Below are 72089 nucleotides of genomic sequence, written 5' to 3'. Positions count from 1 at the left end.
GGTCTTATTTCACGGCAACGTTATTACGTGAACACGAGCCGCCAACTCGTTGGCGTAAGGCGTCGTCTTTTACGGATTTACGTACAACGACTATGTATTCTGTATGTATGTGCGTGCATGTATGTATGGGTATGTGTGCATGTGTGTGTGTGTGTGTGTTGGTAGATATTCATCGTACTCTCTTACTTTTACAGGGTGATCCTTGAAACAAATTTTGATGTTTTATTATTATTTATAATATACGATACGAACTGGGGTATAATTAAAACTGAGGAAGGGGAAGGAGTAGAGATAAAACTGTTGAATCTCGGTTAAATAAATTTGGATGATGGAAGAAAGGGGAGGGGATGAATATTATTGAAAATATATTGCCGTTTGTGAATTAATGTTCGAATTTTATTCTGAAAATTGTCAGATGTAAATACGTAATTGAATGTCTCGGTTGAATAAATTGGGAAAAGATTGTGGAGACGGTAATTTTCAAGACACCCCGTAGATTCGTCTCAACTGGCACCAGGCCCAGAGAGCAGAGAAGAAGATAGGCTTGTTCGGTAATTAGGCGGGCCGGAAAGAGGCCGCGGGGGGTCTCCCCCTTCTCTTTTGCTTCAGGTCAAAATTGCGTGGGCGTGATCGCTATGTGATCCAAAGCCCTAAAATGTGTAGCATAAGAAATCGACTAAGATTCTCTAATTAGTTTTTGCACATTGGAAAAATTCGTGAGTTTAATCCGTTGCTGATGATTTTTATTCTTCTGTTTTTTTTTTTTTTTTATACGTAATTACGTTTATGTTTATATTTATTTGATCAATATCTTGTCAAATAAATGAACAATATATTTGTTTTAATATTTTTTACAATATTTATAATTGAAATGGGATTGTTGATATAAAATTATAATGACAAATGATAAAGATGTTTATATTTCTAAAATGTTTAATTTGAAAATAAAAAAATATATACTCTTTATAAAATATATTATATAATTATATAAAAATGTTAGAAAAAATTATATTTTTTATAATAATATAATATTATTAAAAAAAAAACTAGCATGAAATATTAATCCATCCAGATGAAAGTTAAAAATACTGACCCAATAAATAGCAACCTTACTTGTATACATATATATACACCTACTTTCTCAGACAAAATGAAAGATTAATTTTCTTCGAATATTCTTTAACGATCATCGATCTTTTCAAATCGAAATGATAAATAGTCATATTTGAAAGAATCGTAGAGAGAAAAATAATTAAAAAAAAAAAGATTGCAGCAGATGTACGATTAGAAATTTTTCAAAGATTTTGTCAAAATGTTAAACGAAGAGTTGGTGAAGTAAAAAGTTGAAATGAAGGAAGGAAGGAAGGAAGGAAGGAAGGAAGGAAGGAAGGAAGACGTCCTGTTCGATCAGGCCCACGCGTTTATACTAGCTTATGCTAGCTGGCGTCCACTGTATGAAGACATAAATCAAACGCTTTCGTGAACGATGCTCGCAATTACATACGCGTAAGCGTAACGTAATATATAATGACGCTCGCACGGCTTTACCCGTACGGTACGGTACGGTATGGTAAGGTACGGTAAGTACGATCCGGCTCGTTATAATACTTGGACTTTCGTTTCTCTTCTTCTAAAACTTATTCAACCATTTCTCTCTCACACGCGACGATAGTGTGGGAGTCGTGCCAATTTGTCCGACTATTTGGTCCGACCTTTTACATAACGAGGTACACTCTAACTCATTCTTTATTTATTTAAATTTTTTGTGTTTTTTGTTTTTTTAATATTACTACGCCAAACTAAATTAGTTAGATACATTTACATAATATTATTTGTGATTTATTATTTATTATTATATTATATATCATATATAATATAATTATTAGAATAAAATTATATTATATATTTTGTTATAAATAATAAATAATAATATAATATATAATATAATTAATATATATTATATTAATTTATTATTTATTATTATATTTGATGATTTATTTACTATAATAATTTATTGTTTTCAAATCATTTTACATACGTAATCAGATTGAATGATTGAATATGTTTGTACTACTGTAGACGTTCTGTAGTATAAATCGTATGTTCGTACTACTTAAACGATAGAAAGGAGAAAATAAATTCATAATTGAAACATCTGATGAATAAATTCTCAGATATCTGATTCAAAATAATAATTATAATTTGAAAAATACAATAAATTTCAAAAGTAGAAAAATTATTATGAATTATGAAAAATAATGTATGTACATAACGTTATGAAGTACACATAAGAGATGAGCCAAAGTTTGAGAAAAGATTTCATCCTTCTCTGGTGGGTGTTTGTCCTCCTTTAACATTTTCGAAGACGTCGTCGAAGACAGTCAACGTTTACTTGGCAATTATGTAAGCCAGTCAAACTGTTTCACCAAACAGTCGGTACCAAGTGTTCACAGTTCACACGGCAGTAATACCGCACCGACGACAAAAGACTGGGCCCGTTACAGATCTCCTACTTGTGTTTGACTATCTCACGATACTTTTCTCTCTTGATAAAGACTACACCTTAAATCGTTGATAATTTTCAATCTATTCTACTATTGTATAATCAACTTAACATAATCTTTTTTACACATTTACTTAGGAACTATATTATCCTAATATAATTATATTAATATTTTATTATTTTTAATTAGTATAGGCTTTTTAAATTATATTAAATATATTAATTTAATTATTTTATTATAAATATAATATATAATATTATATATTATAATATTATTATATTATTTCTATATATTATTTCTTATATAAATATATAATTATATTTAAATTATTTTTTTTAAATTTTAATATTAATTCTATAAAAATCTAATAATAAATATTAAATATTATTAAATAATATTATAAAAATAATTATTATATATCATAAGATATATAATAAGTAATTATATAATACTATAAATATTATATAATATATTTAAATATATATTTTTAAATTATTTTTTATATTTTATAATATAATATTTAATATAATATATATTTAATAACATAAATAAATAATATAAATAATCCCATTACAGAAGGGATTTAAATTAGCGATACACGAGCCCATAATAAAAACAAATTAACTTAAAAGTACCAAAACCAAAACCATGTATGAAATACGAACATAATAATAACTAAATAAATAAATAAATTAATTATAGTATACAGGTACGTTCCGTTAAATTCAATTCAATTAAAAGGTTTCCTTTTTCAATCCATATAAGGATCAAAGTAAAAAATAAAGAATAGTAGAAGAAGGGATAAGGAAGGGGGTTGGATGAAAGTACCGTAGTTACATTGATGCAGTTGCAGTTCTTTTAGTCACCCGAAGGGGGATTCCATTGTTATGAATCGTTCGTAGGCGTTCGTCCGATGTTTGCGGTTGTCGTTCGGTACGCTGAGCAATTAAATAAGCACGTTTAGCACTCGTAAATACGTATAAGAGAGAGAAGTAGACAGATAAAGAGAGACAGACAGACAGACAGAGAGAGAGAGAGAGAGAGAGAGAGAGAGAGAGAAAATATATAGAAACGTGAGGTGCGAAGACGGAATCTTGACGGGCACGCGGCACCTTTCCGGGTTCGCACGAATCTTAACGGCCCAAGCAAAAGAGGAAAGGGACGCCTCCGGGCATGGCCGGGCCCCGTTAACAACAAATTATATCAATTTGTTTGTGGGCCCCGTAGTGAGTGAGCACGTTTCTGCGGGGGTGGCGCGTTACATGCGTGTTCTATGCCCATAGATCATGCCTCGGCTTCTCTCGGTGTATGGTAAAGAAAAGAAAATTAGAGAAAAATTGAAAAAAAAAAAAAAAAAATACCATACTTATTCAAGAAAGACTTTTAGACGTACGTCTAAATGCGTATAAGTGTGTGTGTATGTGTCTATGTGTATGTGTTCGTGAGAATTTAGACACGATTACGATAGCTTAAGGAAAGTTATATTTATCAAACGTTCGATCGATCAATTACTTTCTAAACATCTTTGTTTTTTTAATTTGTTTTTTTTTTACTTTGACATTGTTTAAATAATAAAAGAATATTATAATTAATATTGTAATACATAATATATATATAATTATAATATTAATATTATAAATATAATTATAACTATATTATATTAATTTATATATAATATTATATATTACATATTATATTATAATATAATATTAATATTAATATTATAATAATAAAATTTATATAAATTTATTATTATATAATATATATGGTAATATGTATAGTATTATATAAATACAATTATAGTTATATTAATAAGATTTATTATATTTTATTTTATAATTAAATATATTATATAATTTTATATTATATTACTATATTATATTAATAATAACAATAATAATAATAATAATAATAATAATAATAATAATAAAAATAATAATAATAATAATATTATAATTAATATATTTAGCATAACGAATATTTTAATTTAATTATCAAAATCTCGTAAAGCAAAATAATTGATCAGTTGTATTTTTTTTTAAATTATTTCTATTTGATATTATTATTTAATTAACAATAATAATTTCCTAATTGTTTTATGAGACTTTAAAAAGAATAGAAATATAAATTACACGTATCACAGTAGTCATAAAATATTTTACAATCGAATCTTCATACTTGATATTTTCTTAATGATCCCATAAGTTAGAAAGAAAGAAAGGGAAAAAGAATTGAAAGAAAAAAATTCCAAAAACAAGTCACGTTTAGTCGTTTCGTCAAGATCATTGGGCATATTTTTCACGATAGTCTGCTATCCATCATTTCAAACCTAAGCTCGATCCTCAAACGAGATCCATCAGATAATTCTCATCTCCATGAGTCTAGTTATGTTATGAAAAATTGCTTCGTTTAATCATACGGGCCAATTTCGTGGCGGGACAGTGATCGAAACGTGGTCTCTCTCACTTACATTTTTTTCAAAGAATTTTTCGAACTAACTCGATGGATGAAAAAAAAATTCACGAAAGATTATTATGTTTTCGTATTAATTATAAAAAGGTGTTAGAAGAAAGAAGAATGTATTACAAATTTCGATGAGAAAAATATTGATGTATAAATAATTAATGAACTGTTTTTGGTTTATTTTTTTTTCTTCTTCTTCTTTTCATTTTTTTTTCTCTTGTTTATTTTATATTTCTCGCTTTATATATTTCGTAATAGCAAAAGTAGAATTTAATAGAGGCAATTAATAAATACAAATAATATTTTAACATTTATTAGCCAATCGTAATATACTATCTTCTTATTTTTGTTATTTTATGTATATATATATAGATATATATATATATATATATGTGTGTGTGTGTTACAGTTCGTAAGTATTTTAAGACATTTAAATGAATGCAATAAATAATTAATAAATATTAAATTTATGTATATTATTTGTAACTGTTTACGAATTTTAATATGAGTTGATTCATATAAATAATTCATACGAAATTACGTCAGAATGATGCAGTATTATATGTTTTTAATAACAAGCTAATTCACATGGATATAACAACCACATTTATACATTTTAATAGTGTATGGTAAATATGAGACAGGAGAAATTTATTAATGAGATATTTATCAACTTTTTTTTTTAATCAAATGTTGAACGAGAAATCCGGTTAGTCGAGTATTAATAAAATATCTACTTCACATACACATACAAATTAGTAACATGTAAAAAAAAATATTCTACGAGTGTATATATATATACAAAATATATTTAATATGCAATTTAAGTAAAGCAAGAAAAAATGTTTTAATCTTAAAATCTTAAGGAAAAAATTTATTTTTGTCGAAGTCTTTGTAATTTTATTAATATTTTATACAAATAAACAGTTCCATATGATTAACATAATTAAATAAGATTAAAAAGACAATGTTAAATTCATTCATTTATTTTTCATTTTATTTCTTTATTAATATGTAAACAAATATTTATTTGCATAAAAAATAGAAATACAATTATTACAAACAAATAGCAAGAATTAAAGATAAATTAATCAATGATTAATCTCATTTAAAAAAAGAAACAAAATGTATATAAAATAAAGTGAAAAAAATAAAGCACGTATAATATATATAATAATAATAATAATAATAATAATAATAATAATAATAATAATAATAATAATAATAATAATAATAATAATAATAATAATAATAATAACTATAATTACGTATAATATATCAAAAATAAATCATCTAACGAAAGATTAGTGGTTGGTTGGTTACTCTGGAAAGAGACACGGAACGTTAACGTCAAGAAATATGAAGGTGAAATAGATCGCAGGTGCGTGGGTGTCTCATGTAAAACGAAGAAAAAGAAGAAGAAGAAGAAGGAAAACAAAAACAAAAAGACAATGAAGACGAATAAGACGAAGAAAGAAGATAAGGAAAAGACGAAGACCAAAACGAAGAAGAAGAAGAAGAAAGAGGTGATGGTTGTATAGTGGGGCTGGGGTGGGGTGGGGTAAAGGTTGGAAGGGTGTTAGAAAATACGAAATTGAGCCCATTTGTTCTCGAGTGGTCTCTGTGAGAGTCTGACCGCCTCGATAGCCTCGTGCCGTGCCGCAGGGGACCCTCTTGAACCATCCCTCCTACCCCTCCCACCTTTCCCTTCTTCTTCCCTTATGGTACCATAAATCCTTCGAGGTGTTAATACGTTCACACACTCGTCGACCTCACCAGCACCCACGAAAACACGTTGCTCGTAGATTCTATGCTTTGCTTTTTTAACACGTTATGTTGTTGAGATAATTTTTGTTTTGTTTTATTTTTTATTTTTGTATTTTTGTTTTTGCATAAATCGATCCATACGTCTAATATATTTTTTAAAATGTTTTCGAAGATATAAAAGTGTGTATGAATAAAATTATTCAGAGGTTTGGATCGAATCGGATTTTTAAATACAAAGTGTTTTACATTTTCGTGTTAGGTGTTTTTTTTTAATACTCTTGTTTTTTAACAAAATTACGATTGTGTTCCAGTCAGTTTTCTATAATTTAAGCAACCTTTTGAATTATTTTATTAATACTTTTGTTTTTTAAAGCTTTGTATTTATTTTGAAGATTGATTATTCGTTTAAAAAAATTACGATTGTGTTCATGTTAGTTTTCAATTATTTTGTTAGTAATATTTTAAATTATTAAATAAGGGTTTTAGTTTCGTTATTGCAATTGTAATTTTCATTTTATAATTAGTAATCTTTGCTAGTGCATTCACTTTTCTTTTTTTGTATTTTTCTGTTTTTTTTTTGTACTTTTTATTTTTTGTTTCTTTTCTTTCATTCTTTCTCTCATTTTCTCATCCAGTAAATAGCGTGCCAAACGAACGCTATCTTCGTCGAATCGCGGATTCAACCCTATAATTTCCGATATACTATACCGGCGTGTGTTATCTGACCGATCCTTCTTCCCTTTCCGTCGATTCCAAGATGAAATCGTAAACGGATAACGAGCATCATGGTGTTCTAAATTTATCGTCAAAGGTACGAATAGTTTTGCACAATCTTTCTTCATATAAGAAGAAATATATATTTTAGATAAAAAGTTTGAAAAATATATTTAGAAATATATATACATTTCTATTACATGTTATGTAACATAGAAGATTAATTTTTTGTAGATAATGTGAGAAAGTATAGGTGCATAGTATGGAAAGTGAAGATTATTTCATGGCCGTATGAACATATATCAAAATTAGATGAAATATCATCGTCGTTCATAATTTCAAAATTTGTATGGATTATATTTATAATATAATACATAAATTAATTATATATTAAATTTATATTCCAATTTAATATTATTAATAATATTTTTATGTAAAAAGGTGTTACATTTATAGAAGATAATTAATTCAGGTACTTAAAGCAATTAAGATACGTATTTTATAATATAAAATATATAAAAATGAAATATATTATATATAAAATATATTAAAATATTATAAAATAAATTAAATCTATTAAATATAAAATATTTAAATAATCTAAGCATATATTACATATATATGTGATTAATTCTATATTCGAATAAATGGTCATTTGAATTAACAACACATTTATAATAATCTACTAGTTGATCAACTAGTTAAAAAATATAGAATACATTCTATATAGATAAATATATGTATTGTATCTATCTATTTTATACATGTATAAGTTAAACATATAAATTTATATAATAATAAATCATTTTGAAATGGCAAATATTTATCGGCAAAGCCGCATATTATGCCAATTAGGTATCCACGAGCCTGATACAGTACATGACTTCTGTCGTGTTTAGTTTACCATAGAATCTAAGGTGTGTATTATATTACGTAAGAAATAAGTGATACCTCTGGTGGTACTTTTCATCGTTTAATAGCTGCAAACACGAATTCACATTTCGATTTATTGGTATTGGTGTGTTATATTACAAACTACCGATATCATATTTTTTTTTATCCTTTGTAATATGAAATGAAAAGATTAAAAAGATAAAGAAGAAAACTTGTTTAATAATTATTCTTAAATAAATCAATAAAAGTTTATTGTTCATAAATAAAAATAGAAAATATTTCGTTCAATCAAACCGATCAATAATAAATCATAATTCATCGATTTATAAGATCATACAAAAAAAAAATAATAACAGTATTTTTCATTATTTTGTTGATTCGTTAATCGATTAATAACAAATGGAATTTCCTATATCAAGAAAATCTTTGAAAGTGTAGAAGTATACACAACACACGTGCATGCATGCATGCATGCGTGCGTACGGTTTGACATGTGAACATAATTTATGCACACGTTTATCGCGACATAATTTAGTAGTACGTATATACAGGAATGGAATGGAATGAGAAATAGAAGGGAAAAGTTAAAGGAAGAAGTGAAGGTGGTAGGAGAAGAGGAGGAAAGGAGGGAGGGGCAAAGATCTCAGAAGTTTCTTTCTAAAGTTTGAAGTTAAGCAAGTAAGAAAAGATCGAATCGGTAAACTGTTGAAAGAGAAAGAGAAAAGATCGTCAACTAATCTAACGATATCCATCCAAGTTACGATTCTAGTCAGGTGAAAATAGGCATAGGCCTTAAACCCCTTCGACCATAGTGGGTTTCGTGCCAAAGACCCATCGATTTCCATGCTACCATCCACGACGATCAATTATTGTCCGTCGTTCGATCCTGATACCTTCGAACAAGGCACCGCTCGAGCTGCAATCGTGTAACTCGATCGTCTATCTTAGGCGCGAGAGCAAAATGAAAACCTGTTCGGGTATAAAATACTTAAAGGAGCGTCGATCTTAACGGTATTACAAACATAAAAGTTACACCACTTCTTCCCCTTTTGATTCGGTCAAAGGTCGTTCTTTTACACATATATAGAAGGGGGTTAAGATTTTATTTTAGAAATTACAACGTGTAGGAGTATGCCGATTTAATGGTATCTTGTCTATTTGATGATTTTTTTGTTGTTGTTTCTTATTCTATTGGTGGGATAGTTTAAAAGGTTTTGCTATTTATTGGGTTGGTATTTTTATTTATACGAAGTATAAATTCAGTATTTTGTAATAAAATGTTAATATGGTTATGTAAGTAATCAATGTTAACACTGGAATTAGTATTAAAACTAGTAATATTTTAAATATAATATTGGTATGTATATTGTAACGATATGAAACATTAATATCTCAGTGATTTAATGATATATTTAAAATATTATTTAATGATTATTTATATTGAAAAAACAAATATTTATATAGATATAATTACCATTTAATTTTTGATCAGTATATAAAATTATATGTAATATTACTAAGTTTTCTATTATAATATGAAATTAGTATTAAAATTGTCAATATTTTAAATATAATATGGGTATGTATACTGCACCAATATATATTGCATAATATATTGCAGTATGTATACTGCATCAATATATAAAATAATATATAATATTAGTAAGTTTTCTATATATTTATTATAATATGCAACCTTGTAAAAAATAATCTTATATAATTTAAAAAAATATATTTAAAATATCTATCTCAAAATATATTAAATTAAATTCTGAAAACCTTCCAATAAAAAAACATTTAAAAAATCATATCTAAACTTAATAAAAGAAAATTAATAATAATAATACAAAAATTTTCCATTGATTTATCGATCATGATAAATCGTGTAAAAACAATTAGAATTATTTAAAAAAAAAAAAAAAATATCGACTACGTTCAATTTCTTCTTTGAACTATGCAATTCTCGATCTGTTTTCTAAGTCACCTGAAGGAAGAAGAAGGATCTATGACTTCCGTAAGGACCATAATAAGTTTGCCATACGCGAGAAGACATGCGATTCGCCGCCAATAGGCGAGGAGAAGGGGTCACACAGGGGGTCACATCCGATTCGCAGATAAGAAAGCAAGCCGCGCGATTTTACCGCGTGCGGCAAAGTTGAAAGCAAAGTTCCGCGCCCTTCCTGCCTCGCTTCCTCCTTCTCCCCCTTCTCCACTCTCCTTCCCTACTTCACTCTTTCTCTTCTTCATTTTATTTTTTAATTCTTTATCTCTTTCTCTTATTCTCACAACAATTCGTTTCTTCTCAGTGAGCAACGAATGAATCTCACAAGGGATTTTCGATCCGGATTATATTAAGATAAAAGGGCACGATCAAAAGGGGCGTTACCATTACAAACGTTAACCGATCTCGTTACAATTTTGGAAAGGTGGAAAGAGATATCATGTAATGTTGAAGAAAGAGAGAAAGAGAAAGATCATGTCTTGAGATTTAAAGGAAGATAACTACGATGGAAAATTTCCCATAGATGATGTGCATCTTATTTCTTGATATTATGTACAGGTACAGGTTGTATCAAATTTAAACGACCAACTATTGAACAAGTCATTAATTTATGTATATGTGTAAATTAGAAAAGAATTTCATTTTTCAGTACAATTTGTCAGAGGAAACTTTTCATTTAGAATTTTGTATAAATAAGAATCAGCAGGTTGTAAGGGTTTCCTGATATCTTTCTGATGATTTACCACCCTCATAAAAAGCAAAGGGTTGCTTATATGTATAGAAAATTCATTCGTAATCTGACAAAATCATTTTCTTTACAAGCTTTACACAAAACATTTTGTTTTATTCTTTTTCAATGGATGTAGATCAAGTCATCTTCACAGTTTGATACATCGTATATAATATGATATAACTTATGATCTACCGGGTGGGATAATAATTATTGATAGATATACTCGTTTGGAATAAATTTATATTGAAAGTGTATAATAACGTTTGAAAAGGGGAGCATCAACAAAAGGTTGATTTCACGTATCATTTGTTTACATGTTTCTATACGTTAAACGATTTTAAGATAGAAAAATCATTTCAGAAGTAAGAGAGATAGGTAGTAGGTTTTATTGCGACCGTTAAATTTATATAATAATAAATTAGTTGCTTTGATAGTCCGGCACAGTGGTGCCGTTTATGGCGTCCGTTATAAAACATTATTTTATATTGCGATTAATCCGAGTTCGATCGTAAATTAAACGTTCCATAAATAAATCAACGGCAATTACGACGGGGTGCCGAGTGCAGTAAATTTCACTATATTTCACTAATCGTAATGTCTATGGAATATTTATGGAGTATATGAAAAAGTTAGTTTCACATACTGACTGTACGAACAACGTACTCACGATATTACATTTTATCCTTAACTATGACTTAATTTCGTTTCACTATCGTACGACTAAAATATACATATTAAATTCAACTATAATATAATAAAAAGATTCTCTCTAACCCTTCTCCGAGAATCAATGAAGAATTATTTAATCATACTTTACACCCATACATCCATTTATTATATTTAATATGGTTAATAGTGTTAAATTTGTGGTTTGTAAAAATGATTGTGATACAAAAAAAGACTTGGTACAAATTTTTACAAGTTCAATTTCCTATTACAGAAAGAAAATAGTTGGTTAACCCCACCCACACACGGCACCCTTTTAAAGTTAAGGTGAGAAACGACGTTTTAATCAGTGAAAGACTAGAAGCGTGTTCCTGATTGGTTCACCAACCATTCTCGTCGCTCCACTTTACAAGAGTAGAAAGAGAGTCGTCCCTTACCCTCTCCCTTGGTTCGTTCCCCTGTTCGAGTAACTCCCCCTAACCCCCATGAGTCGGAGTCGAGATAAAAGGCTGATTTTACGGGGCAGTACGTGGCCGTACGTGGCTGTTCCAAGAGGCATCCTTAGAGCCTGATCGAGGAAGGTATAAAGGGTGCCGACGGGCATTGTCTGGCGTTTAGTGCTGGCCCGACCTTTGCTACGTGTATCGGTGAGGCCCCTCTTTCTCTCTCTCTCTCTCTTTCTCTCTCTCTCTCTTGGCATCCCGATGGGGCACCATGGATTCTTTCTCTTTTCGTCTTAAACGTTCTTCTTTCAAGCACGTCTTACGTTTTGCAGCCGAGTCGTAATACGCACGCTTACGACTTTGCGTCTCTTTACTTTCGTTCTACTATAAGAACCGACCCCTGCGATCTTTTATACGACCTTACCCAACCCAACCCTTCTTTCCCCCCCCTGTCCCTTCCTTTCTATCACTTCTTATTTTTTTTTATTTTTTGTAGTAAAGTATTAGTTTAATGTAAATACTGATAAGGAACTAGAACTGGTGTAAGAGATAAGAATTGGTAGAAATGATTAGGGTTGGTTTTTTTTTATGTTGTCTTGTATTATTCCATAATTTGAATTTGATTAAATTTAACTGGTATGGTTTTTTTTTTATATTTATGTTAGATGATATAGAAATTTAGGAAGTGTTTCATCTATCAAAATATGTTGTTTAGTTTGCGTATTAGTTAGTGTAAGAGATAAGAATATGTAAAGATGATTAGGTTTCGTTTTTAATTTTTTGTTTGTCTTGTATTATATTTATGATAATTTGAATTTGTGATCAAATTTTATACTATGGTTTTTATATATATTAAATTATAAAATATATTAAATATAATTATAATATAATTATATAAATTAAATATAATTATATAAAATAATATATATATATTAGGGTGGGTCAAAAAATGACTTATTTTTTATTTCAAGTGCCACGCAAAAATGGGTTCCAAGACACCTTAAAATAATTCTCACCCAATATGAGCTCTTAATTTTAATAGGAAGATCCTCCGCATCGCAGTTTTTTATTTTTTTTTCAGTCCAATAGATTAAAATTCATACTTCATTATTTATTGATTGTACAGAAAAATGTTATAAACGAATTTTGTAGGATGTATATATATATATATATATATATATATATATATATATATATATATATATATATATATAATACATGTATTATATATGTAAGATGATATAGAAATTTGGAAAGTGTTTTATCTATCAAAATATGTTGTTTATTTCGTGTATTATTTAATACCGATTGATAGAACGTTTTTTAAATTTTTTAATAAATATCAATTAAAAGAAAATTGCCTTATACATAAATAAAAAAAATAATACAGTAAAGTGTCCATTTAAAAATGTATTGATTAGTGTCACGTAAATTGGTAAAAACTTAAAATAAAATAAATGCTATGTAGGGAATGTTCACATTCGAAGAAAATTATTATACAATTTGGCAATTATTTAATAACATTAATAATGTTCTACTGGTCAGTTTTCTCGAATATCATCGTTTACATAAATAAAATATCATATATACATATTTCAAGTTGAAACAAAATTTTTTTTCTGATTCATTAATATTAATTCTTATCGACGAAATAAGTTTCATCATTGGTTAATTTCTCGTAGTTGGATATCAACTGTTAATTCCTTCGTAAGAAATTAAACGGAACTTAGGAAATCGAAATGCACCTGGGGGGTCGCATCCCAGGACACTTTTCTTCTTTTAACGTTCAATTTAACGTGCACTGTGCAAATGTAAACGGCCGTTACTCTCTGACCTCGTCGTATCTCCTGTTTCCCGAGTTGACACTGTCACGTTTCTATATAATACCTATGTACCTATGTATGTACATATATATATATATTATACTATACACTCCATGACAAAATGATAAGACAACCCTTAAATTTTATATATTTATTTCGATCACTGTTACATTTAATTTTGTAACCTAATTCCCATTTTTTAGGATTATATAAAATTATTTTTTTATTAATAAATTATTTAATATACCTAGGATTGAAATATAGTAATTATTCGTACTAAACTAATTTCGTAGAAAAATAATATATCAATTGTCTTCTAGATAATTAAGGGACTTAGTATTGAAGGACTTAGTATTATAATATTTTGTTACATTTCTTTTTCCATAGAAACAAATATAATTTCTTGTTGCAAAATTTTAATATTATTTTTCAACATTAAAGCAATTGAATATTCGTAAAACTGTATAAAAGTTAATGAAATTTTTCTAATATCGTAAAAATGTATTCTTTACGAATTTATCTAAGAAATATTTAGAAAATATTAGTAGAACTTAAAAGTAATATAAGAAAAAATTGTAGTAGGATGTGGTTGTCTTATCATTTTGTCATGGAGTGTAGATAGTATCCGAGAATAGGATAAAAGCTGACTTTCTGTAGGTACATAGACCGTTTTATGGATTCGCTCGAACATAGGAGTCATAAAGGATAACGTCAAGCTAGGAACGCATTACTTTTATGTACGCGTATATCATGCATCTAATTGTAGGCAAACTCCTAGAGTATTATGTTAATTATTAGCATCACGATAATACACTACACTTTAAGCGCGAATCGTACAGGTTCACAAAAAAAGGTAGAAGCTTTTTCGTTAGTGGCGAAAGGTAATAACGATTAGCAAAGTATGCGAATCATCTTATCGACCTTTTCGATAATCTTTTTCACTGAATTTTTTTTCTCTTTTGTAATTCTCCGTTTTAGCGTGTGTTCATTCCATTCGGATAAAATTGTTATTTCTCATTAAACTTTGTAACTATCATTGTTTTTCGTGTATAGTTTTTTTTAGAAAGTTTAGTCTCGCTCGACCAATGAGGGAAAATTATACGATAATCTTTTATGATTAGAACGTACCTCGAATAGCTTATAAATCTTAATGCATACATATATATGCATTTATATTGGTTTTTTTTTCTTATTCGTTATTTTAATATAGGGAAGTGAATTTTATTTTCATAATAAAATCAATGAATTTAATTTTTATTATAGAAAATTTGACACTATCGCGATAATGATCTAATATATACTATATACAGGTGTATAGTATTTTTTTGTTTACTACTTTTATTCGAGACTTAAGATAGGAATCCTAAAAATTTATAGCGATCCTTTTTAAAATATCCTACAATATCTTTCAAGATTAAACTAATTTTGAAATTTAATTAAAATAAAAACTAAAAAAATAGATCAAAAAATTATGTATTCAATGAAAAGTTGAATACTAATTTACATATTTGTTATCTAAATACGAAATACCTAAATATAAGTATATGTCAATCATCTTTTAAGTTCCCCAAACCGATCCGAGCTATCTCAGTTAATTAGTTCAACATTCCTGATAAACAAAAAACGATTTATAAAATTAAGAAACGTGTTATATTTATTAATAAATCTTGGTAATTAGGTCATCGATAGTTACATCAGAAAAAAAGGGTATAAATTCGATCATAATGTAGGACCACGAAGAAATGAAGTGGACGAACGGTTGCCGTTCGGTTTATGCATAAGCGTGTGCATTACCAAACATTACGATTATTTTATGGCACTATACGCGCGAGTCGTAAAATTCACGTGCCATTTTAACAACTGGCTTCCTGCTGATGCAGGTCCATACGAACGGTCAATCGCGGTTAAGGAGATTTGAGCTCCTACGACGAACTCACGCATGTACGGTACAAATGCACGCGTGTACACTTTACTCACACATGTATGTGGATAGTTTTTAATTGATAAATAAATCATGCACACACAGAGAGAAAGAGAAAGAAAAACGGTGATTGAGATTCTCGATTGACATTCCTTATTACCAGTCGTACCTGATAACGTATGATAGTCGGTAGTTTCCTATCTAATCTTTCTTTCGTTCTATCGAGTAACGTTGCATTTTTATTTTTTTTATTTATTTGTTACTTTTATAATTGAAATATAGTGAATGTGTGTGTGGGGGGTCTTATTTTCATTTCTTTTGATATTCTCATGAAATTTTTATTCTATATATATGTATATCATTAGATTTAAGGACTCAGGTAATTTGATTCATTAAAAATGTGATTACCTATATATATATTATTTTTTATAAACATATGTTGTGGGTTTTTAGTTAGTTACGTAAATATTATATTCGATCCATCTGCTCAACTCTTCATTCAAACAATGATTCAAAATTTGATTACTATATATATATTTCTACATATACTATATAGTATAGTAATATAGTATATTATATATTATATAGTAGTAATATTATATATTACTATATATATTAATATTATTTATATTTAATTTATTTATTATATTACTATACATATATAGCAATATGTAATATTACTATATTGTGTACTGTATAGTATATATATCTATATATAGAACTTATTTTTACTATTACTATATATATATATATATAGTAATATTAATTATAGTAGTAGTAAAATAGTAATAATATATTAATAATACAGCCACAGTTTAATAGTAAATTAAACTGTAAATTAATAGTAATAGCCACAGTTGCTGTGGCTCACAATCAGTCCGATACACAATCTTTAAGTTAACGAATTACCTTATACCGCTATCTGTTAGAATCTTATCGAACTAACAGAGATAATCATTACTCTTTGTTAATAAACAAATAATTCGCAATAAAATAATATTGCGATTATAAATTGGGATATAAACTATCCTATCTTTCAAGTTGGATGAAACTGCATACAGTGTACAAAATTTTATTAAAATCGATTTAGTAGTTTAGGAGTCCATTGCGGACAAACAATGTGACACGTAATTTATATATATTAAGATTAATATTTACGTAAGTAACTAAAACCCATCATATGTGTTTATAAAAAATAATATATATAAATATAACATATGATGGTTTTTAATTAATTACGTAAATATTATATTCCACTTATCTACTCAACCCCTTATTGGACCAGTGTCCAATTTAAAAATATTTATCTGTATATTAGAAACGTTTGATATCGAACAAGAGATCAAAAACATCGACCCCGAAATAAAAAAGAAAGTAAGATTAAAAATAAAAATAAAAGAAACAATAAAAAGAAGAAGAAACGATCACGAATCTCACATTCGTCCATGTTTTATATTATATTACAAACGCTTCCAACTGTGAGGAGAGAAAAGAAGAAGTCGGTCTCTGAGAAAGGCTCAACAAACTTCCGCGTTGAACGTCATCGTTCAGAAGCCATGTTCGCTATTAAAGTGTTGCATCTTTAACTCTAACGTGTGCCCAACGTAAGTCTTTTCTCGATCCTTATAATTTTTTTCTTCTCTCTTTTATTTTCTTTAATTCTTTTTTATTATCTTACTTCTTCTTCTTTTTAATCTTTTTCTTATCACTCACTCTTTTCAATTTTTTTGTTTTCATCGTCATCATCATCATCATCATCATCATCATCATCATCATTATTCGTGCAAGGAAGCCGCTCGTTAATCGCGACAAGACACTTTCGTCGAGAGCCTTAGGATAGATAGATAGATAGATAGATAGATAGATAGATAGATAGATAGATAGATAGATAGATAGATAGATAGATAGATACTAGACAACGAGTATACTCGTTACATAACGTGTCGTCAGGTTGCAAACTTCTTGGGACCGAGATGATTTTTCTAACGGGCGTTGTTGTAATGATAAATAATCCTACTTCGTTAAACAATTACGTACAATACTTTTACAGTACACTATATATATATTACACTAGATATATGAATGTTTTGTTCATTATTTTTTAATGATTTAGAAAAATTGTTTGAATGAAGGATTGAGTAGATGGGTGGAATTAATATTTATGTAACTAACTAAAAACCATCATATGTTATATATATTTTTATAAAAATGAGATGTATATATAAAAAAGATAAAAATTAAAATTGATAAATTGAATGAATTTATTATATATATAAAATTATTCAAAACAATTATATTTATTATTTATCAAATTTATAAATCGATATTTGAGATTTTTTTCTGGTAAATTAAATAAATATAATTTAAACAAATATAATATTATATAATATATTTAAACGAGTTAAATAGATTTATTCATTTGGAATGTAAGATATCGTAAAATTGAATCCTAAATTCAACTTAATGGAAGATTGAAACGTATTAAATGAAAGTTGAAATGACAAGTTATAATTTAGAAACGTGAGAGAGTATGATAAGCTATGATATTTATTAACCAACAAGCATATAGAAATCTCGTAAGGTAACGTCAAGTTATTTCACGGCAGAAGTCGATATACCACAATTATTCCAACGTTGGTTTACCATACAATGCTTACTTAAAGTCAGAGATTCCGTCTTCTGATTTCACAGTAGCTACTCACCGTAAAATGACTTAATCGCGACAAGATTTCTACCTTGTTGAGTTTTTCTTTTTTCCTTATTTTTCTTTCTCATCTCTTATTTTACATTTTTTACAATATATTTTTTTTAATTTAATCTTTAAATGTGGTACTGGTCAAAGTTCGTAACGATGACTTAATTGCAAGAGTTTTCATTTGTAAATATCATACATATTTTAATTATTTAATTATTCAATTTCACACTATACATATGTGGAAAAAATGTGAAATTGCAATGCAAGACGAAGTATAAATATATGGAAATTTTTTTAATAATATTTCATTTTTATTTTATTAAATAATATAATATATTATATTCACTAACAACATTTGAAAACACGAAATGTTGGAAATTATAATTATTATTAGTGTATCATTGTTATCAAAATTTAATTATAAATTTTTCCTAATTACAAAAATATAAAGTAATTTTATTACATTAATTTAATAATGTAAAAATAATAATAAATATAAATAAATAATAATAATTTATTTAATCACAATTGTTAGTAAAACCCCCTCTCCCAAGCAACAATATATTGTACAAATATTAAATTTCAATGTAAACGTTAGAGTTACATGCATTACGAGCTACACAGGTGTGTACAGTTACAAGGTGTATAAGAATAAGAATAAGAATTAAAAATAAAATAAAAGAAAAGAAATAGAAAAGAAGAGAAAGAAGAAAACTAAAGAAGAATGAGTCAGAGTCAAAGAAAGAGAGAAAAGAGAAAAAGAGAAAAAGAGAAAAAGAGAAAAAGAGAAAAAGAAAGAAGTAGTCAGTGTGTATGGTAGACTACTTAAAATGCATTGGCAATAAGCCACGTCGCGTTACGCGTAGCCGTTCGTGATACCACGACTTGTCTATGGTTTCAACCACTCACCATCGAAGTCATAAGGTTTTAAAGTCGTCTCGTCTAGTCGTATAAAAGACGATGGTGGTGGTAGTGGTGGTGTATTCGCGGCATTTACAGAGAAAGAGAGAGAGAGAGAGAGAGAGAGAGAGAGAGAGACAGAAAGGAGACGTTTGTAAAATGTTTTTTTTTTATTCTTTTATCTAAAATACTTCTCTTTACCTTTCTTTTTCATTTTATTTCTTATTCTTACATTTCTTCATCTGGATGAATTAGGATAAAATTATTTCAAAGAATAATACTATCATTCTACTCTAAAATAATAATAATAATAATAATAATAATAATAATAATAATAATAATAATAATGATGATAATGATAATAATGTTTATTTCTAAGTATTATTATTCCAATTTGTTAATTATTATTCCAGTTTGTCAAAAAATTATAATTTAATTAAATTAAATATTTAATCATAATTAGAATAAATTATAATATTAATAAGTAAGTAAAAAAGTGTTAGTAAATGATAAACAAAGTTTTGATTGATTATTATTTAAAATTTCTTTAATAAATAAATGTTTTTCGTTAGCCAACAAAAATTTTGATTACTTTTCGATCCTCCTCATATATATAAAATTTCATTTGATTAGATACATATTATATATATGTATGTGAGCATTGGTATAGTTTGGAAATAACCTATATCTGTGTGTAATTGGAATGTAAGATATCTTGTAGCCATTAGAAACGTAATCATTAACCGAAGTAGATAAATCACTGTAGTCGAGTGTAAAGGACTCCAGTGTTAGGAAAGGATGCCTGGAAGCACAAAGCTTCCGCGAAGTCCGGTCAGTGGTCAAATGACCGGAGGAGGTCGACCAAGAGGAACAATTTCGCCTCTAACGTGTGAAATTACCCCGGGCTATTTCCACGCGTTTCTTATGTTCGTTTCTTCAAAGCGTCAGAGAGTGTCGACTATTCGAATCTTACACACTTGCTCTCCTCTCTCTCTCTCTCTCTCTTTCTTTCTCTCACTCTCTTTTATACAGTCTTGATTCTTTCTCTTACTCTTACTCTCGTTATTTTTTTTATCTTTTATTTTACTTGTTTTTCTCTCTCTTTCTTTCATACACGCTTTCTTTCACTCTCTTTCTTTGATTTACTCTCTTTCACATTTATTCTTTTTCTCTCATTCGTACACACTTTCTTTCACCCCATTCTCACTCATTCTCTCTTTTTATCTCTTTTTATTACTTATCTTTTTCTCACTAATTCTTTTCATTATCTTACTTTCACTAATTCTGTTCATTATTATTAAACCTTCTTTTTTCATCTCTCTCTCTTTCTCTCTCTCTCTCTCTTTTAATTTTATTTTTTTCTTTCGTATTATTTTATATATTGACTCGGATGATTCTTTTTTTTTATATAAAGAAATAAAAAAAGTCGAACGCGAACATCAAAGTCGACACTTCCGTGGTAGCCTTTCTACAGAAGCACAATCTTCTTTCTTCAACTCGTCGTGTATAATACCACGAAATTTAGCCTTAGGCAATATATCTAACCGACTAGAAAACAGCACGGTAATGCTATAATTACGAATTACACATCGTGTGACGCCCCACCTCGATATATCATTTTTCTTCCCAACAACTCGAGGATAGGTATAATTTATATTAAAAAGAAAAAAAAATATGGATAAGTCACGGTTATTATCGATCGAACAAAGTATCCTCGATATCTTCACCAAACGCCTTTTCTATAGTTTTATTATATTAAATATATATATGTATACGAGATGTTCCTAAATTTAAAATGGTTGAACTCTAGGAGAGTATTATTATTTATAGTTTACTAAAAAATCAGGAAAAACTCCTGCATGAAACAATAAATGATTTTGTAAAACCCATACAGACAACTTTTATACATCACTTGATTAACCCTTTGAGTGCTATGGACGCATATATGTGTCCATAATATTATTATAATTTATTTTAATATTATAATTTTACTTTAATATTTTAGTTTTATTTTAATTAATAATTCTTTTTTTATTTTAATATTATTTTATTATTATAATTGTTAGATATTGATATTATATAATATTAAACTATAATATTTCCCATATTAAATCAACATAGTACGATTTATTGTTTAATTCATTTGTTATAGATAATACTTTAAAGTTAACTTATATCTATATTAAATATGATTTTAAGGAATTATACACTGTATATTATAATCAATTTTATCTTTTACTCGATTTAGAGATATCTCAATTAATGATTTCAATAAAATTTATACGTTATTAAGTATTAACAGGAGTTATGGCGTTCGAGTAAACGACCCCGTTTGATCTCGCTAATATAATGTATTAATAATAAGAATATAAAAATCGTCGTACTTCACATAACGATTCTTCATGATTTTTGTTAGTTGAAAAACCTATGCAAGTAGTTATCACATTTGCATACGTTTTTTATGTAACTATTTATTTATTTCAGATATATGTTGACCTTTATACTCTGTATTATATAATATAATATGCATACATACCGGTTATACATGCATAAGATTATTATTATTTATTATAATTAATTGGCATTAAGGATTCCAATTTTTCGGATTTAATTTAAATAGGAAAACATACGCGACGCGATGGTCAAATCGGCGGAAGCCGATCGTTGGTTTTTGTAAACGACACAAAAACAATCCATGCATAGGATTAGTTATTTAAATTACACAATTGTATTCTTATCTCAAATTAGACATGAGTATTATCAATAATTTTTTTATAAAACAAAAAATAAAAATGATTTTATTTCACATACGAAATGAGTTAAATATTAGCACCTTAAAAAGATACTTTTATCTTACATTTATTTTGAATCGCACTTTAAATATCGTTGATTATATTATAAAAAAAAAAAAATAAGATAAAGATGAAATATCTCTAAAGTAAATTATAAAGAAACATTCTATTCAACATGTGTCATATTATTTTCAAATAAATCGTTTAGACCAATCGATAAATAACACAGGATTGTCTAGGATATATATGCCTCGTTGGATGAGGAGAAGAGGGGGAGGGGGGTCCACCTAGATTGACCAAATGAACGACGTTAAACTATTCTCGTACACCTACCACCTTCGGTATACCTACTCTCCTTGTAATTACACGCGAATGGTGGTGCAATGCGCGTTGCAGTGTGCGCTGCAGTGGCAGGGAGGGGGAGAGGGATGTTCGTTCGGTTGCAGTTGGTTGGTTGCTAACAAATATCCATGGTAATCGTACTTTCCAGAGAGTTTCTAGAACCGTATACCTCCTTAACGAGCGAGGATTCTCGTATGCTTTCATACATTCTTATATATTTCGCTCGTAGGTCAAGAGATCGCAGGATCGACGCTTAAATTCCTGCTCTGAGATAAAAGACAGAAAAAGGATAGAAAAAAAAAAAAGAAAAGATAAAGAGAGAAAGACGCGTAATCTCATGGAAGCTGGAATATTCCAGGCGTTTGTCCCTTCGCGAATGGTACACGCCGTTTCTGCGTGGTATAATGGCAGGATCCGATACGGGAGTACAGAAAAGATTCAAACCTTAGACGCAGGGATTCAGGATTTACGGGTAGTATATACATTGGTAATACCTATACACACACACACACACACACACACACACACACACACACACACATATATATATATATATATATAGGTATGGTAGTACGTGTCTCAATGAAAAAAAGAGTTAGTATAGGACACCATGAACGTTTTCTTCTCTCTCAGATTTCAACTTTTTATTTTCATTTTTTTTTTCTTTATGTATATATAAACTCATCTTTGATCTCTCTCTCTCTTTTTTGTATTTTTGTTGTTGGTCATTTTCTTTACAAATTCGCGAATCGAATCATATTTTTTATTTCTCCTACTACTTTCTTCTTCTTTTCCCACCTTGTCCGAACAATCTCGTTTTCAGATCACACAATTTGCCCTTTAACGGATAAAAGATTCGATTGTAAAAAAAAGCTCGACGAGTTTTCAATTTTTTTTTCTTTAGTTTTATTATTTGCGATCAGAAGATCCGATGCAGAGAAACCACGTGCCTCCCTCAGCGAACGAGAGGGGGACTCTCGTTTAAAGGGGGAAACGATCTCTTGCTAAGAGTAAAAGAGAGAGAGAGAGAGATAGAGAGATAGAGAAAGAACATTATCTTCTTCTCTTTCTATCTCATTCCATAGAACTGTGAGTGCTATCGCAGCTTTACGCTCGATCTCCGAACGAGGTGGTTGAAACGTAATACCGGTAACGAGTACCTAATTCAAGCAATGCCGCGTCATAAGTCCGGTAAAGTACGCTGTAACTTGCCCCCGCTAGCTGTAATGGTGTTTATGGGCAATTGCCGCCTATGTGTTTGTATGTATGTATGTGTATATGTGTGTCTTTCTCTCTCTTTCTTTCTGTAAACGTTCCTGTGCATCCTCCCTCTGCGTATTCTCTCTTGTGCATACTCTTGATACGTTAAACTGCATTTGTGAGCAGGTAGTGCATCTAACAAACAAAAGTAACACACACGAAAATAAAGAATTTGGAATTGTTTTTTGCTATTTTTGTGTTTTCGGTATTTTAAATATTTTATTATAAGTTAAAATTAAATATTAAGATATATAATTATATAATTAGATTAAGTATTATATAATTATTTTATATAATATATTTATAATAAAATTATTAATTATTTATATTATTTATATAATTAAATAAATTAAATATTATTGTATTTATAATTTATGAAAAATATATTGAAATAGAAGAAGATTGTGAGTTATATCAGATTTATGATTTATACAAGAATATAGATATAAATAATATTAAAAAAAGAGAGAGAAAGAGAAATAACATTCAAAATGAAAAAGAGAGAAAGAGAGGGAGAATATTCGAAAGAAAAAAAAATTATTGCTACGTACACACTTAGGTATTGTCCTGAGGTAGACTACACCGAGGTCGGGAGTTCAAATCCCCAAGAGACTTTAACGCCCGGATAGTGATCTTCCAAATGCGAATGCATCTTCGTGCAAAATATACTTTCCCGATTATAGTTAGGAATAAGAAGGACAGATGTTTCTTAGGGACTCCCGACTATATCGATTATTTCATTCTAAAATTCTAAATTTTTTCTAAATTTCTAATTCTATTTTTTTTCTATTTATCATATGTAATAAAAAGTTACAATTTAAAAAATAGAAACAAAAGAATATAATTATTTTTAAATAGAAATATATTAGTGTCTATTTATACGAACGATTGCATAATATTTCACAACCTTGTTTATACTATTTCTGTAAATATATGTTTTATATTTTTTTGTTTTCTTGTTCAATTTCTAAATGACTCTTTACCTTGTACATATTTATAACATAATTGCTTTTAACTACTTTACTCAGAAGCAAAATATCATCTAACACATGCACAAACATGCAAATTTCCCGTTGTACTCTTTCATACTTTAACAAAAAAAAAAAAAAAAAGGAAAATTCGTCGAAGTGATTCGAAAATACTCGACGGAAGGAATCGGCACGCGCAAGCGCATACGCGAAAAGAATACTCATAAACTGGCGCGTCATTTGAATATGAATAAATCGTAGACAAGTTGTTCGCGGTATGTTTGAGAAGTTGTCCGTTTAATAGTCACTCTTGGGTCGAGTTCATACTCGGCAATCGGTATTATTGGCATTGGCATCGTCACTGTCCTCGATCGGGAGTGTTTTACGTATGTATGCATTTATGGATTGTTTAATGGCGGCCGCCTACAAATTAGACGAGCGGTAAATCAGAGATCGAACGGACCACACCGGGCCCCACAGTTGGGGCTTTATTACATTCGATGGGTTATGTTACCTCGGACAATAAAATATTGGGTGCAAGCAAAGACCACAGGACGAATGCAACCATGCAAGCAAGCAGTGACGATTACCTTTTTCTTTTTTTTTCTTATTCTTATTCTTCCTTCTAAGAAGAAAGAAAGAAAGAAAGAGAGAAAAGAAATATAGAAATCCATTGAAAGAAAGTATAAGAAAGAGAAAGAAGAGTTAGAGAAAAGTAAGGTTAAGTCGTATATCACGCACGGATAAAATACTTCTCCGAACGTACTCGAGACGTAATGACCTCGACGGTCCAACTCTTTGGTTCACCTCTTCGGTTGTATGGAAAAAGACCACGTGAGAAAACTCCAAGACTATTGTCCATGTTTTGTTGTCCATAGATACATATATATATGTACAGGGTGTACCAAAAGTTGCAATTTATTTAAATTAATAATTCTAGTAATAAAATTATATTTGATACTTTATATTTTGTATTTTGTAATTTCTGCTAAAATAATTCTAAAGACACACTGTGTATATATAAAGAACAAAATAATTATTGGTAATTATAATTATAAATATACAAACTTAATTAAATTAATTTAAAGCTAAAGTTAAAAAATTACCCAGTATTGAGTTAAGTTAAAAATTATTGGTTTGTTTAGAAAAGTTTAGCAAAAAATTGACGTTTATTAAAAATAAAAACAATGACACTAATTTTCCAAGTAACCAAGTAGATAGGCAGTGATTTAAAGAATCGTTTGACAGAAAAATCTTTAACGAACAAGTCCAATGTACAAGATGTTAAGAAAAATAAGGAAAAAGAAGAAGTTCTTCACTAGGGACGATTACGTCTTAGCGTTATAATGGCGGTCTTTGCGGATTCTTAGCGAGTATAATGTCAGTGGGTTAGATAGACGACAACGACAACGAAGAATACACGAAGAATACACGAAGATGTCTCTTATACAGATACATATGCGTGTGTATACAATTTAAACGTTGTCGTCGTCGTCGGTAGTTTTACCGTATTGGCAAGGCGCGTTACGCGCGAAATTTAAAATCCCATGTTGTGGATGGGATCTAAAATTTCTCCTCCTTCTTTTTCTTCTGTTGCTACTCCTCCTCTTGCGGCTTAACGTTCACCGAGAGCGTTCTCACGCTACCTACGAGATATACTCGTGACAATGTTCGCTTTGAACCTTCTTCTTCTTCTGGTTCTGGTGGTGGTGGTGGTGCTACTTTTGCTTCTTCTTCTTCTTCTTCTTCTTCTTCTTCTTCTTCTTCTGCCTTACTCTTCTGTTGTTTCTTAGCCGCGTGTCTTGCTCGAGGCTCGAGCGTGTTTAGAAAAGCGATTCGAACTCTAGCTACCAGTTACTTCGAACACGAGGAACGATATTATCAGACGGGGAGGGTTATTTTAGGAAGTATGATACATCTATCATCATCATCATCATCATAATAATGATAATGATGATGATGATGATGATGATCGTCATCGTTGTTAACGTTGAAAATTTCATCGATTTAACTTTACATTCTCAACACAAATCTTCGAACTCTCAACAACATTGTGGTTTTCATTTTACTTGGTCAGTCAGCCAAGTAGACTAGCAAAGCAAAGCAAAGCAAAGTAAAGTAAGCAGCTGTTACAACATCGTATCACAGAAGAAAACCGCACCAGGACGCAATCCGTTTCACAATAATTCGTGCGAGGAATAGAAAAATCGCGGTCATCGTCGCCCTCTTCTCATTCGCCAAAGAAAAAGAGAAATCGAAAGTAACCTTCTCATTCTCTCTCTCTCTTTCTCGTAATCTAAGATACTTCAAACGATCCGATAAAGGAGGTTCAACGATAAAAGAAGAACATCTCTATTTTGTTCAAGGATCGAGTAACACATTGACACGTTGTAAAAACTTAAGAGGAAATTCTGCGAAAGTGGTGGCAGTGGTGGTGGTGGTAGTGGGGTGAGGAGAAAGATAAAAAGTTATGACGAATTAGTTAGGTAGGTGTTTGTATCGATGTTAACAGGAAATAGGTTCACGCTGAATTCTCTTGGCAAAAGAGAATAATCTTGCTTTGATTCGAAGAAAATAATAGACAAGAAAAAGAATGATAGGTATAAAGAAAAAGAGAGAGAAAGAGAGAGAGAGAGAGAGAGAGAGAGAGAGAGACGGAATTAAAAGACAAACGGCATAGTGCGAATAGTGATTACTAGGAGGCTGCTCGAAGCTACAACTGCAGGTTGATTATCTCACCTGTCCCAGACTCTTTTACTCTTCCCTCGAGCTATAATAGGTTCCCCTTTTCCCCCCTCACCCTCACCCTCCATCACATCATACACAAGTCTAGCAAGCAAGTCTTGCAATGGCGATTATGCTTCTTGTTCTCCTACTTGAGTATTTCCATTTTTAAAGTACTCTTCTTCTTCTTCTTCTTCTTTTTCTTCTTGACTTTCTGCAATTGTCCCTGTGTGCTCGGTATTATCATCCTTTTCTAATATATACCTCATATTTTCTATCAGTTTATTTCTTTCTTTTTTAGAGAGAAGAAGAAGATGATCTCTTCGATCAGAGGATTCGCTTCGTTGAACTCGAGAACATACAGTGAGGTTATAGTCTTTGATCGAGATATTCCAGGGTTAAGAAAAATTTCATTTTTATTTCAGTTTTTCTATTTCCTTCTTTAGCATTAAAAATTTTTTTTTTTGCTTAGAATGTCCATTAGATCTTCCACATATGCTTGGATAACTTATAAATGTGTTTATCGAGTGTTTGGTGGTGTGGTAGTCCAGTCTTATAGGTTCATCTCTCCCACTTCGTTGTAAAATGAACAAAACGATGAGAAAAAAAAAAGAAAGAGATGAAAATAAGAAAAAAAAAAAACAAGGGGAAAGGGGTCTTTGCATCGGTGGCGGCGACTGTAACCAAGCGGTGCCAGGGAGTTAGAAGAAGAAAACACTAGGCTTTTTTGTCCAAGTCAATATATCAGCGCGGGGGCCATGTCTAACGGGTAATGCACTGCTCGGATCCCTTCTGCACGACGAAAGGAAGCTACAGGAGTTGCTGCTGGTTGCCCTAAGCCCGTTGCTCGTTGCTGTAGTCTTCTTCTTTGACTGTTGCTGTTGCTGCTGTTGCTGCTCCTGATGCTGCTAAGGCGGCTGATACTTCCTTACTTTCTTTATCTCTTTTGTCTCCACTGTTCCTGTCTCTGGTTTTACCCCTCTCACTCTTTACCTCACCTTTTCTTCTCTTTGTAGTTGTTGCGGTAGCTCAACACGAAACGCTTGGAGGCACCTCGCGCTGACGATTGTCCTTGTCAGAGAAGAAAACCACTTCATTTTCCAGCTTTTTAAAGTACCTAACGATCACGGAAGGGTGGGAGGGAGGACTCGGAACGATTCTTGTTTAACCAGGGAAAAGAGACTTAACGAAAAACGAGACTTATTTCTTGCTTATTGTATGAAAGAAAAGGTTAAAAGAGATTGAGAGAGAGAGAGAGAGAGAAATGGAGATTCAAGAAAGATTTACTACTATCGTGAGTTAAGGTAAGATCTGTAAGGATCATTAGCAAGAATTGAAACAGTTCTAGCATTTGTTTTATAATTTTTTCTTTTTCTTTTTTCGTCATTTGTTGAGTTTTTATTTGTTTTTTGTAATAAGGAGAAAATCGATGTTTTATAATTTTTATAAAAATGAATAAATATTTTTGATACAACCCATTTTAGAATTTTTGTTAAATAATTTGAGTTATGTAAGGGTAAATTAGTTATTCGATTTTGTTGAAATACGATGCAATACATAAATGTTTTTTTGTATCTTTCTAAACTACTTGTCCGTCTTCTTCTTCTAATAATTTATTAATTTAAATAATTCTTGTTAAATTATTCGAGTTATGTAAGAGTGAACTAGTAATTCGATTTTGTAGTAATACGATGCTAAACATAAATGATTTTTTTTCTAAACCACATATTTTTGTTCTTGTTCTTCTTGATTTTCTATCTCATTTCAAGTGGTCCTTCGAAGACGGTCAAGGTACTTGATATACTCTGTCCAATTAGCCTCGCATTCCGTCAGAGACAGATGTCCCTTCGCTACCGCCTGCCGTGCGAGACAGTGAATTTTATCGGGGTGATATAAGCAGTCATAAGTATCCGCCTTAAGGACTTCACGCTGCGAAAACACGTCTTTTTCCGTGATATACACTATCTCTCTCTCATATATGAAATAAACGGTTTTCTTTAGATATAATAAAATATATATAAAAAAAAAAAATAATAAAATAAAATAAACAAACGGTTTTGAACTTTGTTGACCGAAAAAAAAAATATCAAAATCATTTAAATTCGATTCGATTTCCATCGAATTAATTAACACACGTAGATAAAGTTCAATGGAAAAGAAATAAATAAAAATAACAAATTGGGTAAACAATTTGTCATTTCATGGAATTATGTCCAGTTTTTTATTTTTAATCTTTCACTAACGAGTAATACTTTCTTTATTGCTTAATCGTTGTGTAAAACCGGCAGGACGACCTTTTCGGGTCCTCGAACTAGGAACTCAATTTTTAAATGGAAGATACCAAATGACATATTTCTTTCTAAAAATATCACGCGAATATCATCAGTAAATCCCCCTCCCCCTTCCTTATTTGTTTCTTTATTTTTTAAATTCATTCTCTCTCTCTTTCTCTTACATTTATATACATGTAAATATGTTGCTAAATAATTAATGACCATAAAGAAATCCCCAATTTTATGCGAAAAGAATAGTCCGTTTTTTGATCTTATCGAATTGATCGATTAATCGTAAATTTTGGAGAATAAAAAAGAAGAAAATATAAAAAAGAAACAATTATAGAAAGTATAGAAAATTATTGAAACGAAACAAATCGTAGAAATAAAAATGATAGTATTTAAATATCGTTTGATCTACGTTTTTTGTTTTTTATGTCGATTTAAAGTTTCTTTTTTTTAATGGCCCTCATTAAAAAGATATTAATAGTATTTTAAATACATGCGCTGCATTTAAATGAATTTTTTTCTCTCTCTCTCTCTCTTTCTCTGTTGACTTTTTTAGGCGTCGATAAATTTAAAAATAGATAAATAATTTATTTCTGGTATTTATAAATGAAAAATATAATGAATTACTATATTATAGATAAAAATAATTAATATGATTCCCCATGTGGTCAACGCTAAGATAAACAAAAATTTTTTCTTAATCAACGAATGATGTAAAAACCCACTAAAAGTAGTAAGTAACTTATATCGTATTACTATATATATAATATTATTTATATTATTAAAAAAATTAAGTAAATAAATTATTATATTTATATAATAAATATACAAAATTTATATTATATATAAATATATATAATATATTTATTAATATATATATGTATTATAGTATTATATATATATTTCTGGTTGGTTTTTGTTTCTTTAGTTGTTCTCAATATGCAGTTACGTTACGTTGTCAGTAAAGAGTTGGTGGTGATTGTAATGATGTTGATGGTGGTGTTCATGGTGTTGGTGGTGGTGGAAGGTAGCCGTAGGCCCAGACAGTTTCAAAATGACGCTCCGTTACGCTATGAAAATGATAATTTACTGCGACAGGACGCCTCGAAGGCACGCACGTTCTACCAAGTACGTATCTGGTTCACGTACACGATGGAAGATGCGCATCGTGTCTGACCTTTACGTGTGGCCCAGACTCTTTATCTCTTTCCAACCTAGTAGTAAAATCCTTTTGAACTATTTCTTTTTTCCTCTCTCTCTCATTCTCTCTTTCTCTATCTTACTGTCCATTTTTTTCAAATCAGTACAAGTCGTTGGGTGTTCTCGTTGATTCTCGTGAGCAACACGAATGTAATAAGATGAAAATAAAAGCAACTACCTGTTCGTTAAATGGCATCCTTGATTGGACGAGTAAGTTGAAATTTTTTTGTTTGTATGAAATTTATAATATCTGTAATTATCAAATTGTTACGAACATCCTTTACTTTTTTATTTTCTAAATTAATCTTAAAAATATATGATTTTGTTTTTTTTTAATGATTAGATGATTTCTACGTTATTTGTATAAATGTGATTTTTAATTTGTTAATGTTACTTTTTAAATATAGGTTAATTTTAAATTACCATAGGTTAAATATAGGTTTTAAATTAATATATTTATTTATTTATTTATTTTAATTATATATGTAGTTATATTATATATTGTATTATTTTTATAATATGCATAACAGATTTGAAACTTTGAATATTTTCTATACAAACGTGATTTTTAATTTGTTAATGTAACTTCTTTTTGAATATAGGGATATTTTAATTTGTTATATTATTTCTATTGGTACTCAGTTAATATTATTTTTAAAATATGTATATTAGATTTGAAACTTTGAACCTACCTTTCTATCTATCTCATATCCACCGTTTGAAAGCGATGAAAGATCGAGTTTCTATGAAAAACCCCTCCCACCTCCTACCTCTCATCTCCCACCTCCTCCCCCACTTTCAAGCTAACGCTTCCGTAGCTCATCATTATTGTCGTTATCGTCGTTATTATATCGTGATTACGCAAAAGGTACGAGTGAGTTGGCGAAGTCATTCTCGCCCTCACCTTGTGTTCGAATTGCGGGGGTGAGAGGAGTGGAGAGAAAGAGAAAGAGAAAGAGACAGCGTATAAGATGATGAAGAAGAAAAGGTGTCGGTGGAGGAACCAAAGCACACATTCAAACACCAATCCAACATTCTAGATGCCTTCTCACGTCTACCTATCTATTTCTATCTCTCTCTAACATATGCACACAAATGTACACACGGGAATAGTACTACATCTATTTTTGAATTCATCTTTCTCTTATTTTCTCATATATGTATATGCAAGAATCACATTTACATTCTAACATCTCTTTCTATCATATTCATGTACACATATGTACATAAAAGGTATGTACCTATCTATTTTTGAGTATTCATTCTCATACTTATATATACACACACATATATAATTAAGAAGTATATATCTACTTTCAACCCCCCTCTCTTTTCACTCTCTCATAAACATATACATATATGAAGATACTTATACACCCTTAAAACTTTTTCTTATATCTTTCATACTCATACATATATAGATAGAAAGAACTTATCTCACTTTCCACATATGTATACATGTGAACAATACTATCATTCTTGCATTCTCATATATACATACATAGAAGAAACCTATCTACTTTCAAACCTCTCTTTCTTATTCTCATACACATACAAGCCTACAACCACACATAAATAAACATATGAGTTATCTACTTTGAAACCTCTCTCTCTCTCTCTTTAATTCTTGTTCTTTTTGTTGATCGTTCCTATGGCTGATCTCTATAGAACTCACATACATCGTACACCATCGAGTATTCGCCAATTAAGCCCTATTGAAGAAAAGGCATAGCACCTTAAGGTGGCCTCACGCCAAGAGAAGACCTCGCCGTTAAATCCAGATTAAGAGCGGCGCATGACACGTTGAATCCGTGGCTCGTCGATCCAGAAACATTTAATTTAGACGTTACCGCCTGTTGCCAGGAGGAGATATCTCTATATTCAAAGGTATGGTGTGTAACACTCCATCCTCATCTCACCTCACCTCACCTCTTTGCCGAGTGTGTGCCGAGAGGTCCAGGGGCGTATGGATATTACTTCTGCTTACCACTTTATGCCGATTTATACGATCGTTTCAATCGATCGGAATCAATGTAATTTATTTTATGTGCTTCCGTAATATTTTTTTTTTATTTATTTTTATTTTAATAAATACAACCACTGTCAGAATGATGATGATGATTTAATTGTAATTCATTTATTTTATTTTTTTTGTTATTGGATTTTATAGAATTCTGAAACACACCTGCTAGCACCCCCCCCCCCCCCCCACTCCACCAGGAATATATTTTCAATAGAATGAGGGATCATCGGAATGAGAGACAAAGAAGGATCCGAGATTTTCGGACACTTTGACGTACGTGTTCGAACATAAGAAGGATGAAACGAACGAGAAGAACCCTTTTGTTGTTCGTCCAATCTTTACCCGTTTCTTTATTTCTTCTCTCATTCTATCTTTTTTGCTCGATGTGTTTATTCAATGATAACAAATTACCAAACGAATCTGTGCAGTCATACTCTATAATTGCGACTACCGGCGTCGAGTTGTGGTGGTTGCTACTCTTTCGTTCGATGAATCGTTCGAGGAGGTTAAGATCCGTAAAGAAAGTCGAAGGTGAAAGAAAGAATGAAAGAAAGAATGAAGGAATCAAAGAAATAAATAAAGAAAGAAGAGACTTTTGCGAGGTTTGCTACTACAAGTAAAACGATTGAAAGGGGGCAACCTAACACACATCGCTGACAGCTTCTTCGTTGCTCTTTTCAGGAAAAAAAAGATTGGAAATAGAAATAAATAAATAAAAAATAAATAAATAAATAAGTTATACACATACATATATAACATACGAATGGAAAGGTGCAAAAGCAGCAATAACAGCTAAGAAGAAGGAACGATTTCTATTTGTATCGGATTGAAGAAGTTGAAGAAGAAGAGGAGTCTTACAACAAGCCGATGTGTCTGTCCCCTTTATGACACCAGTGTATAACGTAATTCAGCGTTACGACATGGTCTAGAGGGCTTAGGTATTAATACCCAAACGAAGGAGGATTGATAGTCCGACGAAGGCACCAACAACAACAACAACACAAGCTTATTCGCATTTTGCCACTTTCGTTAGTCTGACAAAAATTCATTGCCGTTTATAAAAGCATACTATGTGGTGTTGTTAATCCTTTGCTATACGACGACTCTTCTACGAAGGAAAATTCAACGTGTAAGTCCTATTTACAACTAACTCCCTTGGTTACTCGTTAAAATTTTGTCAAATCCCATGATTACGATACTACCACCAAATCAGGTTTTAAATGATGTTACACACAACTATGTATTCGATTAATTATTAAAAAAAAACACTTTATCCAATAGAAAAATACAGGTAGTAGATGATGATAACAGAAACTAACGATCTTAAAATATATTCCAATTGCAATAATAACGTCAGAAAGTATTAGAAAATTAGGAAGACTCTAGGAGAGATGCTCCAGACTCGATTGTAGACTCTAGGCGCAAATCGAGTTGAGACCCTGGACAAAACTCTCACGGCCTTTGAACTCGTACTCGTCATAACTGCAAATGGAATGAATACCTGCCTAGACGGGCTTTTCGTTCGTAGTGGTAGCCACACGAGAACAGAACGGCCATAGCCGGTGGATGCTTACCGGCATTTACGGCACTAACCCACTGAATGCAAGCTCCAAGATTGGCTTGAGATATTAAACGTAGAGAGAATGAGAGAGAGAGAGAGAGAGAGAGAGAGAGAGAACTACAGAAAAGTGTATAGAGTCTTCTCTTTGTGTGTATTTCTATGCGGATAGATATGTACATGTATATGCGTGCATGCGTATATTTGTATAGTATGTCTATGTGTATGTGTTTGGAACACGTATTATCTCTCTCTCTTTCTCTCTTTCATTTTCTTTCTCTTTTTCCTCTCACAGTGCCGCGTACCACGGTAGGTAGCACCCGGAGGCGACACGAAGCAACGAATTACGAGATGACCCGACATAACGACGAGGAAGAGAAGAAGAAGAAGAAGAAGAAAAGAAGAAGGGTGGGGGGAAGCATGAGAAGAAGAAGGAGGATGAGGAAGAGAGGAAAGTTAAGAGTAACTAGCACGCGGCCCGAGACGAGCAACGACCGCGACGAGGTGCGAAGGTGGCATCGGCTCGTGCACCTGCTGCTGCTGCTGTTGTTGATGCTATTGCTGTTAGTGGTGCTTCTGCAGTCATTATCATCAGGCTGTAGACTCCAGAAAAGACTGGGAGCAGCCTAAGAAACGAGACTTCGAGACTAATTTCTGCCTAAGGGGCACTACGGCAATTCACGCTCTCGTTGTTGTTGTTGTTATTGTTGTTGTTGTTACTTCAATCTCAGGTTGGTGCCCTTTAGCTGGTAAGCTTGGTTGTGCCTTACTTTATTCTTGCTTTCATAGAGAGAGACAGGAGGAACGATTACATGAGACGAAGGAGATTCGACGAAATCTATGAGCGCAATTTCTCTTCTAGTCGGATTCACTTGGATGAGATATCGAACCCTAGGCTTTGCTGAGTTCAGTTAGTCCACTGGATAGACGATGACGAATAATAATTCTCAACATCTTTTTTTAATCTTCTTAGTCCCCCATGATAATTACTTGTCACACCCCGTCGTGAATTGTTTAATTCAATAAGAAAAAAAGAAACACAATACAGATAATAATGAGATAAAATGAAAAATCCATAGTTCAACCTTCTCTTATCGTTTTACTAACTCGTGTCTTCCTTCCTTCACTCCTGGTTGTCCTTCTTCAAACTCCTCGAGAAGTTCAACAGTTTGTGTAGAGATGGCACCAGGTGCACCAGTCACGCACAATCGGCATGCGTAGTATACCTCGTTCGATTTTATTTATTTTTTTTCTTTTGAAGAAAAAGAACGAAAGAAAGATATAGATATATAAGAAGATATCTTTCCTTATTATCAAATATAGAGAAAAAAATTTCCCCTAGGAGCTAGGGAAGTTCCCATACAGAATCGATCCGTTATACATACGCAAAGGCTTAGCAATCTTAACTTATGATCGAACGAACGAACGAATAGAATCCCATTGCTGGAAGAAGAGGAGGAGGAGGAAGGGGGAAGGATTCACGAGCTTCTAGAAGCGTCTACCACCCAGCGAAGAATTAATAAATCCTTCCTCTTAAACAAACAAACTCCACCTACTCGCTAATCGGATAAGGCATCGGCTATTGATTTATTAATTTAGAGCTGCCCATTCCAAGGACCAGGAGAGAATGAGTAGCATATCTTTGTCTGCGAGTATATACATACATATATTAGTTATATGTGTATATGTGTGCATGTATATATGTTAGTAGTAGTAGTAGTAGTAGTAGTAGTAGTAATAGTAGTATATGTAAGAAGAGATAGTATATAGTGAGTATGAACAGCATACACACTGTATAAAGAGAAGCGTGCGCGCGAGCCCTTCAGGACCCAAAGAAGTTAAGGGTATCCACTATCCGACGTGGTATCGGTAATTATAGCTCTGAACTTGGGCGCGCGTCGGTTACGTTCATTACTGAATTATCGGCTGCGCTCGGCAAACAATGTGCCTCTTTCGATCCTCCCTTCTGTGAAACCCTCTTCGTCCTTTTCCCCTCACTCGACAACACCCCAACCCATACCATACTACGATACCACCATATACCCCATACCATTGGAACGTTCCTCTTCCTCTTTTCTTTCTCTTCTCTCTTTCATCCTTACATCGAGTTCGTTCCACGGTTACTTCCTCCCTTCGACCATGAAAGCAACTGAGGTCTGCTATCTGATGGGCCACGGGCTGAACTACGACCGACGTTTTCTTTCTCTCTCTTTCTATGTGTGTGTGTCTGTGTGTGTTTCTTTCTCTTTCTTTCTTCGTTTTCTTCTTCCTCTTTGAGATTTCTTCACCCTTTCTTTTTTATTTCCTTTTTTTTGGCTCAACTTTTTTTACTTCTTTTTCTTTCCCTTATTCACTCGGATCTTTACCTACGTATATATTTTTTTTGTTAGTCTACGATTTACGTACTTATTCAACTATTCGTACACGTATTTAATATGGAACTTACCTGATTTTATAAATTTGTTAATGTTAGGAAAATTTTTGATACGATTGATTTTAATTTTTTGAAAACTTGTCTACAATAATTTAGACTGTTTTAAATTGTGAATAATATTGCAATATTTCATATTAAATACTATTTATATAATATTAAATGAAATATTCGAACGAAACAAATTTATTAATAATATATCATAAATCAAAATAATATAATTATAATATAATAGTATTAGATTATATTTTCAGGTAAGGATGATTCAATAAAATCAAGACTTTCACCGTCGCCGTATTTAAATTGCTTTATTTTTCTTTTTCTTTTTTTTTTTGAGTAAACTTTAATTTCCTTATCGCAACTATAGTTTAAAGAATCGTTCATTATATCGTTACGCGCACGGGTGCACGCTCGGGTGCACTCTCGACGTCACGCTAACGTGCAACGAAGCACGCTCGTCAGGTCGTAATTATGCGTCTTAGGTTGGTGTTGCTACCAACCACCACCACCACCACCAACACTCAAAGATTTTAACGCCGGTACCCTAATGGCCAGTCAATCTCTACTAGCCGTGTAATTTTATATATTGGAATAGAAAACTGCATTTTCTATATGCAAGAAATAATTTAACCAAATGATATTTGTTTTAATACGTATTATCATTATTAACAAGACTTATGATTATTCTTATAAAAAAATAATTAATAAAAAAATAGATGGTACCAATTATTAGTAATCATGAAATAAAACATTTGTAATAATTTTTATCAATGGTTTTGATGTTTTATAATTAATACAATTAACTGTTGGAATTTTTACATTGATATAAATCTGGGGAATTTGATTAATCAAAGATTTAGATATACCTTTCATCGAATATCGTGCTCATTAGCGAAAAAGTAAAATCTTCTTTCGTATATCAAAGAGACATAATGCAAGTATATACTTATATATATATATATATAGGAACATAATCCCCCACCGGTTTTTCTTATTTTCAAAGATCGAAGACCCCAGGTTGTTCTTTTTTTCAGCGGCAAGCAGGAAACAGCTTGGCGCCTCCTTCATTCGTTGGTTCGTACATCGATTCGTTGTATATACCTAACGTTAAGAAGTTTGCTGGGAGGTAAAAGTGAGAGAGGGATGGTGAAAGGGGGAGGAAGGGAAGGTAACTTGGCAACTTGGGGGAAATCGTTGGCGTATCCACGAACGCAAACCGGTGAATGATTAATGACGTTAGGCTACGACCGAGGGTTTTACATAAAACGAGAAGAGTCGATATAGGAAATGAGAAAGAAAAAGAGAAAGAGAGAGTATGTGTGTATGTGAAAGAGAAAGAGAGAGATGTCTTGTGGACTCCCGTGATTCTCTCTAACGAATTTCGTGACGTAATATTCTCGAACATAAACATATATGTGATAGTAAGAGAAAGAGACAAAAATAATCGTTGTGACTGTTAATAATAAAATAAAAAGTTCATTGGTATCTTATTGGTAACTTTAAAGGTACCTATATGTAGGTACACATGCACATGCATATATGTAAAATTCAAATCAAAGTCAAAGTTCTCCAATCTCGTAATTTATTTCGCCATTTATCGTCATACTCTTAATCACTTTAATATCGAGTCAATAGATGCAAAATGCATAGTAGCAGTATTCCTTTTCCTGGTCACCTCTCTCTCTCTCTCTCTCATTCTTTTTTTTTTAACTTTTGCTCACTTATATGTTTGATTCTAGGCCCGTTAATACGTCCCGTTCACGATGTTAGACGCAATGTTGTGCGTATATAGTTGAGGATAAAGGGGCTCCGAACATAGATTTCTATGAAGAGAGGAGCAAAGCATAGTCGTCTAGCAGGCTGCAGTTGGTTGTTGGTTGCATCAGTGAAAGAGTAGAGGTTACAATGTAGTCAGCAGGAGTAGAAGAGTGCAAGCCAGACGGTGAGATATCCACTCGCAGCAGCCAGCCACGCGCTTTCGCTAAGTCACGCACGATGAGGAACGCAAGAACTCGCATTACCCACGGATCATCGTGGCACTTTTTCTTCTTCTTCTTCTTCTTCATAGTCCTCTTCTTCTTCTCTTTCACTTCTTCTATTCCTATGGTCTACAGTAAGACCATATTTTAACTAACCACCAACATTGTAATCACATATCGACATACACTTTGTCACAATCACATATACTTTGACTTCTTTTGTCTCTAATCTCTTAGACGTATGTTTTATTTTATACTTCAAAGCTTTATATATGTTTATATATAAAAAAATCAGTGTCATATTGTTGGTTTTTAAAGAACTTTGAAACTACTAAAATGATCTTAATGAAATTATTTGTATTTTTTACTGCTAATTTAAGGATTTATTATAATATAATATTTATAAGTTATCTAGATCTTTAGGTACTGTAAGTTTTCGATAGAAGGCACTGTATTACAATTCAATTATTTCACGTTTTTTTCAGATTTACATACGACATAACCTAACCTTGCTTTTTATATTTTTTCAAGTATTATTATTTTATGTATTCCATTCTAATTGTGGTATTATTTTGTATGTGGTTTATAATTTATTAAATAGTTTAGAATTATAAAATCAACATTTTACAATAAAGCCACAGCAACGCGTGGTTAGAGTTGAGAGATGAATAGTGGTTATCCTAGTATATATAGATTGTTCTTGTTTAAAATTTATTCGATCAATCAAAATAATCTAATTGTAATAAATGTTAAATGTTATCGGTAGTTGGGAATTGGGTTATTTTGGTTGAAAGTTTTCAAAGGGAGATAAAGTTGGGAAGTGGTTGTTTTTTTAACTTTACCGGGAGCCATGTTCTTCTTCTTCGAAGAAGAGGAAGAAGAAGAAGAGGAAGAAAAAAAGAGAGTGGTAAATGTAGCGGGTCCAGTGGAACGTTAGGTATAAATATGCGCAGCACTTGGGGCCCGTAGCGTTCGAGTTGCGTCGGCGGATATAATTTATGCCACGGCGGTTTGAGCAACGCCCAGTTCGCCCTAAAAATTATTTATTTGATTGAACGTCGCTTCGGGGAAGGCTATTCACGCACACATAACCACACAAATACACATATACAAACACAAGATGAGAAGGGGGAAAAACAAAAAGTCAAAAAACTTAGAACGCAACTGTAACGAAAGTTTGCAAAAATTCATAGATAATTTCTTATCAATCAATCGTATCCAGTTCTAAATATCACCAACAACTCATAATAATTATTATCTTTCAAGAAATATTTCAAACAATACCCGTGCCACCACGTGGTGTAAAGAATATTGCATAGAAGTGTAATACAAATTGAACGAAGGACACTATCATTCTCCTCACTCGTCGTTATTAACTTGAACGTTTCAAAAAAAAAAAAAAAAAAAAACAAAAGAAAAAAATGAAAATAAAAGAAAATATCCAACGAGCTTGGCACCTGTCGCAGTTGGCGACTAATTCACAGCAGGAATAATTGGTTACACCTGCTTCTTGCCAGAGCTCTTTGAACAATCTCGAAAGTACGAGAGAAAGAAAGAGAGAGAGAGAGAGAGAGAGAGCCTAGAGAGATGCAGTATGAATCATATATTACCTACCTGGCGTGGTGGTATCTTCGAGGTCGAGTTACGTTAATCACAAGCCCCGTAGATCGATGCGGATGCTGCATATATATATATATATATATATATATAGTTTGCTTGGTTGGTTGGTTGGTTGCTTTCTGCTATCACCGCTCTTCTCCACCGGTATTCTCTTCGCCTGCTGCTGTTGCTGTTGCTGTTGCTGCCGCCTCTGACTAGAGGAAAAGAGGAAAGAACAAGAAAAAAAATCCTGATTGCGAAGCTCTCTCACAACAGCCTATAACAACTTTCTACGTCCACGACAACGACGACGACGACGACAACGACGACGACGATGAAGATGACGACGAAGACGACGACGATGAACGAACAAACCCAACATACGAACCCAACAACAACATGTACGTACCACTAAGACGACCCATTAACTTCCCACACTTGACTTATACGCGTAGATACCTATCCTGAACAATACCTAGCATTGTCTCGAGTCCCTCATAATTCGTAATTAGCCTTCTGATTAATTATCTATTTATCGGCCAATTATTGTAATTATCGGTGCCTTGCCTAGCTTTTAGCTATCCGAGTATCATCGAGATGAGTTCATACTATTTCATTTTTAACATTCTTTGTGTTGGGTTTTTCTTTTCTTTCTTTTTTTTTAATCACTTATGAATATTTATCATTTTTCTATGGAAAGTGACGATAATCGATAACTAGTTGAAATAATTATAATTTTATTAGATTTATGGGATTGTATACATGTATGTATTTATTATATGTATGTGAATGATAGTAGTTGAAATTGAATTTTCATTGTTAGAAGGATAATAAATCTAATTTGATTCTCAGCTTTGAAACTTGAATACATTTATTGGTATGTTTTATTATGATGGTATTTTTTTCAAAGGTTAATAATGGTAATTAATTATGAAAGGAAAATCTAATTAATATCAAATTAATAAATGATACAATTAATATCAAGTTTATATATTTTTGCGACAAAAAGTACAAGTTCCAAATTTACTATTGTATATATTCTGTTTTAAAAATTAGAATTATGTTTTATTTATTTAATTACTTATACGTAGAAGTTCCCATTAAAATTCTAATCGAACATAAGACGATTATAAATATTTAATACTTTTATATAAAAAATATTTTATATAATAATTTGTGCTCTTGTGTCTTCAATATATTTTTAAAAATATTATTTATAATAGAAAATAATATAAATAACATAAATAATTTTTAAATTAGCAAAACAAAAAAAGAAAAGTATTTTAAATTTGATTGAGTTTATAATTATTTACAGAACCATACGTATATATATATAAATTAGTTTTTTTTTGCAATTTTTTAATTTTGTTTTCTCGATGATCGTTGAAGATGATAATTGGAATATTGCTAGTGTAGAAAGACGTGCTTTCGATTTATCCATGTTTTGTTAGTATTGAAACGCATCGAAAACGTTCGCGATCGAATCGCGAATGCACGAACGCGAGCACCACGAAACGTTCGATAGAAGGGGGAGTGGTCGATGCCAGATAGGGAGGTTCGACCTAACTTTATTGTATTTAATTAATTACTCCGTTCGATAGGCGATCCTGCAATTTGTCTTTCCCTTGAATCTTTCTCTCCCTCGATCTTCGTATCTCTTCTTTTCTTTCATACGATATAAACACATACACATACGTGTTCTACGATATACCATCAGTCTCTCTCTGTCTCTCTTTCTCTTTTCTCTCTTTCTTTATCTTTTTGTTCTTTAAGAACCGCCCCCGCTTTCGCTATTCGCTTTAAACCGAAAGGATAATCCCACCTCTTTCTTGAAGCTTCCTTGGAAACTATCTCTCTCTTGACCTTTCTCGTAATAATAAATTATATCTCGGTCGTTCAATCTAACTAGTCTCTCTCTCTTTTTCTTTCGAGTGAACGTAGAGAAAATCGAAGGAATCGGCTACGAAGAAGAAGAGCCCAAACGACAATTAAGTTCGGCTTATTGAAAAGGGTCGTGAGTATATCTTTTAGGTCTTGCCATCAGTTCTCTCTTACTCACTCACACATACACTCACATGTCAATTCTTCCTCTCTCTTTTTCATATACACTCATGTCAATTCTTCTTTCTTACTCTCTCTTTCATACATACTTACACTCATGTCAATTCTTGTTTCTTTCTTTGTATGTTGCGGGTGATATCATAAATAACGCGTAACTCGGAGACTTCTGGATAAGGTTTAAGAAGAGAAGAAGAGTATACACCGTTGTCAAGACGTACGTCGGCATTCGCGACATAAATCAGAGTTAGAGAGAGAACCGATGGTTCGCCTGGTATGGTTATGGGTTCCCTTACGACGATACCTACTACGATCCACGCTCGTGTAAGGCCGCGTCACAACATCGGTAATGCGAGCGTAATGCTAATTTACCGTTTATACCGAACTCTTATAGACCCCACTACTTCTTCCTCCTTACCATTTCATCTTTCTCTTGCACATTTGTAGATATCTTCTCTCTCTCTCTCTCTTTCTGATTTTTAAAATCTATTTTTGTTCGTTTTCTATCGTTTCTCTCTCATTCTATCTACTTCTTGACAAGACCCGCCATTATCGCAGCTTTTCTGTAAAAGACGCTTGACCTTGACCCTAACCGTGACACACGTTCGATGACCAAGAACGTCCGATCGATTCGTTCTCCTGTTAAGTTAAAAGAGGAGGTGGAGGAGGAGGAGGAGGAGGAGGAGGAGGACGATGTAGATAATTTTTTTTTTTTCAAACGATATTCCCTTCTTTCGATCAACATCCTTGCAATGTACGATCGTAAACGATCGAATTCTTCGTGGCTTTTCAATGCTAATGATTATCATTTCTCCTTCATTGCATACTCTTTTAAACGAGTTATAATATAACGTTGTATAATCGAGAATGTTCGGCTTCATTGGTTTATACCGATAATTTGTATATAAGGATTTTTTTAAATGATTAGGATTCTATAAATTGAATTTAATATATTATGTAATTATATTATATAGATTTGGATGTGTATAATTATTTTTTTTTCATGTTGTTAGTTCATTAGTATAGTGTAGTGTTGATTTATATTTGATATTTAATATGTTTTCGTTTTGAAAAATAATTATTAATTATTACGAGTGTGTTTTGATACACACTATTTTCAACTCACTATGTTATTATACTTAATTTAAGGATTTTTTATTATATTAAAACAAATGTTTGCTATTACCACAAACCTTAAAGGTAATCATTAGTAATTATTATGTTTCAGTTAGAAACATTTATTACCACAAAATAATTTGAAACCACGTTGAGAAAGTTTGAATACAAAATGTGAAATAAAAAAACAGACTTGTTTCACTTATACAAAAAAGAAAATAGCAAAATACTTTGGAATCATATTATCAGATATCAAAATTATATGATCATAGATAAAAAAAAGAAACGATCGTATCAAAGTTACAATATCATTGGACTCTCGAAGATCATATTAAATCTAACGATATGAATATTCTTCCTCTCGAGTCTTTGATAAATCCTTTGCTTCACTTTTCAACTCGAACATACTCGATTAGCCCGAATTTTGTGCTCTTCACAGTTTAAAAGAACACCAGAGGATTCTTTTCTTTCTCGTAGCTCGTTCGAAGAAGAGACTTCTTCTTCGAGTGCTCTTGCCATCGAAAACTACTACGTCAAAAGAGAAAGAGTAAGAGAGAGAGAGAAAGAGAGTAAGAGAGAAAAAGAAAATTTCTTTCCAAGAGGAGACATTCTACTTTGCTTCTTCGCATGGTAGCTAACGCGGATAAACATTCGTATGCTCCACCTTCTCTTCCACCACTTCTTTCACTTCTTCTTCTTTTTATTATTTTTTCTTTTTTTTCATTTATTTCTTTTACATGCAAGAACCGGTGCAGCCGTTACACTATCGACTTCACGAATGAACGAGGACAACACAACGATGATGACGAGTGGTATGCTAGTGAGATTTTTGCTAGTCATCCTGTCACCCAATCGTGAGAAATACAAATAGATGTTCCTAGACGTCGTGTGGTACTAATATAATATATTATAATATATATATATATGAATTTTTTTAAATCATACGTAATAGTTTGAAAGATAAACAAAATATAGTAACTTATGTTTCTTTTCTTTTTACCTATTTTTATTACTTGTTCTCATACTACACCTTTTATATAATAAATCGATTAAAAAATTGTACAAGAATGATAATAGAATAATGATATAATTATAATATAATAATAATGATAATAGAATTAGTTAGAATAATAATAGAAATATTGTTAATATATATATATTTTTATTTTATATATTTTTAATATTTCTATTATTTCTATTACTATATAATTATATTTCTATTATTATATAGAATAGTAATAATAATACAATAATAATATATTATATAATAGAATAATAGTAGAAATATTTTAAATATTTTAAATTTCTCTACTATTAAATATTTATATTGTTATATAGAATAGTAATAATAATACAATAATAATATATTATATAATATATTATATAATAGAATAATAATAGAAATATTTTAGTGTTTAGTTTGAGATTCAATTAATTATGTTTTATATATCACTTTGCAATGAACAAATGAACAAATTTGATAAAGCAGAGTATATTACTTTTCTATTAATTGAAATATTCATCCAACAAATAGATATTGTTCCTAAATTTGTGATATTACTCTCATAATCATATATTTTTCATTATTCTCTTATCTATATCTATCAAAAAATGTAAAACAAATAATCCTAAAAAAGAATTTCTTTATTTGAACAATATCCAAGTTAACAAAAAATTAATACAAGTTCTCGTCATTATCCAATTTTTCTTTCCTACTTCATCGATCTGCACAAAACGAGAAATCGATATTAAAAAATCAAACAAAAATGAGTATGTGAAAAAGAAGAAGGAAAAAGGAAAAGGATTGAAAGAATCAAGAAGAGTTATGGTGGGAGTGAGGGGGATAACAAAATCAGAAAGAGAGAAAGAGAAAGAGATAAAGATAAAGAAAAATAAAATAAAAAATAAAAAACAAGATAAAGAAAGAAACTTTTGCTCGAGGATATTAACATTATAAATCGTCCAGGCCGGCGACACGCCCGGGGCGGAGCCGATCGTATCGAACGATACCCACCTTCGGGTTCGATATCGATTACACACCGGTGATTGGCAGGATTCGTAACACGCCACGGGGATTCGTGCCGCGACCGATCGTTGCTGTACTGCAGTGGTTCCCAAAGTGGACGATATCGCCTCCTGATGGGTGATGACGACCACAGGTGAACTTCGGGGGTGGGAGAAATGTATTACTTTATTAAAAAAAGAAATATTAGAAAGAAATCCCCTTATTTAGGCTTTTTTGTTTCTTATCTTCGTACCTGGTGGGCGATGAAGCGGTTTAGGGGTTAAGGGGGGTGATTGACACGGCCATAGGTGAAAACTGGAACTTGTGTGAGGGTGAGCATTAACAAAAAATCATGGAGTTGTGGGTGTGCAATTAAAAAAAGGTTAGGAGTGCAATAAATAATTTTTCTCTTCTCAGTTACTAAAAAAAAGGTCACAAAATTAAGACAATTAAAAGAAATAAATTTTCAAGGGGGCGATAAGACAAAAAAGTTTGGGAACCACTGCTGTATTGTATCGATTCCTACTACTACTATTATTATTACTACTACTACTAATATTACTTTTACTACTACTATTACTGTTATGTATGTGAGTGTAAGTGTATAAATGAATTTATACCAGGTTGGTAGTGATGCAGCTTTTGTTGCAAGATGGACACGACGATCTCGCATTTAAAGATTATTATCTCTTTCTATAACTTATTATCCGTTCTTTAGATCGAATAAAAACTTGCATAGTTATGTTGCTAAATATAATCAGAATTTTACTTTTTTTAGTTTCTTTTTTGATATACCAGTGGAGGTTTATGAAATATTGAATTGGTTAGAGAAAGTTCCTATTGATTTATTAATATTTATGGTTTATATATATATATATATTTTTTTTTTCATAATTAATATAATTTCACGATATTGTTATTAATATTTTTTAAATTGAAACACATCTTGTTTTTGTTGAAGATAAATTTTTGATTAAGAAATTATTCCAGTAATATTGAATCCATTGATGCGAATACATTAACATATTAAACATATTAATAATAAGTAACGAATTAATATAACAATGTACAACATTATGATATTGTTTCTAATATTTTTTAAATTGAAATACATCTTGTTTTTGTTGAAAATAAATTTTTGATCAAAAAATAGTGTGAGTAATATTTAATCTTAATTAATTTATGCTATTGATTGACGTGTATACAGGGTGATCTGTAACTGGTGGTACAAGCAAAAAGGGACTGATTCTACATGAAAAAATAAATCGAAAATAAGTAATAACAATTTTTTGTTTGAGGTTTTGTTTTCGAGAAAATCGACTTTGAATTTTCGCAAAGTACAACATTTGTTAGGCCTCGTCACGAGTGACTGACATTCAACTATTTTTTAAATACTAAGTATGGATTGTGGCCTGATGGGAATTTCCCTAAGAATTCGCGTGGCGTTCGTTCGTATACGAACCTCGTAAAAGAGCCTCGTAAAACAGCCTCGGAAAAAAGCCTCGGAAAAAAGCCTCGTGAACGAAGAGCCTGAAATTCGTAGGGTATTTCCGAAAAGTCCGTAGGGTATTTCCGAAAAGTTCGTAGGTCCGTTATAACGAGACATGATCAAGTGCACGCGTACTTTGCGAAAATTCGAAGTCGATTTTCTCAAAAACAAAGCCTCAAACAAAAAATTGTTATTCTTTATTTTCGTGTTATATTTTTCATGTAGAATCACTTCCTTTTTGCTTGTACCACCAGTTACAGATCACCTTGTATATTAACATATTTACAATAAGGAACGAATTATATCAATTTGGAATGTGTGTGTGGGTGTGTGATCGAAATGTCAATAATTTGATCTAAAGTAATAGTTAGTTTATTTTAATATTATCTGAGAGTTGTGTTAAGAAAGAAGTAAGATTTAGTTACGCTTCATGGTTAATAATGTAATTTACTAATTGATATTAATCACTGTGAAAGAATTAAAGTTGTACGTCCAAGTTGAATTTTCCTTTCTAATGATAGTGATTTAGTATCTAAAGAAATAGGAGGAGGAGAGGGAAGAGGAGGATGAAAATAAAAGAAAAAAAAATGAATTGCCATGTGCCTAGAAGAAGTATCGATTGGTAGTGAAGTATTCACGTGGATAGTAAATAAGAGTCAACTCGAAATGTCATTGACGTTTTAAAGATCTATAGATCTATGCGTTTGATTTTATAGTTGTGTTGTTTCAACCATTAAACGCGATCGACATTTTCACAAAAGTTCATTGAAATTAAAAAAAAAAAATGAAAGAAAAAATAATTGTCTATTTCTATCTAGAAATGTCCCATCGTTTCTACGAATAATTTATTGTTTATAAATTCGTTATTTGTTGAAGAAAAAAATTAAAAATAAAAAGTTTAAGAGTTAATATAATTTATTATTAATACAATTTAAAAATTATTTATATATTATTTAAAATTTTATTTAAAATTTATTTTATTTAATATATTATAAATATAAGTATCATATATTGTATCTACATTTATATAAATATTATATAATATTTTTATATTCAATCATTTTTTTTTTTATTATAGTTTGAAAAATTGGATCAATTTATGTATCAAAAATTCGATATTAAGTTTATTTAAAATTTAAAAATAATTTTATTCACAAATAAAGAAAATAGAAATTTATTTTTATTCGAAATACTAGGCTATATCATAATTCACTGATTTTAATTTAAATAATATGAAAGAAAAAGTAACATCATTTTTTTATATATCAGGTTACGTATATTCCATTCCTCGTTGTGGTTTTGCAATGAGTTTTAATGGCCTCTTTAGTAGAGAGTAATTTTAAGTAATATTATTTGAAATTTTCTTTGATTTATATGCCTAAATTATGAGTTGTAACTACCGCTTGCTAATATTAATAATCGTATAACGCAAGAATTGTACTTTGGTTGGTAACTTTTTTTTCTTAAAATAAAGATCACATAACTATTAGAATTATGATTCGATATTTAATTAATTTTTTGTGAAGTTTTAAAACTTACCAGGATAAATTTCTTAATATAACTTGATAAGTTAGTTCTATTATTAATTTTTTAAATATAATTGAAAATTTTCTTTAATATTCTACTTAACTAAATTATAATCATTTTCTTGATCGTTGAATAATAAATAATGCAACAATGTATAAACCTTTCCAATATTTTTATTAGAAATTTTTCTGTATTTTTCATCACTTGTAATTAATCATTTTGACCAAATAATGGTTCATATATAATAATGAAAGATCGTAATAGAACTCTACAAAAAAAATATCAAAAAAATCCTGCATTCGTAGGACATAGATCCTCATGATCGACGTTGTCCCTTTCCCTTGACTCGTCGATCGTTACGCGTATGCTTCGAAAGGACACGTGAAATACGACCCAATAAAAAGACACTTTGACACTAAAGAAAGGAAGAAAGAGAAATGCATATACTACACTTTGGACCATTGTTCGTGGAAATGGAACGATCATGCTTGTAAAAAAATTCATACTTCTTTCTATTTTTCTTTCTTTAGTCTTCTTTTGACGAGCTTTCAAATGATCATCAGGCAAGAATCGATATATTATAAACTATAGTCATGTGTGTCAGATGTTTTTTCAATGTGTTATAAAAATAAATATTTTGTATAAAAATTTATAGAAATTTATAAAATAAATTATTAATTTGTACAACATTTTGTACGACAAAACATTTGACTGTATATATATATATATATATTATATTTATATTTATATTTATAATTTATATAAAAAATATAATATTGTATATTATAAATAATAATATTATAATATAATATTAAATATAAATATACTATAATTATGTATATATATTAAATTATAATTATATTATAAATTATTATAAATGTATTATAAGTATATAAATATATTATAAATATATATATAATCATTTAAATATATAGTATATGATTAAATATAAAAATTGCTTTTATTTTATAATAAAAACCTTGCAAAATAGTACCAAATATTACCAAATATTAATAAACTTTCCTTTTCTTCATATAATATAATTTGAAAAAACATTTAAAATAAAAATATATCATTAGAAATAGTTGAACTACTGTGATATTAAATGTTTTTCGATAAGACAATAGGAAATAAAAGATTGGAAAAGTTTCTATGAGGAAAGGGAAAGGTTGAGGTTTGGTGGGGTGAGGTGGGGTGGGGGGTGGTTTTGTAAGAGAGGGAAATAAGGAAAACGTGAGTATGGTGGGCAAGGCACGTCATAACTCCGTGAGTACTGTAAATCATGGTGGACGCCTCGTGCACCCATAGAAAACGGTTATATTCGACCATAACGGCTTGTACCCACCGCGACGACGACGATGACGACGACGAAGAAGAAGAAGAAGAGGAAGAAGACGACATGGCTATATTTTAATAGTAACGATAAATTACTTAGAAGAGAAGGGAATCGCGTCCCAGTGCTGGCGGCGATGAAACCCTCACGCGGTGAGGGCGCGATCCTCCTGTCCTCCATACTTCTCTTATCCTCATCCTGTTTTTATTTTTTTTTATTTTTCATGCAACTTCTTCTCATTCCTTCATTCTTTTATTCTATTCACTGCCGGGTACGAAGGAAGGTCGACCTTACCGACCATGACCCCGCATAACTATGAAAATTTACCCCTTTTTTATTTCATACTTTTTACATAGAGGAAGTACACACACACACATATACGGGTGTGTATGTGTGTTATGAAAAATAAAAATATAATTGTAGGACAAAAATAGATTGCCACGTAAGAATCTACTTTTTTACTTAGTTGTTTTTTTATATCGACTTTCATTGTACCGCCGCGTAGATGCGGAAAAAAGAGTGAGAAGAGAAGTGGGGATAGGGGTTGGGGATAGGGATGAGGAAAAAAAGAGAGAAAGGTATTTTGCGTTTTACGTTTCTTACCAAGAAAACGGTGTTCATTCAGAGTCGTAAACTCGACTCGTAGCGATAATACCGATCTCTTCTCGAAGATTAATGTCTCGCGTCTCTTCTTAGGTTCATTAATATTCCAAGGAGTCAGTAGTGTAGTATCTTACGTTCTTGAGCATTGGATTACGTTTAGATAAGACTAATATGAATTTTGTTGTAAGGTACAATACTTTTAAACTTGTTAAAAGTTTCGAAATTATTGTATGTTTCGAATTCGTTACCGATTTAGAGTTTTTAATAGTAAATACGTTTTTAATTTGGTTATATTTTTCTTTCATACTTTCAGTAGTCTCAGTTTTTCTTAAATTTATATATAAGTTAAATATATATATATATATATTTATATGTAATGGTTGTAACTATGATATTTAATTTTTATGTTGACTTTTTTATTTTAGTTCTATCTATTATTTTTTGTAATTTTATTATTTAATTATTATATAAATTTATAATGATTATATAAATTATAAATTATATTATAAAATATAAATATATATTTAAATTATAAGTTTAATTTTAATATTTATTTAATATTATATTTAAATTATAAAATATAGATTATAAAAATTTATAATTTATGTAATAAATATACTTATATTATATTATAATATTATATAATATAATTTTATAATATTTATATAAAAATTTTAAAAATGTATAATTTATACAATAAATATAAATTTTTTTTTAATTTTTTTGAACTTACAACTCATATCATGTATCACTTCTAATTTCTTGCATAAAAATTAATTGTACATTCCCTTATTAATTAATAAAAAAATATGTTTCTTACTTTATGTAAGTTCGAAAATAATTTCTATTAAAAATTTGATACTAATATTTATGATTTTTATTTATCATAATCGATAAATGATAAGAAGAAGGAGAAGAAGATGAACATTAGTCTCGTTTAAAGTAAACTCGTAAAAAAGTACACATACACAGACCCTTAAATATATATATTGTGTCCTTTTCTTATTCTTGGTTTAGTTAGTTGGTTTCTTTTTCCAACATGAAGAAGAAGAGAATCCTGTGCTTGCGCAAGCTTAGTTGGACAGTATGTCGCCCACGCGACCTGCAAGGTGGTCCGAACACTTGAGATCTTCGGGTCTCGGTCGCTGGACACTTTTATGCCTCCGACGACGAGAGACGACGACATCACCGAGGCACCTTCTTAGCAAAAGCGTGGGCGAGTCATGGGAACCTGCAGCTTCTCGTATCCGCCTTAACAATCTTTCTCTCTTTCTTTCATTCCTTTTATTTCCTTTTATTTTCCCTATCTCTCATTCTTATCCATCCTTTTCTTTCTTACCTTTCCTTTAAAACTCCTTCTTTTCTAACCAACCGAGACACCTATTGTATCTACGAATATGTGTATGTGTGTATGTGTTTCTTCATCACTTCTATCTATCTTTAACTCATTTTTATTTTTCTATTCGTTTTTTTTTTATTCTATTAGACAGTTTTACGATTATTAGATAATATCTGACTATGTTTTTGTGGGTGAAGTTATAAAATTTGTGTCATAAACATTATTATTCTTGATTGTTTATTTTCATTTATTTTTTGTCATTCTCTTTGTTGTTGTTGTTTTTTATATTACAGTATTTTAACCCTTTAGGTACATTTGACAAATTAATACGTCATGCATTTTTTTGGGCGAAGATGCACATGATGTTTTGATATGTCATTGAAATTGTGACGAGATTTAACTCAGTTCATTCTGGTTTATTTCAAAGTAAAATAATTTATTTATATTATTACAATTAATTATTATAATATCTAATATTAATTATATTTAATATTATTTATATATTAAATGTTAATTATATATTTTATAATATATATTTTTAAATATTTTTTATTTTGTTTTATAATATTTAATTTTATAATATAAAATATATATTTATAATATTAATTTAAATTATTCTAATATTTCAAAGTAATTTTGAAATAAATTTGTATACCCAAAGGGTTAATTAAAACTGTCAACAAATTTGTTGTATTATTCGTTCAAGTTATTTGCTATCTTTTTTATTATTTTCTTTTTATACCAGTCAATAATATCACAATCATTTAAATCATTTCATCTTCCTTTTTTCTTGACCACATATTTTGATCTATTTTTTTTACTTGCTTTCTATTTTTCTCTTTTATACTGAACTTTATATAAGAATTGGAGCAAATCAGCTCTGATTTGATACTTACATCGTTTGTTCAACTTTTTTATTTGTTTTCTTCTTTTCGTCATGGTCAATAATCTGATGATTATTTAAATCATGTTAAACTTCTTTTTTTTCTCAACCACATATTTTGATCCGTGGTTTTTTTACCTGCTTCCCTATATTTCTCTCAATTCTACCGAATGTTAAGGAAGAACTAGATCAAAATGGTAATATATCCGTTTAAAATTTATTTTGAGAAGAACTCAGCAGGTTCTGACCATTTCGACACATCCTATTGTATAAATTGTTCAGGTTCTCTCTTTCTCAGTCACATTTTTTCTACTTTTTTTTTTGGTATCCGAACAGTTTTATGCCTATTAGATAATATCTATCTTTCTTTTATAATCTAAATTTTAAATCATTATTTCTCCATCTTTTGATCATATATTATGATTTGTCATTTGTATAAATCTCTCTTTTTTTACTTTTATTTCTAGAAAAGGCAAAAAAGATTCATGTTTCATAGAAATTTTATTATATTTTGTTTTTATGATAATAAATAAAATTAGTTGAATAATGAGAAAGTACAGAAATAAAATTGTTTCATTTTATTTTTGAATATTTTTAAGTTCCACACCACGCATAAATAAATAATAAAATTATTAGGAATACTTTAATTATACTGAAAATAGTTTAAGCAGGGTTAAAATTAGAAACAAATAGTTCCTCATATCAAAACTATAATTAGAAAATTTTTTTAAATTCCATAACAAATATTACACCATGCATATTTAAATAATAAAAAGATTTCTAATACTTTTATTATACTGACAATAATTATACTAAGCCAGTTTTAAAATTAGAAACAAATAGTTCCTAATATGAAAACCATAATTAGTAGAGTTTCAACAATTGTTCCTACAATTAGAAGAAACTCCTAATCATCTAAACATAATAACGAGTGAACTTCTTTGTAATATTTTTTTCTTATTTATTTTATAACCCATTTGACAGTTTTATGTTTATTAGATAATATTCATCAATGTTTGTGTTACATTCTAAATTTCAAATCGTTTCAACTTCTTCTTCATCTTCATCTTTTTCTTTTATTTTTACCATGTTTATACTTTGATCTATCGTTTGTCTGTCCTCTCTCTCATTCTGTTTATCTCTTTCTTTCTTATATATTGGTACCATAGATAAAAGAAGAAAGCAAATAGGTCGCGCTACTTTGAAACTAATTCGAAAAGTTCAGCGGGTCTGAAAACGTTTGAAACGAACCTCATCGACCGAACTCCAACTCAACTCGACACTTTTTACTGCTCGTATATCACTTCTAGGACCACCAGACGCTCCGAGAATTGTTCAACTCATCTTTCTTTTTAAACCCCCCCCCCATCCCTGCCTTTTTTTCAATCTTATTTTTCATTTATTTTTATTTTTCTTAACTCTACTCTTCCTTTTTTTATGCGAATCATTATGTGTATCTTTAAAAAAAAATGTAATACGTTACATATGCAATAATTTATTTATTTAGTAATTTTTCTATTAATTAATAATTGTTCATTAATTTAAAAAATTATTTATAATAAAAGAATATTATATAATTCATACAGTAATATTTATAAAAATATATATTTGTTTATATCATTCATTTTTATGCGAATCACTGTCTGTATCTTTTAAAAACATAACACATTATATATAAAATAATGTATTTATTCGATAATTATTATATATTATACCAATTGTTCATTATTAAAAAAATAATTTACAAAAGAAACATTATATAATTTACGCAGCAATATGTATAAATATGTACATTTATATAATATATATTATTTGTCAAAAAATTGATTAAAAACAACACGCATGTTTGTTCACGTATATATTTGTATTCTATGCTTTTATATTATATCATAATATAGGAATAAAGTAATCATTCTCTTTCGAGGCTCGTTACGCACGATATTAATAGACAAAATTTCCTACTAGGTGTATTATAATCGTATTAACCGCAAGTTCCACGCTAGAAATCCATTTGCCGGATTGGCCACGGCAACACGCTAACGCAGTTCTGTGCAATGGGAGCGTTGAGAGGTGCAGAGGGGGAATATATATATATATATATATTCGATCGTGTTTAATCTTGCATTTATTCTGACTGTATGAGAACGTATACCTAAAGTATATACATACTATATATGTATAACTATGGATATATATATGTATCTAACGTCACGTAACACGATCGTGCAAATGTGATGCACGCGATGCACCGTGACGATGCACTAGACAAGGAAGATTCGTGGAATTCAGCCTCTTTTCCTTCTTAACTGACCCCCTCAACCCCTTCCTCTCATCACTTCACTCTTCTCCACCCCCACGTAACTTTGACGTTGAGGTTGAGAGAATAAGTGGATTTTTTTTGTTTTAAATATGTAGATAAGATATTGTGTATCTTGCAACGATAATTATGATGCTCTTCTTATACCGATCAATAAAAATTATGCACGGAATGGGATAATTGGTATATATTATATATATGTATATATATGTTTACAGAATACTATTACTATTTGTGTATTTTACTATCTTGTATTTTCTGTATTATTATCTTAGATACTATTTACTTCTATATAAGGAAATATAATTATACATATATGTAATATATATATATATATATATATAATATATCTTATACATTGTATCTAATATATAAGAGATGAATTTAGTGAAATATTTTCTAAAAAATTTATTTATATATTTAAATATAATACATAACATTATATTATAATTTAAAATGTCTTTAATTGTGACAATGATTACTACTTTTCTTAGAGAATAATCTTGTTTTGTGTTGGATTACTAATTCTTAAGTACCTTTAATTGGGATAAAAGTTTAAGCAAAAGTGAATCGTTATAAAATATAATGATGATGGATAGTGGACATAAGGTTTCTCTTGATGTCTCATTATCCAAGTATTTTATTTTTTTTCATTTTTTTTTATTTTTATTTTTTTTTTTAAGAATGCACTTTCCCTTCGAATAGAAGAGTAACTGGTTTTGTTCATGTATATGTATATATTGTATATATAATTTTATTCGTCTATTTATCTATCTATCTATCATCTATCCATCTACTAATATTACTATGTAGTAGTAATAGTAATAATATTCGACTATAACGAATCTACTTGGTGGATGTTCGATTAAAGTCTAGAGGCAAATTAGAATTTGATTATTATTGCGTTTAGGATAGATATATACTTACTAACGATCGATTCGTTTGTTTCAGGATTTTCAAGATGGTTTTTCAACTTTGTTGGAATTCGTCTATCTGCAAAATCGACAAAAGTTTCTCAAGAGAAAAAGTTTTTCTAACAAATTTATGAATTACAATGTGAAAAATGTGAAATGAACAATAATTTTGATGACTTCGTTCGTCATTAGTATTCATTTTCATCTCGTTGAAGATGATAGTAAAGTAACCTGTTTGTGTGCAAAGATTTCGCGAGAAAATTCGATGTAAGATTGTTGTGTCGTATAAAATCCACCTTTGTGTTTCTCACGGACCAGGTGTTTGTTTAACACCTCGTACCTGCTCGGGGTCAGTTGCGATTTTGTTACCGGTTGCACGTTTGATCTACACTACAAGGAAACAGAAATAGAAAGAGAAATATAGTTAGGTTAACAGTATCTTTCTCATAAAACATAGATTATTAAAAAATATATTGAAAATATTTATAAAAATTTGTTTTTCACTCTTAATAATAGTATTTTTAATATTAATAAGTTTATAGAAAAGTAGAATTTGTTTTTTTAATTTTGTTATTTATTATAATTTAAATATTAATTTAAGGGTTCATTCTGGTTAATCATTTTGAGAAAATCAATTTTTTTTTGCATTTTTCGAAAGTAGACATATGTAGAATTATCATACAAAAATTTTAGAACGATCCGAGCAGTTTAAGTATATTATTTTGCGACCCAAACACATAGAGATATTACAAAAAGAGGAGACAAACCATCTGCGATGGTGTAAGTGGAAATGTCTCTGCATGAATATAGCAGCAAAAAACAAAAGGTTGATGTTGACCTGACAAAAACAAAATTACTTGAAAGATGTTTAGGTGACCACACATTTAAAATAATAATGAGTGCTTCAACAAATGCGTTTGGGCTATGGTGCCTAAACACCTATTTAATGGTAAAAAAATTGTTGAAATAGCTTGTAAATTAGCAGCTGGTATATTCAACGAAGGTTTTAATCCAATATTGAAAATAATGCACGTTTTGGGGATAAAACTTGGCCCTATCGCAGTCAATTACGCTAGTAACCGCGACAACACGCGTGTGCGCTCAGCCAATCGTTTGAGCGGAGAAGCTTTAAAAGAGGCCAGGACACAACGAAAAAAGACTAGAGTGAAAGATAATGAGTATTTTGATTTTTTTTCGCCGTAAGAACCAGAATGAACCCTTAATATTGTATATTTTATAATCTAAATAAAATTTTCTATAATTGTTTATAATAATCTAACGAGTAATTTAGGTTGTTTTATTTCTAGATTGAAAAATTATTGGGTGTAATGTATACTGTTAGGTTTTTTAACTAAGTGTCAATGATTATTCAAATAAAACAACTTTTCTAAAATTAATTGAAAAAACCCTGCTCCAAAAAAAAAAAAAGATAAAACAATGGATGCAATTGCTAAAAGATTCTGATTCCGATTCCGATTTTGATTCTTCCGTTCTCGAAAGTACGAAAAGAGTTGTGATGGTAACCATAATCGTCGTCTTATTGAAGTTTTAACATGATTCTCTCAGCGTGGTTCGTCGATTGGGGAATAAGAAGTCGATCGAGGGTAATAAATATATCGCGAATACGAGGGAATTCTCCTTTCCTCCCTTCCTCCCTTTCCTCAATGGGCCATTGATATTCGCACGATTTCTTTTCACGACGCCGCTAATAACTTATCCGGTAGACGCGTCCGTTTCTTGCCCGTCTATCTCGAGCGTCGTCGCGTCGTAGTCTTCTTCCAAGTCCTACCTTCGATCTCCAACCCCATTCCCCCCATCTTTCACCCTTTCAATCCCTCTCTTCCTCCCGTCATGCTCACCCTGTCATTTCATCTCTCTCTTTCCAACCATCGAAGTCGAGTAAAAAGAGAAACATCCATCCATCTTTTTCTATCTTAATCCCTCCCCCTATCCCCACCTCACTCATTTCATCTTCTATTCTTTCTCTCTCTCTCTTTTCTCTGTTTGTTTCTTTTGTTCTATGATTGGATAGTATTAAGAATAGAAAGAGAAACAGGGACAAACTTTTCATTTGATTATTCTCTTTTTCTACCTTTCTTTATCTCACTCACTCTTACTTTCATTTCATCTCTCTTTATCTCCCTTTTTATCTTTCTACTATCGAATGGCCTAGGGAAAAAGTACGAGAGAGATAGAAAGATAGAAATAAATACACTCTTTTCTGTTGATTCTTTCTCTTCGTTTATCTTTTTCTATCATTCTATCTCTCTCTTTTTTTTCATTTTCTTTCTCTCTCTACTTATCTTCTAGAAGCGAATGATGTTTTCTGGCGCGTTCAGAGACGCTCTCTGTGTGGTCCTCGTGTCAAAATGTGTCAAAACTCGAGTTCGCGGTCTCGCCGTGACGGACAAAAAGTGGTTCGACGGCTCTACAAATTAACGGTAGGATCCTGGGGAGGAGAATGAAAGAATGAAAGAGAGAGAATGAGAGAGAGTGAGAGTGAGAGAGAGAGATAAAAGTCGTGTTCTACGTTGACGAGCAAGAATTACCAATCTCATCCCTTTTCCTTCATTCGATCACAACGTGGTGTGCTTCCCTACCTAGAGTGTATATAAACGATCGTTTTACGCGTCAGAGTTTGCGAACCATGGAACTCGATCGAGATACCTGTTGGAAGAAATTGTAAGGTGAACGAGGATCATTAGGAGTACTTCTTATGGTTAATCTTCTGTAACGATTTCTTTTTTATTTTTTTTTTCGTAACAAAACTCATCCCTGACGTATCACGTAGAGAAACTTATTACTGATTAAATCATTTTTATTTTACTCAGGTTATTGTCAAGTATTAATACAGATGATTAATAGCATCTTTACATTCGCTAATGTTATACTCAATGAATGATGACAATGGTTATTGAAAAAGTTGGCAATAATGATTCGAATAATATGATCACGCCCCGTTTGATTTCTTCCTTGAATTCGTTCCCCTAAAAAAAAGAAAACCCTTCTTCTTTAAAAGAAACAAAATTTCATGTCATTCAAAACTATCATCATCATTTTAAGAATAGACTTTAATGAAGTAGGTGAAGATTACCTACTGCGCGTATCCTATCATCGATATGTTAAATATAGATTTGGAAATAATATTCTCAGAGATGCATCAAAAAGATATATATATATATATACCGGTTGGTAACCTTTAAGGTAATATAAGTTAACGTACGGTAAATTCAGGACGTATCGACTGAATGAATCCATTGCTTATGGTAATTGGCTCGCGAGTATTCGCTCATTCGCTTGATTCCACCAAGCAGATATCAAGGAAGAAGCTAGCAAACCTAAGCTCTAGCTGTTAGGCTGTTTGCAAAGCAACCTCGGCAAAGTAGTATTCGCTCTTGCTGCGTTCTTTACGACTGCGACCTTAACTCCGTTGGAATTTTACGGCGACCTTCACGATGGACAGTCTTCTTCTTCTTCTTTTTTTTTCTTCCCACTATACGACCCAGGAAATTACGATAACTCCATACTATACCAGTGTAGGTACTATATCTACCAACCTATATATATATATATATATATAACCTTCTTTTATTTCTTCAAATCATTTCCAAAATGAACTCAATGGAAAATATTAAACATTTTTTATTAAATAAAATATTACCTAATAATTAATAAAATCATCTTATGTTTGATCTAATCTGATATACTGTTATAATACTGATATACTGTATTTGATATACAGTACTAATATACTGATTACTTTAGTAATACTGATTATACTTGTCGTTATAACACGGTAGGAATCATTTACACCCCCATTATATAAATAAGGGGAAAAAATATGAAATGACCTAAACGAAAAGTTCATTCAAGAAGAGTAGGTGCGTATGGGGTGACCCACACGGTACGGTTAACATAGACACATTAAATGAATGGGTCAAATTATCGAGTATATTGTTCGGTAGAATCAATACGTTGATTTTCTATGGGTTTCCTAGAGAGTAGAGGGTTTTATTGTGCAAAACGGCAACTTGAATATATGCTTCACGAAATCCTTGTGTAGAAATCCTTGTGTTCGTGTATCTATGTTATATTCATACTATCTTTACATTTCTATATGTAGATATATCTACTATACGTATAATGTTAATGCATTCATGGTTTCATATATATAAAGAGAGACAGAAAGAGAGAGAGAGAGAGAGAGAGGTATTATATACATACGTAGATCTCGATTTCTCTTGATAAAGTTATTTCTACAGCGTGTTAAAGAGATATTCAAAAGATATGTTTATGCCGTCATCATTCGATGAAGTTCGACGGTGAGTTTCTTCTGGCATTATATTCGTACATCTGCCTTGTGTCTTTCTTACCATTATTTATTTATTTATTTCCATTTATCTTTATTCTTCTAATCATTCTTTCTATCTTTCTTCGATGCAACTGAAGTTGAAAGATTCAACTAGATTTACCACAATGCGAACTATTGATCTCAAATGAACTAACTTTCGTGTTACATGATGTGAATATAAGATAAAAAATATTAAATAAAAATCATACGTGAAACGATTTCGTAGGTGGTGGTGGTGGTAGGTGGTGTTAAATATTGGAAACATGGATTCTATTTATTTAACAATATCTATCGTAAATTTGTAGATAAGAGAAATCTTCGGTTTAGATTTTAAATATATATATATATATAGAGAGAGAGAACATACGATTACTGGATGGACATTACTGGATAGTGATTTGCCTCACTGAGCCAGGCGAACTTGTTATTAATATATATAATAAATTAAAATTAAAAAATAATTAAAAATTATATATTAAATTATAAATATAAAATATAAATATAAAAAATAATATTAATAATTAAAAAAAATAAAAATAAATTAAAGTAACATTTTTGGTATACTTTTTCGTATGTATAAAACAATTTTGAAAAAAAAAATAAATACGTAAATATAAAAAAAATGAAATGAAGAAAGTGTGTTAGATTTAGTTTTTAGATTCATACAAGTGTGTGGATTATCCTTCGGTCAGGATAAATTCTTGCTCGCTTTCAAGGATTTTAGTTGCACGGTTAGTACACGATCCGCCATTCTCTTCGACATTATAACATTGGTAATACTTATGTATATATATATACGTGTGCTAGGATGTTGCATCGTTATTATTACCAGCACACGGTTATACAGCTTGTACCGTTCGCGAATGATAATGATCGTTCGAAGATCTTCTTTCCCTTTCTGTCTTTCTATCATTTTTTTCTCTCTTTCTCTCTCTCGTTGATACATTTACTCGAGCATGTCGATCAATGTATCTCGAAACTCACGGAGAAATATCAGCGATATAATAACAGTGTAATTTAAGTGGGATTTATGGATTGGAGAATTCGAACATTGAAATGTTAGCACGTTCTTAATGGGATACTTTTGAAAAATGATTCCTCCTTGCGTTATATAATTTGAACATAATAAAACAAATGAAAAAAAAAAAAAACTAAAAATACAAATATGAGCTACTCATTTACCAACCATCAATTCTACGAAACATAACGATAAACTAAATGAGATTAACATTTTCCTATCAATTGATAGAAAATTTGTTATCTTTTAACACGGTGTTTATAATAAAATTATAATATAAAACTTCTAAAAAAAAATTACGAATAACTCATATAAAAAAAAAGCTCAAATATCGAATAACTAAAGTAGGGGAGTAAAATAAAAAAAAAAGGAATATGTTCAAAGATCAAATAATGTTCTTTCGTTGTATAATTTGAAATGTTGAATAAAAAAAAACTCCACACACAGAAGTATCGGATAACTTGAAGGGGGTTGTGTAGGGGGTTGAAGAACGGTAGCTGAAAAATAAAGGAAAGTGTTGTCGGTAAGAAAGAAAAGATCGATCGGTAAAGTAGAAAAAAAAGGGTAGTCGCAAATCGTGGTTTTATCAGCAAACTCTTGTAAATGGCGACAGGATGGGTTATCCTGGTACGGCCAGACGACAATGAACGCGGACAGTAGTAACGGACGAGCTACTGTAAGCATCAGAAGAAGAAGAAGAAGAAAAATAAGAAGATGGGTTAAAGACCAAGAAGACCAAGAAGAAGAAGAAGATGAGGAGGAGGTGTTGGTGTTGTAGAAAAGGATGAGAAGAATGAAAAGATGAAGAGGAAGAGTAGGAGGATCTCAAAGGATGAACATCGTTCTACCCTCCGACAAACTGTGTCGTCCCATCGAGTCTCGTTATTACGAGCGAATGGCTCGACCGCACGCACATTGCCAGGCCGGAAGGCAAAAAGTCGTTTTCGCGTAAAACGATCGCCGTTGGCCGGGCTTTCCGTCGTAAAATAGCGCCCACACAAGTTCGAGGTCTGCTGGACTCAGCATCCAAGAACAGCTTCCTTCCTTCCTTCCTTTCTTCCTATCTTCCTTTCCTTCCTATCGGCAACAACGTGAGAATGTCCACAGGACCGTAAAAGTTACGCTCGTGAATTTTACGTCCAACATGTCTTGTCCCCGATCACGAAAGGTCGCAGAAAAACCGCAGAATATGCTTGTACCTACAATGTGTACGTACACCAACCTAAACCATGCACAGCAACCTATTCCAATCTATATATACATATATGTATGTATTTATGTATGTACTTGCTACTACTACTATTACTCTCTCTCTTTCTCTCTCTATCTTTCTCTTTGATGCTAGTTTCTTTTTTTTCTAAACGTTAGGACTAAACGACACACTAGGAAGATTCTAAACGTCGTTTACTTGGAATAATTACTACTGGTTTTAACTATGATCTTTTACCCAATCTCTTCTTTTCTTTCTTTTCTTTCTTCTTCTTCTTTTTCTGGTCCAGACTGTCGAGGTAATTAAATCTTCTGAAATGACATTCCGATAAAATGTATAAGTTCTTCGTTAAAAGACTTTTACCGACTTACCATTGGTAGATATATAGTATACAGGATATATAACGTAACTGTGCAGCTCACAAGAATTGCATAGTCGTAAATTTTACTTTCGATTCCTTTGAGACTTACTACTACTCGTCTCTTAATGCTGGGAGGACCGAGATGACCGCAGAATGCATATATTACTTAATGATATTCATAGATTTCTGTAGGTTTCATGTGTTATTTTGCTACTATGTGTAGTAGTTGTAATCTGTTAAAATAATACGCGCGACTTTTGTGCACATTACACTTTTGAAAATTTCAAAGTTTTTTGTTTTATGTTTGTTTTTGTTTCACGTTGATCATAATATCTTTGAAGATACTGTATTTTATTAAATGAGATTTTATTATTATCTTTAAGTGAAAATCGAGCATTTTCTTGATTACATTTAACATTAATCTAAGAGACAATGTTGATTTCTAAAACCATTAAAGTTTAACTCCGCTTTCTCTGGCGATATCTTTTCTGAGGATTATATTATAATGATATTCATAGTTTTATATTATGACCGACGAAGTTAAACTGTTATTCTCTCTCGTACAATTTCTTCTTCTTTATCTTCTTTCTATTTATTACGAATTAGGTGCAGGAAAAAATTTCTAGACGTTAGGGATAAATATCATTTGAGAAATTTGATTTCAAATGAAAATTGTTATTCGTGGCTTTCGTGTTATTTTCTTATACGAGAAAATTAAACTATGACATGTATAATAAATTTTATTTTGGTTTAAATAGATTCGTGATGTTGTTGGTGTGCGTTCAAACTGTCAAATTAAACGAAAAAACATTAACATTAATTAAATTGTAATAAAATAATAATTAAAATAAAGTTCAAAATTATCATTCTTAGAAAGAAGATATTCTAAAATAAAATATTTTTTATCAATTTAATTGATGGATTGTTTTACTCAATCACAAAAAATCAATATTGTATTCTTATATAATAAATAAAGGATTTGTAAAAGAACGAATAGTTGAACGGAATCGTTTTATGCACGAGTGTTATAAGAAAAAGTTTAAAAAAAATATAAAAAAAGGTAAAATAAGTAGAAGAGATCCTTCGGAAGGATTGTTTATATCGACTGGGGAATTTCAGCTCGATAAATTCGACATTTTTTATGCAGTACGAATATAGTACCGCCCATTCAGCCGTTTTCTATTGCTACCTCTTTCGTCGTGAGCCTTTTACAAGAAGGTCGGGTCCCATTCAAGAGTCAACTTAACTGAATTATATTCTCTCGTATGGATTCGCACAGGGTACCACAAACCAATACCGATTTCAAACATAATCCAACCAACAAACCAACGAATTCACGAGTTATTTCGTATTTTCACGATTAATCGTATTTATCCAATAAATAACACATTTGTTTACACATTTTAAGTTATTCCTTTACTCCAGAGTTATTTATTAGAAATTAGAAAGGATTATTTATTAAAAAATAAAAAGGAAATTATTTATTCGGTTATTGTTATATTTTATAATATATATTTTTTTAAATGAGAAATAGAATATAATAATAATAATAATATATTAGGAGTTATATTATATTCCTATAATTATATTAAAATAATTCCAAATTATATTAATATATTTAATATATTAATAATATATTAAAATTATATTATAAAAGGAATTTAATATAATAATAATAATTATATTAAAATAAAATAAATATATGAATAATTAAGTTTATCTGCAATTAATCTGCGATTAATTATTATTACGAATAATTGATTCGATTACAAGAATTATTTTTGTCAAAAATAAATGAAAATAAATTTAAATATAATTACTATGTATAAAGATATTCTAAGAAATATAATTCTAATGAGGAAGATTAATAAAAAAAAAAACAAAATTATCATATCACCTAGAACGAGTTAATAGATTTCTCTACGATTCAAATCTGATAAATACAATGATTTTTTTCTCTCTTTTATCCTATGACATCATGTTTGACGTAACAAAAATATACCGAGAGAATAATATTTTTCTTTTAGATAAAAGAAGAACGATTTTTATTAGTCTGTAGAGTGAATCTTTAAATGGGAAAAAAAGAAGAGGAAGATGAAGAAGAAGAAGAAAGTTCTACTGGTTGGGTCTATCGCAGCTGTGTCAATAATAAACGCTTATTACCATGAGCTTTCGATACGCATAACATTTCTCTTTACATATATATATGTACAGGTGTGCCATGTGTGTATATATAAGAACTCGTGTGCACACGAGTGAATTATTTATTTCTTTTTATTTTTTTTTATTTTATTATTTCGAATAAAAAAATCAAGAAAAAGTATCGTGAACTCGTGAAACTTACCTTTCGATCGAGATAAGGTGGTTCGTGTTGGTTAGATAGGATCTTCAGGAGTACCAATTTGCGAAACTCTGAGTTTTCTTTTTCTTTTCTTTCGAAGATTTTCACGATGCATGGAAATAATGCATTTTATGCTTTAAAGATTCGTCCGATTGATCTTCGTAGCACATCTTCAATGATTTTTCTCGATCTTATCTACCTCTTTCTCTCTCTCTCTCTCTCTCTCTTTCTCTTTTTACACTTATTCTTATTTTCCTTCTTATTTTCTATCTTTCTTATTGGAATAAAATGGATGCTAGCTTAGAGTCAAAGCGTGATATACTCATTTCAATAATTTATAGTCGTGTTAACCATAATGGGCAACTACGAACGTGTGCAACTATCCATCGAATGGAAATGACAAGTACATCGAAGAATAATCAAATCAACATACTTTTAATTTTAATCCTTTTTTTTTTATCATCTCATCTTTTCTATCATTTTTTCCATTCTTATTTTATCCTTCTATTTTTTTTTCATTCTAAAAAAAAAAAAAAAGAAACGTCGCATTTATCTGACAGATTTTATCCAAGTATTGGAAAGAAAAAAATATGAATGTGTTAATAAAAAAAGATAATATTAGTGTATTAGTAGTGTTGAGAAAAAGAAGAAGAGATAAAAATATAGAAATAGAAGTTCTACAATATAACGAACGATTACCGATGATACTTAAGTATGCAGCCAATCTCGTCGACGTGTTTGCGCAATTATTGGAACACCTCATGTTCGTAATAAATGGCGGAATATGCCCTGAAAGGTGTTAGTTCAAGATCATCCGGTGATACAAGATACTTCTTTTACTCTTCTCAATGTTTCTTAGCTTAGCCATCGTCGTCGTTAGGATATACGTGTTTCGTCACCTTCTTCTTCTTCTTTTTCTTCTTCTTCATCCACCAATACTCCCCCTACTCTTCCTACTCCTCCTCCTTCACCCTATCTTTTACTTATCTCGTTATGTTTCTAATAACACACAACTTGTGCTTCTTTATATAATATAATAATAATAATTTTTATGTTTTTTTTTATTCTTTATTATATTTATTTATATTATATATATATATATATTTTTTTAATTTTTATTTTATTTATTTATTATTTAATATTTCCTTATTCCTTTGTGAATTTCTATTTGGATTTTTTGATCAAGGTTACTTTATCGTTGCAAAAATTTTATATTAATAATAATATAATAATTTATATTATATATTACATAATTTTATAAGCAATATTATTAAATTGTATTATATATTACATAATTTTTGTTATATTCTTATTCAAGGTTATCGTCACATTAGTTACAGAATTTAAATTTTGTAAAATAGCTATTTGCATTATAGAAATCAAATAATTATTTGTATCTTTCATTGTTTTTTTTTATTTGTCATTTTATTTTTATCAACAACGAATTAAATTATATGTATTTATAATAATTGAAATATTTATATTTTAATAAAATAAATAATCGTTCTATTTCCTATTCTAAGACTTTAATTGTTTTTTTATTATCTTGCTATAAATAACAATATAGCGACGTAGCAATAAAAAAAAACAAACATAATAAGAGATAAAAATAGATGAATCGTAAATAAAACGTAGAAGAAGAAGAAAAATAAAAAAAATGAGGAGTCTCGGAAGAGACTCGTAGACTAGCATTAATCGTCCAGCTTAATTGGGGCACGTCGTTAAGCAAGGAAAGTAACAAACTTGGATATATCTCTGGTAATTGATCGTAGTTATAAAGATTCCTTCTTTTTTTTTCTCTCTATTTATCTCTCTTTTTCTTATTTTCTCATTGGGTTGCGTTCTCGGTTTTTCCAACACTTGCGCCTTAGAGGGAAGATGAGCGCAAGGTCGTGTTCATAGTGATCGTGCGTCGGTTGTGTGTTTGAACGTGTCGCAATTACTCCCACGTCACGCTTCTAGATCCTCGAGTAGAGTTTTGCTCTACGGGTTGGTACAGGTACTACTACAGGTATGTCAAGTTTCAACTATGATAGAAAAGGATAAGGAATGATGATGGTATGTGTCAAGATTTTTCTTAAACACATTTTTTAACAGTGCTTTACGTCAGTTTTATTTTAAATAGTTAATGCATCGATATCTACTTAAGTTTTCAATTAACAATATATTACAATATGTAAAAGAATTTTTTTTTCATGTTTTAATTCATCCAAAAACAATGGGGTAATTTATATGACATTTAATTTCTTTTTTTTTTCTTGATTGAAATAAGGTTGGATTAATGGATATACGTATGTCAAAATTTTTCTAACACATCAGCTTATTTACATTAATGTTTTTTTAATTTGTTTAGAATATTTCTATAATATTATCTTTCGATATAAGTTAATTAAAATACATTTAATATTTTGTCATAAAAGGTAACGATTTAATTTGTGTTAAATTACATGAAAATTTAATTTCAAATAAAAATCGTGACAAGGGTAGTGACCCTTTGAGTTGAGGGACAACATTTACTTGGTTCCTTCGCTAGATGGCGTATACGATATGATTTTGTTGAAAAAAAAATCAATCCCAATTCTTACAAAAATAAAAATAAAACAGATAAAGATTAAACTAATAACCCAAGTAAAAAACCAAGTTATCAAAACTAACAATAAAATTTCTTTAATCAAATCATCCTATTATCAATCAGCACAATTTATTAAAAAACTAACGAATATTTAAAAAAAGAATAATAAGAAAAAAAGTAACCTACACACTCAACCCTTTTATCTCATTCACCCTCGCACGTGAGTTTATCTACGTTAAGTTGAGGGTAATAAAATGAAAAGCATCGAATTATCTTAAAAGTTCGTTTTCATCGTGCTAACATCCTCTCTCTCTCTCTCTCTCTCTTTCTCTTTGATTCTTTATTTCTTTCTGGATACGAACCAATGAGAATTCACCGATCGTGCTCTACGGGTGGATTCACGATCTCTAGAAGTGTATTCCTGTTATCTTTTCTCTGTCTTCTCTCTCTTTCTTTTTCTTTCTTTTGCTGGTGCATATCGGAGGAGAAGTCTCGTGTCCAGCTCGCGGACCACACACGAGCAACCGAGTGCATCGTAAGTAGCCTCTATTTCGAGAGAAAATATTATCGTAACACTGAGCGTGTCTGCACCCGTGGATATAGTATATACCTGCATCGTTCTTTTAGTTCCCTTCTTACGAACTATAGAAAGAGATACAAAATGAAAAACAAAGAGTGAGAGAAAGAGAGAGAGAGAGAGAGAGAAAAGACCACTATAACCACCACTATACTGGCTTCGGAATAATATTTTCCTCGTGAACGTATCGCGCTCGTAAAGATCGCGGTCCTACGAGGATCGGTCGTGTCGTTCAGGTGCATAAACGGATCCGTTGCACCACTTACGCGATGATGTGTAAGTTGATCTTTTTTTTTTCTTTTTTTTACTCATTCTTACTCCCATTATATTTTCTTCTATAAGCATAACTCCATCTATGGAATACTATCAAATATTTGATGAGAATATAGTTATTTTGTTCTTTTTTTTATTTACAGTGAAAATAAATTCGAAACTGCGACTTTTTTCTAACACAGTTTCAAGGAACCATTTCTTTTTGTTTTTTTATTATATTGCCAATTTTACAATACCAAATTTTATTTTTTCTATACTTTAAATATACTATTTATATAAAAAAAAAAATTTCGATGAATACTTTACTTAAAATAATTGATAATAGTAAAGTATGATTGCACACACAGTGTGCAAGTGGATTTTTAATGGGTTTGAATGGGGTTGAAATGGGGTTGAATGGGTAGGTGGTGTGCTAATATTAGGTATAATTAATATTTCTAATTTATTGTCAATTGATATTAAACTATCTTGTGTTATATAAGGGATAACAAACATTTTAGGATATTATTTATCATATTTTTTAAATAACATAATATTGATTTCAAACAATAATTAATTATAAGTGTGTGTGGCATAAGGTAACGTTGCAAACTAATTTGTCTGCGTTGATAAATGTTTATTAGTAAATTATTATACATAATATTATGTATATGTATGTACAATATATATTGCACATGTGTACATATATGTAATATTATTTTATATATAATATAACCAATATTGTGTAAAGTTGGTATTTTGTAAATTGTAAATCAAGTTCCATCAGTTTCTTTGAAATTGAATATAAAGACATTATTATTATAATATATATACTGTATACATGTATTGCTATAGAATTTGTTCAATAAATAAAAGATATGACAGGAAAATCTTCTGAAGATCAAAAAATAATTTATCGTATTATTGGATTTTGATCAAATTTAACAATAAGATATTAATCTTTTTTAAATCATGTGGTGGTCATCCTCAAGAAAATGTCACAAGGGCTGCCAATACGTTCTTCGTTTATCGTAGAAAAAAATCGTTGGGTGGTTGAGTTTTCAGGTCGAGTAAAAGACTTGCTGATATTGTCACAGGAACACGTGGCGATTATGAGAATAAAAGCAAAGCATCTTTGAATTCATTGTGCTACTTTTATTCGAGAAAAGTGGTTCAAAGGAATAATATAAAAACGGATTCGTTCGGTATCCACCTACTTTTTCTTTTTTTCCGAGCCAGATCTCTTTCCATCTCTCATTCTAACACACACACATACACACACACACACACAGATGGGTATGTAATTTATCTTGCGTGTGATCTGGAATTCGACTAAGTTAGGGCTGGGGAATAAGGTGACCATTTTTAAAGCGATGATTTTGACTCCATTGTCCACTACAAACCGAAACTGGTGATGGTGGTGGTGGTCATTGTAAGAAGTTACAACGAATGAGGATATATTTTGCTTTCGTTCGATCTACCCCAAATGTCGAGGAGAGAAAAGTTTTTTTTTTCTTTCTTCATTTTCTATACTTTTTCCTATAGCGATACTCCCTCAAGGGACCATCCTTTCCTGTCCATTCCATTTCACTTCATACCTAGTTTTCATTTTTCTTTATTTTCTATCTTATATATATATATATCTCATGTACTCTTTTTTTCTTCTAATTCACCTAGTTTTCTATAAAGAGTTAATATCTTTCGGGATGAACGTTTGATGGTTTGGTTTTCCATTGGGAAAAGAAATTTTAAACTTTTTCTTGGAAAATGTGTCAAATGTAAAGAAAAACATTTTGATCCTATTATACTTTGACATGCAGGATGTCAGAATAATGAGATTAATAGAACAAAAATTGTACCGAACAAATATTTGCATTGTTTAACGAGTGAAATTGTCAAATAGAAAGATTTTTTTTTTATAAAAATGCATTGATTGCAATGATGATAGTTTTATACGTTTAAAGTTGTGCAATCTATAAACTTAACAGATGGAATCATCCAACGAGCTATTCATCATGACCTTGTTAATTTCTAGTTATGAATCGACGTCAGGGTGACTACCGATGCCGACCAGAATGTCATTAATAAGAGAAGAGGTTTGCCTGTTAAAGAAGAATCAAGCATCAGAAGTCATTGCATACGATTGCGAATGATTGGCTAGCAATCGGTATGATTAATAACACCTTGCATATTCTATCGAAGGAAACAAGACAAATAACAAAATAATATTTATTTTATTGTCCTTGTCATTTTTATATGTGGAAAATTTATTAGATCGATGCAAAAATCATTTTGATATTATACAATGAATTGAAAAGAAAAAAATAATAATTTAAATAATTATGATCATAATCATCACAAACAACATCATGATTTTTTATTTTAATGTACGAATTTGTTTTGAAACTATTGAAAAATAATTGTTTTACAATATATATAATTTGTTTTATAAATTGTAATGGAATATAATTTGTTTTATAAATTGTAATATAATATAATTTCTTGTATAAATTGTAATATAATATAATTTGTTTTCTAAATTATAATATAATATACAATTTCTTTTCTAAATTATAATATAATATTATTTGTTTTAAAAATAATTTTAAAAAAGGAAGGTGTGTTTGTGTAATTATTTGTTACTTATTTGTTATACCAACCTAATATGTAAAATATATATAAACACGTGTGTACTTGAGAAAACGATTACTTTATTTGGCAACAAGGATTACTTCAATTTAGACGTTACGAATTCTTCGAGATGTCTCTTTCTTTTAGATATTCGTTTTTACTTGAAATAAAAATAAACAAAAAATAAAACAGAAGAATGCAGAGAGAAAAAGGAATATAGAAGGCACCTTTTAAAGGTTGTCTCGTCAGTCACGCTCTCTTTATCTCAGTACTCTAACGGGTGTGATCGAAAGAACGTTAATTGCAGTTGTAACGAGGACAGGTGTGTGTACGTGTTTCTTGAAATTATTATCCCAACGTGTAATCAAAGGTATCATTACGTATTCTTCTTTAGATTTATCAAAAATTAAAAATGTTTTATCATAAATCTGTGATTTATTTATTTTATTTATCTTGTACAAAAATATTAATGGTTAATTCTAACACGTTGTTTAGTTTGATTTTATTTA

General features: G+C 30.3%; 1 long non-coding RNA gene across 1 annotated transcript; it reads left to right on the top strand.

The window, feature by feature from the left end:
• Positions 1-37467: 37467 nt before the first annotated feature.
• Positions 37468-44866, top strand: LOC149033483 (uncharacterized). The gene is made up of 3 exons (XR_016178313.1): positions 37468-41084; positions 42616-42697; positions 44602-44866. It is a non-coding gene; the product is annotated as an uncharacterized LOC149033483 (long non-coding RNA).
• The last annotated feature ends 27223 nt before the right edge of the window (positions 44867-72089 follow it).

This window comes from Polistes dominula, unplaced genomic scaffold (assembly GCF_049000335.1).
Source record: "Polistes dominula isolate Pdom_NZ unplaced genomic scaffold, Pdom_raw_medaka contig_373, whole genome shotgun sequence".
Classification (NCBI taxonomy): Eukaryota; Metazoa; Arthropoda; class Insecta; order Hymenoptera; family Vespidae; genus Polistes; species Polistes dominula.
The sequence above is the reverse complement of the archived record's forward strand: the minus strand, read 5'-3'. Positions and strand labels throughout refer to the sequence as shown.